Raw genomic sequence first — 59,160 nt, forward strand, 5'->3', positions numbered from 1 at the left:
CCCATAGACAATTTTCATCGGCTCATACTCAATACTATTCAATGAAACTTGGAATATATCTCAATTACATCTATTTGAACAATATCTATCCGTCTTAGAACATTCCTAAGCTTTTCTGAATTTTTTATTTTTTCATCCCCCCTTTCCTCAAGTTTGAGGCCTAAAATCTCAAAACTGATAAGAGATAGAAACTCGCCGCCGCTTTACTTTTTAAACAACTCGACATGGTTGATCTAACTGTAAAATTACAACGAATTTCCTTTAAAAATAAAAACAATATATTGATTCATTTAATTTCTACTATTTTGCTTGTGTAAACCGGAAGTACCGGAACCGGAAGTCCAAAACCTTACATACTGGTGACATTAAAAAATGCTATAAGACTGTTGCATAGTTATTTCTGAAATCCTTTCCGTTTTCAAAAAATCGCTGACGGAAAATCTGTCGAGAAAAAGAATAATAATAACTAGACCTATTTTTGTCTCCAACAAAAAGGAAGGGCTTTTCGATAGCCCTTAAAATCCCTTATTTAAATTTATCATATTTTTCTCAGAATCTGTATATTCAAAATTAGGAAAATATCATGAGCATATACCCACACGTTAACATTTCAGAAATTAAATGCCCAAAGAAAGACAACTTCAGAATTTTTCATCCAACTGTATCGTTTGTTTCCTGAAATAAAAGTTCTAAAAATTCATATATAAGAAAGTACTCATTTAAAATTCAAGAGTTTTGGTATGCCAAAAGCTCTAATGCTAATCATTCATTGAGCAAAGCGAGATAACTCTTGAATTTTAATTCTTTTTAAATGTGATAAAGTTATCATTTTCAGGCCCTTAAAACCTCTCTAAGGAAGCAAAAAGTGGCCTTTTGACCATGATTTTAAAATTGTACTCTTTATTCTAAACTAATAACTGAAAAGAGTTTGAAAATTGGAGGAGTAATAAAAAAGTTATAGCTAAAGGGCTGTTTTTAATACAGAACCCTTCAGGTCCCTTAATTTTCAGATTTATTTTTCCTAAAACCATTTCCGGTCTGCGCATTTAGTCCCTCATTACAAGTACAAAATATAAAAATATTTGCTTAAAAACTGTTTGAGAAAACGTTACATGCGTGAATTCAATTTAACATAGAAACTCCCATAGACAATTTTCATGGGCTCATAAAACCGGAAGTACTCGACACTATTCAATGAAACTTGGAATATATCTTAATTACGTCTATTAACACAATATCTATATTAATGATTTATTGAGCAAAGCGAGATAACTCTTGAAATTGAATTGTGATAAAGTTATCGTTTTCAGACCCTTAAAACCCCTATAAGGAGTCAAAAAGTGCACCCTCGGACCATATTTCTTAAATTGTACTCTTTATTCTGAACTTTAAACCGAAAAGATTTTGAAAATCGGATAAACAATAAAAAAGTTACAGCTAAAGGGACGTTTTTTATATTGACAACTTTAGATCCCTTATCTTTTAGAACTTTTTTCCGAGGACCTTTTCCGGTCTGCGCATTAGGTCCCTTATTGCAAATACAAAATATAAAAATATTTGCTTGAAAACTGTTTGAGAAAACGTTACATGCGTGAATTTAATTTAACATAGAAACTCCCATAGACATTTTTCATCGGCTCATAAAACCGGAAGTACTCAATACTTTTCAATGAAACTTGGAATATATTTTAATTACATCTATATAAACAATGTTTATCCGTCCTAGAACATTCCTGAGCTTTTCTGAGTTTTTTATTTTTTCATCCCCCCTTTTCTCAAGTTTGAGGCCTAAAATCTCAAAACTGATAAGAGATAGAAACTTGCCGCCGGTTTACTTTTTAAACAACTCGACATGGTTGATCTAACTCTAAAATTACAACGAATTTCTTTTAAAAATAAAAACAATATATTGATTCATTTAATTTCTACTATTTTGCTTGTGTAAACCGGAAGTACCGGAACCGGAAATCCAAAACCTTACATACTGGTGACATTTAAAAATGCTATAAGACTATTGCATAATTATTTCTGAAATCCTTTCCATTCTCAAAAAATCGTTGACGGAAAATCTGTCGAGAAAAAGAATAATAATAATAATAATAAAACATCAGAATAACAATAGGTCTTTTCGACCGAAAGTCGAAAAGCCCTAACTAGACCTATTTTTGTCTCCAACAAAAAGGAAGGGCTTTTCGACAGCTCTTAAAACCCCTTATTTAAATTTATCATATTTTCTCTCAGAATCTGTATATTCAAAATGAGGAAAATATCATGAGCATATACCCACACGTTAACATTTAAGAAATTAAATGCCCAAAGAAAGACAACTTCAGAATTTTTTATCCAACTATATCGTTTGTTTCCTGAAATAAAAGTTCTAAAAATTCTTATATAACAAAGTACGCATTTAAGATTCAAGAGTTTTGGTATGCCAAAAGCTCTAATGCTAATCAATTATTGAGCAAAGCGAGATAACTCTTGAATTTTAATTTTTTAAAAATATGATAAAGTTATCATTTTCAGGCCCTTAAAACCCCTTTAAGGAGTCAAAATTGGCCCTTTGGACCATAATTTTTAAATTGAACTCCTTATTTTAAACTAATAACTGAAAAGAGTTTGAAAATTGGGTGAATAATAAAAAAGTTATAGCTAAAGGGCTGTTTTTAATACTGACCCCTTCAGGTCCCTTATTTTTCGGATTTTTTTTCCTCAGACCTTTTCCGGTCTGCGCATTAGGTCCCTTATTACAGGTACAAAATATAAAAATATTTGCTTAAAAACTGTTCGAGAAAACGTTACATGCGTGAATTCAATTTAACATAGAAACTCCCATAGACAATTTTCATCGGCTCATAAAAACGGAAGTACTCTATACCATCCAATGAAACTTTGAATATATCCTAATTACGTCTATTTACACAATATCTATCCTAATCATTTATTGAGCAAAGCGAGATAACTCTTGAAATTGAATTCTGATAAAGTTATCAGTTTCAGACCCTTTAAACCCCTATAAGGAGTCAAAAAGTGCCCCCTCGGACCATATTTTTTAAATTGTTCTCTTTATTTTGAACTATAAACCAAAAAGATTTTGAAAATCGGATAAACAATATAAAAGTTACAGCTAAAGAGCCGTTTTCAATATTGACCCCTTTAGATCCCTTATTTTTCGGAATTTTTTTCCCAAGACCTTTTCCGGTCTGCGCATTAGGTCCCTAATTGCAAATACAAAATATAAAAATATTTGCTTGAAAACTGTTTGAGAAAACGTTACATGCGTGAATTCAATTTAACATGGAAACCCCCATAGACAATTTTCATCGGCTCATAAAACCGGAAGTACTCAATACTATTCAATGAAACTTGGAATATATCTTAATTACATCTATTTGAACAATACCTATCCGTCTAAGAACATTCCTAAGCTTTTCTGAGTTTTTTATTTTTTCATCCCCCCTTTTCTCAAGTTTGAGGCCTAAAATCTCAAAACTGATAAGAGATAGAAACTCGCTGCCGCTTTACTTTTTAAACAACTCGACATGGTTGATCTAACTGTAAAATTACAACGAATTTCCTTTAAAAATAAAAACAATATATTGATTCATTTAATTTCTAGTATTTTGCTTGTGTAAACCGGAAGTACCGGAACCGGAAATCCAAAACCTTACATACTGGTGACATTTAAAAATGCTATAAGACTATTGTATTGTTATTTCTGAAATCCTTTCCGTTTTCAAAAAATCGCTGACGGAAAATCTGTCGAGAAAAAGAATAATAATAATAATAACTAGACCTATTTTTGTCTCCAACAAAAAGGAAGGGCTTTTCGACAGCCCTTAAAACCCCTTATTCAAATTTATTATATTTTCTCTCTGAATCTGTATATTAAAAATTAGGAAAATATCATGAGCATATACCTACACGTTAACATTTAAGAAATTAAATGCCCAAAGAAAGACAACTTCAGAATTTTTTATCCAACTATATCGTTTGTTTCCTGAAATAAAAGTTCTAAAAATTCATATATAAGAAAGTACTCATTTAAGATTCAAATGTTTTGGTATGCCAAAAGCTCTAATGCTAATCATTCATTGAGCAAAGCGAGATAACTCTTGAATTTAAATTTCTTAAAATGTGATAAAGTTATAATTTTCAGGCCCTTTAAACCCCTATGAGGATTTAAAAAAGTGGCCCTTTGGACCTAATTTTTAAATTGTACCCTTTATTCTAAACTAATAACTGAAAAGAGTTTGAAAATTGGATAAGTAATAAAAAAGTTATAGCTAAAGGGCTGTTTTTAATACTGACCCCTTCAGGTCCCTTATTTTTCGGAATTTTTTTTCTAAAACCTTTCCCAGTCTGCGCATTTAGTCCCTCATTACAAGTACAAAATATAAAAATATTTGCTTAAAAACTGTTTGAGAAAACGTTACATGCGTGAATTCAATTTAACATAAAAACTCCCATAGACAATTTTCATCGGCTCATAAAACCGGAAGTACTGGACATTATTCAACGAAACTTGGACAATATCTTAATTACGTCTATTAACACAATATCTATCCTAATCATTTATTGAGCAAAGCGAGATAACTTTTGAAATTGAATTGCGATGAAGTTATCATTTTCAGACCCTTAAAACCCCTATAGGGAGTCAAAAAGTGCCCCCTCGGACCATATTTTTTACATTGTACTCTTTATTTTAAACTATAAACCGAAAAAAATTTGAAAATCGGATAAACAATAAAAAAGTAACAGCTAAAGAGCCGTTTTTAATATTGACCCCTACAGGTCCCTTATTTTTCGGAATTTTTTTCCCAAGACCTTTTCCGGTCTGTGCATTAGGTCCCTTATTGCAAATACAAAATATAAAAATATTTGCTTGAAAACTGTTTGAGAAAACGTTACATGCGTGAATTCAATTTAACATAGAAACTCCCATAGACAATTTTCATCGGCTCATAAAACCGGAAGTACTCAATACTATTCAATGAAACTTGGAATATATCTTAATTACATCTATTTAAACAATACATATCCGTCTTAGAACATTCTTAAGCTTTTCTGAGTTTTTTATTATTTCATCCCCCCTTTTCTTAAGTTTGAGGCCTAAAATCTCAAAACTGATAAGAGATAGAAACTCGCCGCCGCTTTACTTTTTAAACAACTCGACATGGTTGATCTAACTCTAAAATTACAACGAATTTCCTTTAAAAATGAAAACAATATATTGATTCATTTAATTTCTACTATTTGGCTTGTGTAAACCGTAAGTACCGGAACCGGAAGTCCAAAACCTTACATACTGGTGACATTTAAAAATGCTATAAGACTACTGTATTGTTATTTCTTAAATCCTTTCCGTTTTCAAAAAATCGCTGACGGAAAATCTGTCGAGAAAAAGAAAAATAATAATAATAAAACAGAACAAAAACAATAGGTCTTTTCGACCGAAAGTCGAAAAGCCCTAATAATAATAAAACATCAGAATAACAATAGGTCTTTTCGACCGAAAGTCGAAAAGCCCTAATTAAGTAATAGTACACGGTATATTTTCTTGCTTCAGGAATAGGATACATTCAACCAGAATGTCATACAATCATCATCAGATCAAAAGTATTATGGTTTTATCATTGGAGTTTCCGAAACATTAAAGGGGCATGGTCACGATTTTATTCTATTTTTCTGTTTTCATTATTTACAATGCTTAAGGAAAGCATTTCTAATCAAATGAAATTTGACAGTCAGTCGTAAAGTTATAAGCAAGACACGGGGCTTAAAATTCTTTGTCTTGTAAACAAGGCTCGTGTCCTGTTTTTGTTTTTGTTTTTGTTTACATAGGTTCAATATACCAGTAAACAATCTTTTTTTAAGCTGATTTGTCTATCTTCTTATTCATTTTAAGCATAAATAAACAGTTCCTAACGTTTAACACATTCATATTATGTCTAAAATTGGAATTTTCACTTCAACATTCAAAATGTAAACAAAAGCTTACAAAAACAAAAACAAATTGCAAGCTCTGTAACTTGCTTATAACTCAACGAATGACACTCACATTTTGGTTGCCTATTAAAAATGCCTTTCTAAATAACTGTAAACATTAAAATTGGAAAAATAATTTTTGACCAAAATCGTGACCATGCCCCTTTAAAACAACTTCAGAGTGATGGTTCCGTGTTTTGCACAAACTTTATACACTAGTACAGCATTATTGCCCAAAATTATGAAGGGTCTTCAGCTTAAGTCAAAATTTCATTCATTTATTTTAAAATACTTATAATTTGATCAATGCTCAAAATGTATAGAATATAACAAGACCTGTAAAGCAATCCTTGATTGCATTTTGAATTTTATTGGAAATTAAAGGTTTAAAAACAATTAAATGATATGTACAAAGTACAAAACTTTATATGTTTTTGACTGCTTTCGATAAAATAGAGAATGACGTTTGTGGGGTTTTTTTCTTCAAAATATTTACGTTTCGGCATTAATTTCCTTTCGCCTTTACATATTTCACAAAAGGACAAAAGGACAATTATATCTTATTTTTGTTTCTATGTATTCAATTGCTTCTTGTGCATTAGTATTGCCCAGGCGCTCTTAGACCGCCAGTCCTGTAGACATTTATATACCTGTAAAAATTTAAGGCCATTTCCAAGTTTTTTCTATGTTTAGCGTCCGCGGACGGATTAGTTTTGAGATGTAAAAATTACAACAACAAAAAAAACCCACAATGGTTGTTCAAAAATTTAGTTTGCTTTTCCATATGTCGGGCTAAGAATCGCATTTTTAAATCCGGATCAGAAATCAAATATAACAACATTCAAAATGGAAATCATATAGTAGGTATTTGTTATTTTTGTTACAAAATGAAGAAAATACTTCAAAACATATAACAAATTTTATTTTGTTGAACCTTTAAAGGGGCATGGTCACGATTTTGGTCAAAAATTATTTTTTCGATTTTAATGTTTAAAATGCTTCAGTGATGCATTTTTAATAGGCAACCAAAATTTGAGTGTCATTTGAAGAGTTATAAGCGAGCTACAGAGCTTACAATTCTTCGCTATGTAAACAAAGACTTTGTTTACATTTTGAATGTTGATGTGAAAATTCCAGTTTTAGACCTAAAATGAATGTGTTAATCGTTAGGAACTGTTTATTTATGCTTAAAATGAATAATAAGATAAACAAACCTGCTTGAAATTTTTTTTTTACTGGTATATTGATCCCATGTAAACAAAAACAGGGCACGGGCCTTGTTTGCATGACGAAGAATTGTGAGCCCTGTATCTTGCTTAAAACTCAACGACTGGCACCCAAATTTCATTTGATCATTAGAAATGCATCCCTAAAGCATTGCAAATAATAAAAACAGAAAAATGAAATTTGACCAAAATCGTGACCATGCCCCTTTAAATTTTTTTTTTCTAAGGTTTGTGGGTTTTTTCCTGATAGAAAGATAGGTTTTTAAGTTTTGGGTGGACGCTAAACAAAGAAAAAACTTGCAATGGCCTAACGCTTGACTCACCTAAAGTCTACCACTGGTTGGTCTTGTTCTTCAAAATGTGGATTATATGTTATGTCAATATTTTTCTCTTACTGTTCTTTTTTAATCACATTTATCTGCTGAAATTTTGCTAGAAATCCCAGTTTGAAGATCGATGATCAAGATATAATTATATGTTTTCGAACAAGTTATTTTCTTTCTTTCGATGATAATTACTTGTAACTAAAAGAGAAAATTGCGGAAGTAGAATGCTGAAAATCTAGCAGTTGTGTTCTGGAAAGATCAGCATTATTATTGATTTTCCTACTATTATTTCAACATGATTTCTGTGTTGTTGTTTTTTTCGGGTTTTGTTTTTGTTTGTTTTATTCATTTTTTTTTTGTTTATGACGAAAACAGCTTAACAAGTGCACAGGTTCCTCCCGAATTTAGACTACGCATTACGTTTTGTTGATTGATTGCTCAAAACGTATTTGTCTGATTTTATCATGAAGATTAATGAAAACATTTATTTCATCGAACTATTTTCAATTTACTCCTTATTCGGGATGAACAGTATTGTTTGGTGCAATTTGTGACAAATCGTACTTTTGATTCCTTGTGTATTAATCAGAAACCCTGATCCTATGAATCTATTGGTTATACAGAATGACGTTATTGTTGCTGCATTTTAATTGTAAGTACGTGCAATATCAAACGATAGGTGGATGTTTTAAAGTATTTCCTTATACGATAAAAAGATTTTCTTTCAAATCAAGTTACATGTAAACATACCATGTGTTCTTGAATGTATTTCTTAAAAAACTTTCTGGCTGAACAGACTAATTTAATTTTTACCAAAAAAATTGTCTGATAAGCGATTGGTCTCGACTAATACCGGAAAAGAGTAATGCTATTATGTTCAAGCAATTATTAACGTCTTTGGAATAAACTACTTAAATTTTACACACACACACACACACACACACACACACACACACACACACACACACACACACATATATATATATATATATATATATATATATATATATATATATATATATATATATATATATATATATATATATATATTAAAAATGACATTAAAGGTGATATCTCTGTTGCTCTGTTATGTAGTTTTGTAACTCTAATGTATACCGTTTGATAAGTCTTTGAACTTGTGATTCGTACTCTCTGATGACTTATGATTCTATAAACACTATTTCAACTCGTGGGTCTCGTACAAATACAATATAGTAGACTGGGGGCACATGTCTCACCATCTGAACCAGTGTATAAAAAGGATTTCAACCCTATTCTCAATTTATATGAGCAACAAGATCTGCAACAACTCGCCGCCATTGTATGCTCTTGATTTCGACCGGAGGAGGCTAAAGTTTCAGACTACTCTTGTTTCAAACAATATACTATAGTAGTTATTTCACGATCAATAGCTAGTTTACAATCTTAAACTAGCAGTAATGATGTCTAGAAATATGTTAAGATGTATAACATAATTTTTTTAACCATTCTGGACAAAATGAAACATACTGCGTAATAAAGTAAAAACTTATTTTATTCATAAATTAAGATAGAGAGCGCCTATGGTGATGCGTTTAAAAAATGGCCAGAGCTCTATAAGTTGGAGCATTTTATTGTCTGTATCTTTTTATTTGAAAATGTCACTACTTTCTCGAAAGTGGCGATAACCTGATATTGTTATTAATGTTGAAATTATATTAAATCAGTACATAAAGACTATAAAATGAATAAAAGAAAAAAATGTTTAACAACTCTTTGACAAACTTCAGGCAGAAGAGGAAGTAAAACAACAGAGGTTTTATATCAAATCGATTTTTTTTTCTATTCTGAAACAAAGTTTACCGACAGAAATATTAACACCATATCTGATTTTCTTAAGTGTTAGCACTTGCTATTACAGCCATGAATTTTGTTGAAGTTGACGACTGGTGAGATTAAAGGCAGATAGTTCATGATTCTATTGCTCTCTTTCTGCTGATAAACATTGAAATGGTGTTACAATCTGCAGCAGAACTGAACATTAGAGCTCGAGAGAAAAATCGTTTCTTCAATTTATTCACATAGTTACAACTGATTGACCTTGTCCTCATTACTTAAAAAAAAAATTAAAAAAAAGACACGCCAAGCAAATGAAAAAAATCATTATTGTTCAGCACACCTTAATTGACCAACAGATTGCAGATCTTCGAGCCCAATTACCGAAGAAGAGTCAAGCAAGAAACTTAAGGCAATATCACTATATCAGGGACTTCATTTCAGTCTATTAGGGTGTAAGACAACAACACGCATGCAAGCGAACACGATCCTCTATATTGTGTTAAATAACACCCACGAGACCGACCATATTATGCAACCCTGTCTGAACGTGTGCATTACATCCGTAAAATACAGATAAACAGCCCGAATTTTGATTCTGTTTTTCCTTTGTGAGACATTCGGTATGCGTATTATGGCAAAATACTTGGCTTAACTTAATTCCGCAAACGGCTCTGGTAAACTGTTCTGGTAATCCCTAATGATTGTCTTAATGAACATGAAGTCTTTTTTTTTTTCAAATAGACAGCTGCGTAATGTCGAATTTGAACAGACTACACAGCATATTCTAAAAGATAAAGGGCAAACAGGTTTATCAATAAAACATAAAAATATTAAAATATAGAAATATAGTCAAACTACATGTAGTGTATAAGATATAAAACATAAAAGATAATTTTTTCTGAAATGCGGACAAGGATCGATAGTCAACCGATTTACTGAATCGTGATCTTTGTATCACTTTACATAATGCTTTGTTCGTATTATATGATTATATAATAATTAAAAATGTAAGACGAACTAGAGGATTTAATGATTGTTTATAGTTACATGTTTTTAATAATGTTCTGTATTGGAAAATCAAGCGCATTTCCGATGAAATATATAACCTGACATTAATTATAATAATTTTTAATGCCGACTCTTTGTTTCTCGATTTTGCAGCTTTGAATGTATTAGAATTCAATTACTTGTAAGCATGGCCACAAGAGGAGAACACGAAGCTTGCATTTTATTGGTTTTTACCTTTTTTAATACATCATATGAACTTTTTAAACTTGGACAAAATGTGGGCAGTCAAGCATCCTTCCGTCAAGATACTGTCTGCACCGTTCATTACCGTCTCCCAATTGACCAAATATTCAGAGTTTCATAAGAGCCAAGCCATTTAGTTAGCGAAAAATGGCTTTCACGTATCAAGTATTGAGTGTATCCTAACAGATTACACTGTTTTAGTATTTCATTGAGATCAGAATAATTATATCGTTCGGTTTCAATAGATTCCAGAGTGTTGTAAGCAACAAGTCTTTAGAAGGCATTTGAAGTAGTATTCGGTTTCAGTAGAAATAACACTTGCAGAGCTTATTAACCGATATAATTTTCTATCTCTTAGTATCTTAAAAAAAAAATCATTCTTCCAATCGATAAAACCCTATAGTTGTGCTAAGTTGCTATACATCAACTCATGTATTCTTGGATAATAACATAGACGAGAAAAATTAATTAAACTTTATCGAAAATATTAGAGCTTTTAATATACTCACTCCGAAAAGTTTCATTTCTTTAAACTAAAATTGTTTTGTACGATTGCCCTTCTGCAAAACTATAGATAAATGTAAAAATATGTTTGACAGTCCGTCAAAATAAATATATAGGCAAGATATCTGCAAAATATGACACAAAGTGTGTGCTCAACTCCAGTAATAATACGTTCTGAATGAATATTTTCAATGTCTTAAGTTTTCTCATTTTTCGTTTTTGAAACTCAATATGCAGTTGATTGATTTATTTGCCTTAACTCTATGAAATAATTTAATAAACTTGTATAATTAAACGATTGCTAATGTGCATATATTTTTAAACAATTTTTGACAGTTATCAAAGTAGGACGGTAGGTAGAAAATGGCATGTGGTGATAAAATTGAACAGTGTTCAAAATCGAAAATCCAAATGAAAAATACAAAACAGAAAGGAGCAAACATGGACCTCTAAAGAAAACAAGAGGTAGGATAAGGTGTCATGGAGGAGTGAGCAACCTCTATATCTGCTGATCAGTCACACCCGCCGTGTGCTCTTTGACGTAATCGGAAAAACGGGAAAATCCGTCCATAAACAATTGGGTGATTGATTATAGTCTAACAGACTAATAGACTGTTGATAGTCTTGATTATAGTCTAACAGACTACTAGACTGTTGATAGTATTGATTATAGTCTAACAGACTAATAGACTGTTGATAGTCTTGATTATAGTCTAAAAGGCTACTAGACTGTTGATAGTCTTGATTATAGTCTAACAGATTTATAGACTGTTGAAAGTCTTGATTAAAGTCTAACAGACTAATAGACTGTTGATAGTCTTGATTATAGTCTTACAGACTAATAGACTGTTGATAGTCTTGATTATAGTCTAACAGACTACTAGACTGTTGATAGTCTTGATTATAGTCTAACATACTACTAGACTGTTGATAGTCTTGATTATAGTCTAACAGACTAATAGACTGTTGATAGTCTTGATTAAAGTCTAACAGACTAATAGACTGTTGATAGTCTTGATTAAAGTCTAACAGACTAATAGACTGTTGAAAGTCTTGATTAAAGTCTAACAGACTAATAGACTGTTGATAGTCTTGATTATAGTATAACAGACTTATAGGCTGTTGATAGTCTTGATTATAGTCTAACAGACTACTAGACTGTTGATAGTCTTGATTATAGTCTAACAGACTAATAGACTGCTGATAGTCTTGATTATAGTCTGACAGACTAATAGACTGTTCATAGTCTTGTTTGTCACAAGCTTGGTCGCCTTAGAAACTGTTCATACATGGAGCATGCCCTTGCGTATCGAATTAACTGAGAGACAAAAACTCCATACTAGATGAAGGTACATCTGTATATTGCTACATACTTGTAAATAAGGATGGTTGACTATAGAAAAATTGAAGTCATAACGTTTAACATAAAGTTTTGTAGTTAGGTCAATGTCCTTTCCCCTTAAAATATTCAAATATGAAACAGATGATGCAGACTCCGTGGTATCTTTTATTTCAAGTTCATTATGATATAACGGTATCGAGTCGATAATCATAATAATTTTCCCTAATTTGAGCATACATGTACCATCTGAAGCCTCAGTATCATATACAGAATACCTGTAAGCTTTCACAGACCAAAAGATATAAATGGGATATTGACTATTTCCTTTTGGGTAATCGAGATATCGTATTAAAGGGTAATTTTAGGGTGTTATAAATAAATCCGATTTCAGAAGAATTTCATATCTAAATGTAAAACATGATCAAGATTAAAGCTTTATTACTCTATGTACCAAAAACAGATTCAATTTTTTTTTTCTTTGCTAACATATCTTTTTAAATTCACTTTTGATTTTTTTATTTAAAGGAACAAGTACACCAGTGCTCAAGTGCTCTAAAGAAGACACATGACAGAATGTAAATAAAGACACAAAATTGAATTATGATTTTTAAATGGAATCCTTTGTATAAACATGTCTCTTAAAATCAGACAAAGTTTGAATGATTTGTGAACTATTATATGAGTATTTTGATAAAAGACTATTGTTTTCGTCTATCTATTAATTAATATTTTGTAGCGGTTTGACATTCATATTAGATTTCAGTGATTTAAGTACTACAGCCGCTAGATGTATATATATATACGAGAAAGCTGTTTTGTTTAGGACGAGTGCTTTAACAAAGGTTCAATACGGTGGGTTTAATTATAAAGATGTCTCGGTTTCATTAAGACTAGACTAACAGTTTTCGCTTAAAAGCAGCAGACTTGTTTTAATTTCCCACGCAACAGATTAGAACTACGTGTCTTGAAGTTGAACGTCCAATAAAATCGCCATTGTGGGTTTTTTCCACTCTGGATAAAGAATGATTAGATAAAACATATTTATTAATTCCAATTGACGCTCCTTTAGGAACACGAACTGTCAGTCAGGCTACCATTTGTACATTAAAACGGACGTGATCTTCGATTATGTTTTGATACATGCACGTAAACAATGGCAATTCTAGAACTTGATTTTTATTTTTTCATAATTGTATTGATGATTTTTTTTTTGCGTATTTTGATTTAACCCCCCCCCCCCAACACATACACACTCACAAACAAAAAAAAACCCACACACAAACAAAAAAACCTGGCCATGATATATTTTTTTTTTACTTTAGAAAAACCTTAAAGTAATTTTAGATTTAAAAGGACTACATAATTGTGGTCTTATGCATTTCTCGACCCCAAAATTAAAACAATAATGAATTTTTGTTAAAATTCGTTAAAAATCATGAAAAATGAGCCCTCAACATTGCAAAGATACATCTTTGCTGAATCACATAACATACTGCATCGTATACATAATTTATCCCCTGTAAAAACCCTTTCTAAAAGAAGCCCCCTAGAACCCCCTTCCTTGCCCCAGATTAAAAAAACTTTGAAAAGATAATGGGTAAATGTTTATTGATGTTAATCTGTGGAGTTGATTTAGAATTAAAAGATATTGTCAAACCTCCGTACATGCTAATGCTTTTCATCTACCGCATTGTTTTATTTATTACTCCATCACCCCCTTCCAATGCCTTATTTTATTGACATTGACTAGATCCCTGAACCCCTCCCCCCCAGCCCCTTCTAGATCCTCCCATTGCATATATATATATATATATATATATATATATATATATATATATATATATATATATATATATATATATATATATATATATATATATATATATTGACGTAGGAATATATATACATACATGTATATATATGAATTTTGTACATAAAAATCAGAAATATTTTGTTATTGGAAGCGTAAAAAAATAATCAAAATTTCTTCAAAATGTAAGAAAATTAGAGGAAATGCTGGCTAAGCACTATCAATTTTAGTATAAATATTTATTCCAATTTAGTAGTATAAGCTGATAGACATTCTGATATTCTATTATTTCATTGAAGAATAGAATCTTCAAATCTTAAACAAATGATTACCGAACTACAGAGAGCTACACTTATTTTTATCATTCTTTACATTGAGGAAAAAGGTAGGGACCTTGACCTGACATTTATGCGAAAACAAAAAGGTCAAAAAAGGTCATATTTTGATATATATATTGAGACTATATTCCAGATTTTGAGAAAATATAAAGAATTAAGTTTTCAAAACATAAAATATAAGACCAAACGAGCGAAGAAGCAAAAGAAAATAATTGACCAACGTTTAAGAAAATAATTGACCAATTTTTAAGATTTCATGTCTTTGAAAATAAAATTTGTTCCAGAAAAGAGCTGAGATGCAATGAAGAAAAATACTACAAAATCACGCTAGCTGAGCTTTCAAATCAGTTCTTAAAGGCTGAAGCAAAATTGAACCGAGCTTTAGAACAAAATGAACAACAAGCATGAAAGGCAATTGTAATTGAAAAGTAATTAATAATCATAGAAAATCTTATGATCAAATGATTGGATAAGCCCAAATCTATGTCAAATTCTTATGAGTACATGTGTTTGCCTGAAACTGAAAAAGCATAAGAAGTATCCTATATATTTCAGATTCATTTGGCAAAATGTGTCTTGTAAGACCCATTAAAACAGTGTAGACAAACCTTAAATAGCATGTAGAGAATATGTAAGACAACAGGCGAATCATCCAAGCCGGATCATAACTGAATGTTTAGAAAACCTCAGAGCAAATATTAGAAAAAGTCCTCTCTTCTAAACGCCTGTCATCTAACTGTTTAATTAGGATTGAAGCTGATGGTGCAAAAATAACTAAAATGTTGAACTTTCTTGTTTTAAGTCTAGCTGTTTTAAACAACGGTGAAAAAGGTTTTGTTTCTTAAACCTTCAACATTACAAATGAAAATTACGTGTTCGATTTTTTCGGGGGGGGGGGGGGGGGGGGGGGGTTGTATAAAATGTTTATAAACAGTTCTGGAAATGAAGACTGCAAACTCGAAATTGTCATATTTGTATTGTAAAATTAAAAAATAATGACTGTTCTGTATTGAAAAAAAAATGGAGATTTTGTTTTAGACAGGGAAAATGAAAAAGTCGATAACAGATATGAAAAATAAATACACAAGGAAAAGTAATTTATTTATGACTCTCTTTACCCCCCCCCCCCCCCTTTTTACTTCACATTGATCTTGACCATATTGTAATTGATGAATTGCATCTAATAAACAGGATAATGGATTTGTCTGAAATCTTATTGAAAATTCGGTATATTTAGATCAGCAGCTTTTACCATGATGATTTAACTCTAAATTAATATACGCGATGTTATATAGAGCATGCAATTGCTTAATCTTCCTTTCTCGATATTTAAACTGTAGCGTAAATAATGAGTTTAAATACAAATTGATACGATCAAATTGAGCAAGATTGAATACATGAAGAAAATCTTAGTTTTTTTTAAAGTAAGCTTCACAGAAGGAATACTATTATTCTGTTAAACCTTTGTTTGATTTACGAGGAAGACATTGCAAGTTCTCTCATCTAATCAGTATTGATTTAAACATGATCTCTGTATATGGTTTAAAAAGTGAAGTAACAGTATATCTTCAATAAGTTTTTTGTTTAAGCTGTTGGAAACTTTTTAAAAACTGTGACATGAACATTGAACATCTTGACTAGCACGACTGAAACACTTCTGTCTATTGATAATGAATGTAGAACCACAAATGCCATTATTCAAGAATGTTGTTAATGTAATACCCGGTAATTCACCAGGTCTTCGCAAAAAGAAGTAAATAAATCAATATTAACAATGTTTTATAATTGCATTTTTGAAAAAAGGAACTGTAGACATAAGCGAACATATGGTCTAAAAGGAGAAAAGCATTATTGGACAAGATTGAGAGAGAAAGTGAGATCATGTTTTTAAAAAAAACCGATACCCGTGCAATTGAGTGACATTTTGTTCTGCTTGTTTTTAAAAGGTATTGGTGGTACATTTTGTAACATTTATATTGATAAACATATGTACACATTCAATGACCATTTTGTAATTAATTCTCATTATATTGATTACGGTCATGACGGCAATGTTAATGTCTAGTTCTTCATTTAGTTGATTTGATCTATGTATTTATAACGCAGATATTACTTATGCAGACGTCATGTTTTAATTAAAAAATAATGAACTGATTTACATTAAATCACAGTTTAGAATTGTTGTTTCAAAATAAGTACGATGTTTGAACATGGTTTGTGTGAATTAAAATGCCCAAACGGACTTAAACCATAAAGAAAAATTTTAAAAATATGATCTTTAGATTGTAAAGCTATAGAATTTGAGACAATGATTTTAATCTAATAATATTCAACATATTGATCATTTTTACAATGTGTGTTACGATAGAATATATTGACCTTTTACAATGTACTTTCTATAAAGTACATTGACCTATAATCTGATCGGGATGTGAAAGTGTAACTTTTCCGAGACTTTTTCCGAAGAAGTTAACAACCTGTTGATTGGATTAAGGACAGTGTAAACAAAACTAGGATGTTTATCTACTCAGTATTTAGGGGACAATAATTGAACATTGCTAAAATTTATGTTAACATTATATTAACTTTTGAATAAGACTATGACGTTAAATTAAGGACTACAAAAATTTATATCATATTATAAATTATTTTGTGAGTTTCCAGGATTTTATCATGATTCATTACAGAACTTATTAGTACAATTTATTGTGGAATTTGTTTACTTGAATATAAATGTGTTTGTTTTGTACCTAAATAAGTGTTATATACATGTATGTTATCATATAAAAGATACTCGACGGCACTCTTGAAGGAGAGCCATTATGCGATCCTCCTTACGATTTGTATCTGTACCAAATAAACATTTGGGAAATACCTTTTGTTTTTCTTATTGGCTTACAAGATCAGTCTAACAGAATGTCGGTAACTTTTGATTCTTTTATGCACGAAATGACGTGTTTCGAATATAATTTTTCTCTGTTGATGATGAGCAACAATAATTGATTTCGCAATTATCATCAGTAGTGTATGTTGTTCCTTTTTTTTTTGTCGATAATGCGAATTATGTTTAAAATGATGAACGGTCGCATTTAAAAAAAAAACTTCCTAAAACATTATAATTTTACATTTCAATGATTGCATGTTCTTACATGCATGCCTGATTTCATCATATACCAATTAATCTTATCAATCCGCCTGTTTACACCTGTTATTTTCCATTTATGTCTTTATCTGGAAGCTGATAACTCCTTTGTAAACCATTTGCAGCAATTTCATTTTGGAAAATTTTCATTAATTCATCATTCCCAAAGAAGCTAGGTGGAAAATCATGTAAAAGGTGTTCAATTTTAAATTGCTAAGTATATGTTTGATCTAGATATAGCTAAGGAAGAAATTTTTGTTTGATTAATGACTTTTCAAAATATCAATGCGAACGGCTATTCCCTTCAATGTTCAATACAAATGTAAGGAAATTAAAGGATCATTTGTTCTTTGCAACGATTTAAACTACCATCATCTCTTATAAATTACGGACTTCATTGAAACACAACACTTTTGCATCACATTTAATTAAAATGATCGCATTTTTGTCACATCAGAATATCTATCCAACAGAGACCTTGACCGATGTTCATAATTGTTTCTATTTTACACTCATGTGCAAGGGTTATGGCTGTCAACTTTGAAACTCTATTTTAAAATTCATGGAAATACAATTTTATTTGATCTGTCATACGACAGAGAGTAATATTTTTGGTTTGACAAATGAATGATGTATTTAGGGATCTTACTGTCCTATTTATAAATAAGAATGTAGAAATTAATTTTGATTCTCAATAATTTTGTTAAGAATACTGTTCAGTTAAATTTCTTCATGTAAAACTTCTTGCTCGGTAGTGCTTCGCAACTAAACGTATCGGTTGAACCAAAGACAAATGTTGTTCTGGACATACGTCTTTTGGAATTCAGATGACATATCTTTCTGATAAGAATCCAATAGTTGTTTTGATTGTAACCATTATCTAAATAATGTTTTTCTTAACAAAATAAGGATAAAAAAAACCTGGATAATGTAATATTTTCATCACATTCATTTTAACTATTCAAATTAAAGTAATTAACACTTATTACTTTTAATTCACCAAAACAATGATTTCCTACTTAGTGAAATTTTGCAAATATTTAAGCATTCATGCTCTTGTACTTTTGCAAAAACGCTTCGTCGTGTAGTCGACGAATTGATTCCTGCGCTTATTCTTCGTGTCTGAAGATATGCATTACCATCATTGAGCAAGAATACAGTTTCCATTGGGAGCGATTTAGAAAAATCATTCACTGAAATATTTTCTTGAGATTTTGCCAACTGTGTTCTTCATTGCTCTTGTCCGGGTGAAAAACTTGATACTCATCACTTTCTTACACGCAGACAGTTACAAAACGTTGAATGGTTGACGAATCAAATATTTTCATTTTGCATGCTATAAAGAGTATAGTGATTGCTCTTAAAACGGAAAACATTTTCACGCTGAACAAAAATGTTTAGACATATAATGCTAAAAAATAAATTTTAAAATTCATCAAAACAAATAAAAATCCATGCGTTTTAACATTATATGAGTATATTGAGTTCTTATTAACAGAGCAATTAAATTTATTTGGTCAAAACACAATTTGATGCTAGATACTTTTTTAAATTGAGTGTTGAAATACTGATGAGAAAAGTCAAGCAATAACAAAATATTCAAATGACCAACTGACTTATATGCCGGTGTTTGCATGTAAAAACGACATAAACGAACTCTTTGTCAATAATACTTACAGGCAGACGATTTAATATTTCAATATTATAAAAAAAAGCACCTCAAACCTATTCAACCTGTTCAACTTGTATTGTACTCAAACTGCTTAGTTCTCTGTAAAATCTGAACCTTTTATATTCAGACTAATATATAAACACAAGGTCAAACTTTATAAGAGTACACAATGAAAGCGACAATTGCAACTAGTACAATTAAATGCAAAAAAAAAAAAAAAAAAAAAAAAACGATTAAGGATCTATCTTCTCATAAATTGTGGAATAATCATAAAATACGTTTGGAACATCGGTTATATCTAATGGTAAGTTAGTATTTTTTTCATGCTAATTTTGTGTTCGTCAATTAATTTAAAATACAATAATTATACATTGCTATTAGATGTCAAAAAGAACTCCCTAACTCCACCTGTCCCCAAATACACAAAACATTTTCAGGTAAGACAACGTACAATCAAATGTTCCAAATAAAAAAAAAAATAATTATTCAAAAGAGTTGAGTGTGAACGAATTATTAAAGTGTCCGGAAACTGGTGCACGTAGGATGTCACAAAGGATTGACTAAGAACTACAATAAGCTAGATCTAACGAGCCTACGTTTCTGTGCTTGTACTTTACTAGGAAAGATAGTGACATTTCAGTCCCTTACGTTTGTTAAAATAACGATATGCAATTGTTCCCTTGAGATGAACATTAAATGTTTTATATCATTTGAAGCACGTTCCCTTCTCCCAGGATCTGCGTTTGAGATTACACTAAATTCTTCGTTTCTTCTTTTAAAAAACAGCATTGTTGTTGTATGATGATAATATTTTTTGATTATTCTCACTACGAAGACGTGCCGAATGTGTTTTACAACATAGGTTGGTTTAAATCAGTATTCCTTGAAATTACTTCAAAATATATCGAATTATACAAGCAGTGAAGGTACAGTATTATTTTAATTACATTTACAGCTGCATAAAAACTGCTGCAAATAAATCAGAATTGAATTTCTTTGCAATAATCTTCCAAAACTGAAGAAAGAAGTATAGCACCTTTTCCCATTATTTCGCCTACACCTGTGTTTGGATGGAAAGTACCTGTTACTAAATATAGTTTTATGTACCTAGCTGTCGCAATATAATGTTCGAAACCTAGATACAATGTACTGATTTATAATGGTGTCTGTAACAACTGATTTGTCATAAATTCGGGAAACTCTGTGTTTAACAGTAGTTGATATTCTGAACTGTGATAACTGAGTTCAAGCAAAGTGCAATGGATCTAAGCGTAACTAGAGTACATGTACAGTGTTAATGAAGAGATCTGTATATATTGGGTGTGCTCATACTCAGACGGAATTAAACAAGATAATTTTTTAAAAAAGAAGAAGATTACATACGTGTAACTTAATCTCTCTATTCTGTTTATGTTTCAATTTAAGTGAAAAAATTACTTCTTAGTGGAAACGATCCAGCGACCACAAAATCAAAAAGATCTCCGCGTTATCACTAGGCCACGCATCTAACATTTTCAACAGATGCATTTTCAATGTATATGTTTATACATGATTGTATTAGAAAAGACACTAATTGAAATATTTTTCTAATTTTCAGTACGAAGACCACGTTAAACCAAAACTAATTCAATGTAAACGTGTACTTCAATACCTGTAGAACATAAATTTAATCGGATGTCTTTGGTTTAGAGTGATTCAGAAAGTCAAATATCCAATTTTTTATCATATACTAACTACTTTCCTATATATCCCTAACAAAACCTGAATATTCTAATGATGTCGTGTAAGTTAATTAAGACTACTAGAGCATGGTGATTGTGTAATTTGCGTTTCTTTGAATATATTTAAACTAAATATTGTATAATATTGAAAATGTTTGATGTTTCCAAAAGGCTATATTTGAGGCCAAATCGTATATTAAGTGCGCTAAACCTCTTAAGTTAAACAATTTAAGTGAGTGCGCTGCGTTTTCCAATTTTGTAAAAAGTAATAAGACGGGTTTTTTAGGTGACAGGGGACATTTTTTTATTTACACAATTCACTGTAGGCAGGGGAGGGTGTTTTCGGAACTCTGTAACTAGAATTCCTCAGTTTCCATTAATTATTATTATTATAAAGCCAGTCACTAATTTTTGAAGAAAATTCTAGTCAGAACGTGCAAAATTTTTTACATAGTTGTTTTTATGATATTTCGATCATTTGTAAAATATTTCGCCCATCTGTCATGATTTTTCGGCTTTTTAGAACTTCCACAATTCCCTGCAAAGGGCGACCTTCCATGCCGTGTGCTTGTGTGCAGGTGTATAGTTTACTATATCCAATCCACCTTCTGTAACTTGCAATATCACAGTGTAAAGTCAATACAAACGTCATAGCTTCGTTTTGCATTTTACTTCTAATCCCTATGTATTTAACATAAGGGCCTGCGTAAATTTGCATATCGATTTCAACAAAAGACATCCCTCTAACAAATGATAAACATTAAAAAATCATTTAATGAAATTTAGCAATACTCCAGCCTTCAAATACAGCAACTCTCAATTTTACAAAAATATTGACGGTTACTTTATACGAAACTGTCCCTTGCTACCTTAAGATCTCTGAAATCCCATAAATGCGTTTTTATCATACGGATCATGTTGTGCCTTTATAAAAACTGCATGATACCTCATTGTTTTTCGGACACTTGTCATAGATATAGTTTAACTAGATTTTTAAACAGATGTATGTTACACGTAAATTGCAATTGACATTGATTTATAATTGAAAGGGGGGCTATTTTTGCAAACTCGTGCTATTTTCAAGCAAGATTTTTTACATTCGGGGCAAAACACAAAAGGAACAAAACCTTACGGATGAATTCATAGTTGGTTCACATTGTCCGTCATTGACATATGGCCTATATTAAGGAAGAGTTCAGCTGTCTTATCTTACTTGACTTCATTGTTAGCTATATACCCAGAAGCGATGTTTACTCAACTGTTGTAGTAACGACAAAACATTCACATGGAGTCTCTAGATTTGAAGCGGTAAGGTTTATCATAAACTTGTATACACATGTAGTATACTAAACCATAAGTTATGAAAACTACGTGTGACATTGATCAAAATGGTCAAAAATTACGTCAGTTTATGGGGCGTTATTTTTGAAAAAGAAAGTTGCATTAGCAGATTTAGGCAGGAGTGAACTGGTCGTACCCCATTTAGCTTTAAATTTGGTAAAATAGTAGGAGACAGGCAATCCTAAAATCAATGATGGTTAAAATGCAGCCAATATGTTGTTGAGCTCATAACTGTTTGGCAAACGGAGGGTCAAATATAAGTAACTTTCATCAAAATCAGGTACCTGTATTCATGATATATTATTGTTCAATGATGCATTGTTTTATCTAGCTTAGTCGGTTTAAATTCACCCCATCACTGCCAATTAAAATGGATCTCTTTCGAGGTTTTAAAAAAAATGTTCATTGCAGTCTGTGTATATGTAGCTAATCATTTGATATATATTAAATACTGGTGAAATGCTGTCGAGTACATCATCCAAATTACATGTAATATATAACTGCAAATTTTAGAAATTGTCTTAACAAATATTATTCTAAAGCTGGTAGTTTTGTTGATTAATTTTAATCTTATATTTTAGTTACAATAGAGTTATTTATGTTTTTTGTATGTCAATAATTTTAAACCCCCTCCCCCACCAATTCCAAAAATGTAAATTAAGCGTTTAATACCTATTAATGACAAAAACTTTAAAATATGAGCAATGCAAAGCTACATCTTAATTAATAGATAATTCTAGCCAAAAAATTTCTTGTCTTCAATAAATTCCTGCAGGTAAATAGTCAGCGTCAATTTTGAACATGTACCTTTAATTTTATTGTTTTCCCCCGAAAAGATTCGAGTTGAGAATCAAGTTGACTGATACTGGTGACGGCAGGGCCCGTTTTTGTTTGTTTGCTTGGTTTTTTTGGGTTTTTTTTGTTTTTATTATTTTTGTGTTGTTGTTTTTTCTTCTCGCATTACTGATATTGTCTAGATATTGACCGGTGAACTAAATGATTGACTTACAGTAAAACAGTTTTAAAATGGTATTTGATTTTGAAAATTGCAAAATCTAATTTGATGGGTTTTTTTTAATTTCGTATTGCTAATTGCGTTGCTTGAAAGATTAAGCATGGAAATATGAATACCTTTTCATTCATTCATAAATTATCTCTATCATATTGGCCAACCCTTCTCTCTTAAATGAAAGATTTTCTATCATTCAATCATGTGCAGCAAAATACAGGATTCCAAATATTATCACATTTAGTAAAAAAAAATACAAATAAATAGTTTGATGTGTAAGACGAAATGGGAATTTCTTGACTGTAAAAACAGATCTTGTAAATTGGTGAGATGTTTTGATAATAATTAGTTAATTACACAGATAAAAATAATGAGATTGGAAAAATGAAGAAAAATCAATGTAATGTAAACATTAATAACATAAATAACGAAAAATAAAAAAAAACACGAGAAGGTACATGTAAAAGATTCATTTTAAAATAATAAGCCAAAAAACAGGACTCGCATGCAGTAAAATTGAATATACTTCATGAATACAACGATTTAAATGCTAAAAACTATTTTTGAAAAGTATCTCTTAATTTTTATGATAACTGTATGTCTTTTATCTTCATCAATTTTATCCGAAATTCTTAACCAATTTGTATGAATCATTCTTATTGTGGAGCTAAATCACCTTTTCATTCATTCATTCAATATTTATTTCCCCCCCAAGAGGATTATGAAGTAATATACATGGTCAAAAGTTCACAGAAATGGTGTAATGTACAAGTCAAAGTAAACAATGAAGAGGATATAGAGAGTATGCGCACATAAAAGGATGTTTAAAAGGATGTGAGCAGATTTCAAATTATCCGATGATTGCCTATAGTTGTCAGCTTGCTTATACTAAAATATCAAAATGTTTATACCATTGTTGATCAATTTTAGCAAATGATGTGAATGATAAATACTGGTATTTTGAATAATAAAACTTTTCACATATTTATATCAGTGTTTTCTGCAGTACAATTTTACAAACCTATTTAAACTTTATTAAGAACAAACAATTTAATATAACAATTATAATTTACACAATTAGATGTTTATACAACTTCCCACTTCGCCTTAATTTGCCTTATAGCCTACTATGGCGAAATGAGAATACCAACTTTTACAGTTAAGGCGAAATGGGAATAAACCAACGTATTTAGTGTTTTGTGTAGATATTTATTTTCCACATGTCTGTACAATAAGGGCCATGATTACATTTAGCACCACATATATTACTATGTAACATGTCCATGAATGCCCCCTATTTTATCGATATCTTTTCGTAATTTACTAGAAAAATGACATTTTTCATTCTTATACATGTGTTCTGTTTTTCGCTTGCTTGAGCAAAAAACAAGCTCAGTTTTCTTGGCAAAGTTTTAAAAGCAAAGGAACATAAATCAAGGCTAATCGTAAAATTCCTTTTTTAGGTACATTTATTCAGTACAGTAAAGCAGTAAAAGATTCTGTTCTTAAGTTTCACTAAAAAAAGAAATACTTATGATAGATGATAGTGTTGACGTTAGTTGTTCTGTGAAGCAGTCGTGAAAATAAATTGAATTGCGAAGTTTAATCGGTTATCAAACAATACAGATTTAGTAAATTGCTATGTGTTTAAAATGGTCGATATCTAATTTAAACTTACATTATCTTCTAGTAGATTATTGTAATTTTTCTCAGTTTTATATCACTTTAGCCAAAATGAGATCGAAGTATGCTCCCGACCGTTGTTGACTTTATCATTGATATTTCTTTGCCGATTTTCACAAATCCATGTTCAAAGTAATACTTTTTGGATGCCGGGTTTGAGAATATGTTATCATTTCGAATTATTTTTATTTATTTTCATGACTCATAAATAGTCAATAATAGTTATTCATAAAAAAACAAACAATCAATTAAAAATCAATTTTTAAGCTTATAAGCCTGAGACGGATTGATTTTAAAAAAAAATTCGTTAATAAAACTATATTAAGTGTAATATTAGTCTGACATACTAGTAGATTTTACCAAAAGCAGACGGCCATTTTTTGATAATTTTTTTAGACCAATAAAAAAGAATGGCGTTACAGATGTGTTTCAAACACAGAACCGTGGTCAGCATATACCAAATACATGAACTTACTTGTACATGTACTATTACATATGAAATAGTCTTAGGAAGGACAATATTATCATTGCTAGCGTAATTTAATCAAAGCATTTAGAGTAATTTTACGGTAAAAAATATATAATTAAACTGCTGAAATTCTAAATCAAGCACATTATACATGGAGTTTCTCTGTACTTTATAATAGTTTATAGCTACAATAATCACGTGTAAATAATCTAGTATGTTATTGTACACGGCGCATGGCACGCCAAATTCTCAAAAAAAGCTAAAAATAAATTTCACAGTTGATAAACTAGGTTTATCCAGTAAATACTATAGATAACCTACCGTAAACAATAGATTTTGCCAATGAATTATTTATAAAGATTCACATCGTAAACTACAATTTACATTCGTTAACTATAGCTTAAAGTTGTTAATAATAGTCTCAGAAATCGTGAAGCGATATTTTTCCGATAAACCATGGTTCGCAATTGCAAATAATAGTTTTAAATGTTTATCATAGTGCACGTTTATAAATCTTAGATTATTACGTTATCAACGGTTTACAGATATGAAACATACATATACAAAAGCGTTATTAACTGTCAATAAACCTACATTTTAGACCGTGAAGCTATATTTAACTCATTCGCAAATGATTGTTTGAGTGATAAAGAAGATAGAAGGTCAACAGATTACACATTATATATATGTTAAATTTTTTTTAATATAATTTGTTAAGCTTCAAACTGTTTTTTAGAGCAGACAAATTCATTACATTTTTCTTTTAAAATTGAGTATTCCCAATACCTTTTACAAAGCTCTTTCTCTTAAGAAGATCCATACAGTCTAAAAATGGTCACAAGCATCAATCCCTCTAAATAAAGGTTTACACTTGTGAACATAGATTATCGCGTTAACTGTCGTTTTACAGATGTCAAATATAATACTGAAGCTGTTTAACATAGTTAACAGTCCGTATTCAACTGTTTACAACCGATAAACCTAGTTTCATGAAACTGTGTTTAGCACAATTTTGTGAAAACAATTTGACGTGCCATGGTTGGGAGTTATTCATCATTGAAAAGCTAGGCGATATAAATGTTGGCCTAGATTTCATTTTGTATTAGGTTACTCAAAGGTGATTGAATAGTCTTAATGATACAATATAGATATTAAATATTTATAATTAGAAATTTTTCACTTTTCAGTGATCGGTTTGCTAGAGGACGATGTGCAGGCTTGATTTGCAGCGCTTTGGTGGTGATATTGGCAATTGTTATTTTCTTGTTTATTTACATCATTTTCCCAAATAAAGAAACATTTGCCCCGATAAAAGGCTCATACGACTACGTGATAGGTAATTCTTTAATATTGTACATTAACCATTTAGTGTTCTTATCTTAAAAGTTTTTTGTTAGGATAAAAATTCTGCTGAAATAAAGACAGATCGCATACTGTAGACCAACTATTATTCCGTGCGAGAATTCTTTGCGAGGTTAGTAAGAGCCTCATCGTCGCGAATATCTTGTATGTTTGTTATAACAACACTGATATGAAGAAGGCTTGGTCGCGAAAAAAAGTCGACGAGAACTGATTTATCGGCAGTTAATCGCGAAATTAATTCTCCGTGAATAAAAGTTGGTTTACAGTATCACATGTAGCAAAACAGTTCTTAACTGAAGCAATAAGTGGCAGGAAAAATGAATTTGCTCGTTATATATTTTGATAATCATACATATTTTATATAGCATATAGTTTTTTGTTGCTAACAAGAAAATAGTTATACTACATTTTATTAGCTATTTGGATTTCTCTTTAAATTTCGTAGTTGGGGCAGGAACAGCTGGGTGCGTCCTCGCCAACAGACTTTCAGAAGACCCCCAGTCATCCATACTGATCGTCGAAGCAGGAAATTCTGCTGATGATGATAAACTGGTGCAAATACCACTAGCAGTTATGTTCGCGAATACAAGCAAATATGACTGGAAATTCATCACTGTTCCCCAGAAGAATTCTTTCTTAGGATCAAGAGACAAAGTATGAGTTTTAATTAATATCAAGATCTCTTACATTAAAATGTATCAACCTAGATAATCCGTCACTTGGAGTGAAAAGGTCTACTGTGGATACATTTGGTTAATGGAGATTTTAACTGATGCAAATAATGATACATGCTACATTTACATCTATTTCATTAAAATAACTCTTGACGTGACATTAATTTTTATTCAATTCATACTAGAGCAAATCTTAGAATTCATTCAAAACAAACATATTGAGTGGCTTTCTTTTTTAAAACAGTATATCTGTAACGCTTTATAGGTTAGCAATTCGTAATTATATGATTTACTTTTGAAAGTACGTTGCTTGCTCATTTCTGCGTTGAGTAAAACAGTAAGTATAAGATTTTAATACAAAGATGTATGTAGATGAAACAATGATATACATTGTAGATCGGTAAACAAGTTTATGTAATTGCGCTTCTAAATCCAAATTAAAACTCCTGAACACCCTTTATTAGCCTTTTTTTAGATATCAACACTACATTGATGTGTTGAGCGCTAATTTTATCATAAGGCATTACACAATCCTTTTCTAATCACCCTACCTTGAGAACGTATTTGATATTTTAATCATATACACTGAACAAAACTTTTAAGTGTTCACCCAGTATAATGTATTTCAAATATGAAATAAGCACATGTATTTGTCTTGCCGTCGGGGTGACCTATTTCCACTAAGGAAGGAGTCTTCTCGTTATCAAACATACTTCCTATCATTTGAGACTAATGATATTTTGAAACAGTGAAACATATCATATAACCAAATGATTTTATCAGTTTAATCAAATTTGACCTCCTCGTTTTTGCAATATTTAAGATATGAAGATTCTATACTTCAATGAAATGATAGAATATCAGAATGTCTATCAGCTTATACTACTTAATTGGACTAAATATTCAAATTAAAATCGATGTTGCTTAGCCCGACTTTCCTATATTTTCTTAAATTATGAAGAAATTTTGATTTTTTTTTTGCTTCCAATATTAAAATATTTCTGATTTTTGCGTACATGTATATTAAAGACATTATATGAAGATATAATTTGACAGAAAAGCTAATATATTGACCATTTTATAAGAGGAAAAATCTGCATTTAATGATTTTTTCAGACAAATCAATGTATAGAATGGGCGCTTTAAAAAGCTTATAAAAATGTAATTTGATAGGCAAATTATATTTTAAAAACATATTCTAAATCCCAAGTATCATATCATTAATTCACATTGGTTAAAAGAATCCAACATTGATCTTTTTGTTTTTAAAATGCTAAAATAGACTCTATATCTACAGCAATTTTGAATTGTGAAACATGTGATATTTTCCTACGCAAATATTCCGCAAAAAATATAGTCCTTGTTAGATTCTATAAACACTGAATACTATTTCTATGCAAAGTTGTATGATAGTAAAAAAGAAAGAAAAATATACTATTTTGATTTCCTTTCATCTTGATTTAATGAACAATTAATCATATTTACATTTGACAAGTCGAAAACCAGAAAAGACTTCTTCCTTAAATAATATAATAAAAATCTTCCAAATGTGTTAAAGACACAATGAAATCCGGATCAATTACTTATTGGTATTATCACAGAGAGGTACTGTGTCCAGTGGTCGAGTGCTAGGGGGCTCAGGTTCTATAAACTACATGCATCACATACGGGGTAGCCGCCATGACTTCGATGCCTGGGAAAAGGAAGGTGCAACAGGATGGAGTTATAAGGATGTATTGCCGTATTTCATTAAATCTGAGGATGTTCAAATACCAGAATTAAAAGGCTCACGTAAGAAGAAATTTTTTCATAAAACCGAAAACTTGCTTTCCTGCGCTTATTTATAATGTTATCTATATTATCAGCTTTTATGAATCAATTGGTGCAGTTGTATTGTTGGATTTGTTTTAAATATTGACAGACCTTGAAAAAGAAAGTTGGTTAATTTTTGTTTGTGTTCAAGCACCTGAATAATTTGACATCAATTTGTATCTGATAGCGTAGATCATGAACAGTTTGTAGACAAGCAAACGAAAGAAAAACTATTTTAAAAAATAACCAAACTAATACCCTTACTATCTAGTATTCAAAAAACCTAAATTTGATAGCAAATACATGGAATACTGTCTGGCTGACATGCACTTAGATACCTAGATAAAACCGGTTCAATTTATGCTGCATTTTTATTTTGTATTGAAAAAGAAATGCAAAATATAAATAACTTTTACAGCCTACCGCGGTGTAGGCGGGCTCTTGACTGTCAGTTCGGGGACTGCAACAGCAATGGCTGACGTTTACCGACGAGGATATGAGGAGTTGGGATATTCCAAGGTGGACTGTAATGGAGAATCACAAATAGGTAAACCAAATGAATGTAGAATCATTTGTTCACAATATACCTCAGGATCTCAACTGGGTGGTACAAATGTAAAAAAAAAAAAAGGCACACAATAATAAATACTTGCAACTTCTTATAATATTCAAAATTGAATTCAGAAACAGGTTTAACAAGGGCACCGCAAAGCAGAGCATCCCCTCGCAAAAAGAAAATATTGTGCGGGGGAAATGCATGATTTAGAATAAACATGTAGTTGAAGAGACGAAATATTTAACTTTTTAAAAACCACTATGAATTAAAATATTTCGTTTATTCATATCCCTATGCACGCTCTGGGGTGTATCTTTGGGAATTTCCAATTACTAGCGAAAGCACACCACAAACGTGTTAAACTTTAGTAATATAGTTTTATAAATTCTCTTTATCTAGTGACATACATTACGCATCTAGAAAATTAGTGTAAAAAATTTAAGTTACATGTTGAAAATGAAACGTAGCTAAGATTTGGCGATTTATAGTCTGCTCTATGAGAAAATTCGAGTAAACATGTCGTAGTTTAAATCCCAATGTTTTAAAAAGAGTAACGTATCTTCAGTAATTTACATGAAATGAATTCCCGGTTAATCGTGTTCTTCCATAAGTAATTTGTTAAATATACTAGTAGCCCGAAATTCGGCTCAGACGGCTGCTTGTTTTGATTTATAAGACGTGTGCTTCTTAACTTTACAGGGATTACAAAAGCATCCAACAAAATATCAAGTTGTTGATCTGAAATATTTACTTTCACAAACCGGAAGTCGTTAATAGAATTTCTAAGTATTTTCATTTTAACGATATTTTAAGCAATATATAACAGAATTCGTTGAAAATAAATACGGTTTGTCCTTTAAAATGGTTATGAAGTGTACAAACTTTGATAAACATACATGCGAGGGTTTTCTTTGAATCTTGCTTAAAGATGTGAAAAACACACACACACAGCAGCAGCAGCAGCGATGCTATATCCCCTTCGCAACAAGTTGCGCGAGGGGATAAAAAGGTATATACAATTATGTAAAAATACATGAACATTTACATCATATTTCAGAAAGTGTTCGTTGACAATAAGTATCTTGCACGAAACTAAATTTTGAATATGAAATATTTTAACTAACAGAGACGATTGTGGGTAATTTATTGATATTTTAACCTACAGGATTCTGCCATGGACAAGAAACGACCAGAAATGGAGAGAGATGGAGCACTGCCAAAGCGTTCTTAGAGCCTGTAGCGGACCGCCCAAACCTTCACGTGTCAAATAATACATATATCACCAAGGTAACCTTTTGTGAAAAGAGAAGAAATGAGCTTAAGTCAATGTGAGTTCGATGCATAAATCAAACCTCTATTTACCCAAACAGCAGAAACTTTAGATTTTGGTAGATAAAAACAAGGCTGTTGGAGTTGAAGTTATACGAGATCAAACAACATACCGGATGATGGCACGAAAGGAAGTTATTCTGTCTGCCGGAGGTATCAAAAGTCCTCAAATTCTAATGATGTCTGGCATCGGACCACAAGCGCATCTGCAATCAAAAGGAGTGAGGAGAAAACATTTTATTAAACGAAAATATAAAAATAAAGGCAAACATCATTCGATACCAATCTGTGTTTTAAAATGTGAGAACAAATTATTATTTTAATAAGTGCATAATACTGGTAATTCTTTTTAAGCCTTTTTTTAAATAGAAAAAGAATCATGTAACTTCTATTCTTTATAGATAAATGTTGTGAAAGATTTGCCTGTAGGACAAAACTTGGAAAACCATGTTATGGTACCGATTTCTTTCAAAGATAACAGCTCGTCGGCGTATAACTGCTCTGAATTTGATGATCATCTAAAGCAATACATTGCTAATAAATCAGGTAGAAAATATTTTATACAAAAATTGAATCAATAATGAGATTACAGACATTTTCTTGATGATTAAATATATTTGAGCTATCAAGACAAACATACTTTTATTGCAATGTCTATAGTACCTAAATAAACAAAAATTAACATGTCATTGATTGTCAGTTACTTAAAATGAATTCTAATTACTTTACAGGGCCTTTCAGTAAAACTCATTTGGAGGCAGGTGCATTTCTAGCAGACAAGGATAACCTACCCCCGTTCACTCAAATAATATTTCATAGTCTCAGTTCTTTTCCTTTCTTTCTGAAAGCCTTTCCAAAAATTTTTGAAGAGAACAAAGAGGTATGTTTAAAATTGTAAAATATATGTATTTTAATTCATACGTTTCATACGAGTAGGCAAATCCAAAAAGACAAATCATTACACTAAATTTTGGTGCATTCTAAATATCAGTTCGAGTCATGGGGAAAAGTATATTTTACATTTTACTCTAAACATCACCTACATTTGATACATATTGTGTATATATTAAGATGTTTCTTTTTATATATTTACTTATCATCAAAAATATTATCAAACAGGTCGACCTTTTAACAATTACATTTGTGTCATTGTGGTAGGTAATTCATGCATCCAATATCCGAATTTACTTGTCAACAAAATTCATCATTGAACAACCTTAATAAACAAGAATTTTCTGCAAGTTGGTCAATTTACAAGTAATTATCAGATGCATGTCGTTTAAGACAGAGGACACAATGAAGCAATCTTGCAGTGAAGCCATGAACAACACTGGGAATTCCTTTATGTCATTCGTTGTGCTTCTACATCCAAAGAGTCGGGGAACAATTCAACTGCAGAGTAGTGATCCCTTAGATTCGCCTCTCATAGACCCTAACTACTTGGATCACCCTGATGACCTTAAGGCTCTATTGAAAGGTAATAAAACAGTGTGAGAACAATGGAGACAGTGAAATCCAAGTTCATTATACTGAAATCAAGTCATGATGGCGATATCGAATATATATGATGAAAAATATTTATCATAGTTATATACTACTAGTATATAATTTTCCAGATCAATATCAGTAATATTAATTAACAAAGTTTACAAAGACTAAGGCTTTATTTTTGGTTTTATAGGAATAAACCACGTTCTTAAACTGGCAGAGACAAAAGCATTCCAAACCATTGGTGCCTCGCCATTAGACCCTAATCAGGAGCATCTTCCTGCCTGTCAAGAACTGCCTTATCCCTCAGAGGAGTACTGGGTCTGTAGAATTAAGAATTATACGCAAACAATGTTTCATCCAACATCCACTTGCAAAATGGGGGCGTCAGACGACCCCACAGCAGTTGTTGATCCTCAGCTTAGGTCTGTAATATATGTAAATCTAAAAATTATAATTATGAATTCAGATTGTTAATTGATTAAATATTGAAAGAAAATTAAAATCTTTTTATATGATTTGATATAAAGACAAAATCATTTTTATCTTTAAAAGTATAACTCTTAGATCAAAACGAATGCAAATATTTTGTTATCTTTAACGTATTTTTAGAGTAAAGGGGATAGAGAATTTAAGAGTGGTTGACGCTTCCGTCATGCGCTCTGCTCCTTCCGGAACAACAAACGCTCCAACGATCATGATCGCTGAGAAGGCAGCCGACATGATTCTAGGAAAGGATACTGTTAAACATATTCGAAAAGTGACAGATAAATTCTTTGTTTAAAAAATAAAAGTTTAATTGTTTTACTAAAAACAATTAAAGAATTTATTGCAATTTACCTAGTGAAATTTTTATTTCAGATCAATTGCAAGATGTCAATTATGTTATGAAAAATAAGAAAATAGCGAACGCTATGAAACTTGATATTGTATTTTATTGTGATTACTTATGCAATATCATTATTGAAACCTTTGATGTAAATGGCTTTATTTTGATTTAAAGATTTGTAATTCTATCAAAACTGGTGATTAACCAATAACTTACAAAACTGTGAAAATGTATTGAACAAGTTAAAAATTGACAGTGAATAAAACTGCAAAAATTACTGCGAAACTTTAGACAAGAAAAACGAAAGTGAAATATTGTTGTTAAATAATATGTTTTATGGCCTCATTGTATCGTAACTATCTATTTTTTATCACAGAATCAATTTTTAGAATCTGGTTTTTAACCCGAGGGTCCATTATATTTATTTTTAGAGTATTTGTGCTTGTATCTTGTTATCAACCAATTAAATTGCAGGACTGTTATTACGTGAAAGTCACTTTTGTTATTAACCTGGACGTATGTATGTAAACAGAGAGATTATTAACTCAACTCTCAATTTTACAAAAATATTGACGGTTACTTTATACGAAACTGTCCCTTGCTCCCATAAATGCGCTTTTATCATACGGGTCATGTTGTGCCTTTATAATGACTGCATGCTACTTCATTGTTTTCAGACACGTGTCATCAATATAGTTTAACTAGTTTTTTAAACAGAATTATATTACACGTACAGTGCAGTTGACAATGATTTACAATTGAAAGGGGGGACTATATTTGCAAATTTGTGCTATTTTCTAGCAAGATGTTACATGCGTGGCGTTACATAATAGGGACGAAACTTTACGGATGAGTTCATAGTTGGTTCATATCGTCTGTCATTGTTAAATGGCCTATATTATGAACGAGTTCAGCTATATACCGAGAAGCGATGTTTCTTCAACTGTGGTAGGAACAGCGAAAACATTCACATGGAGTTTCTAGAATCGTTGCGGTAAGGTTTATCATAAATATATATACACATGTAGTATACTAAACCATAAGTTATGAAAACTACGATCACTTGTGTGACATCGATCAAAATGGTCAAAAATTACAACGTCAGTTTATCGGGCGTTTATATTGAAAAAGAAAGTTGAATGGCAGATTTAGGCAGGAGTGAATTGGTCGTACCCCATTTAACTTTAAATTTGGTGCAATAGTAGGACACAAGCAATCCTAGAATCAATTATGGTTAATATGCAGCCTATATGTCGTTGAGCTCATAACTGTTTGGCAGACAGAGGGTCAAATATAAGCAGACTTCATCAAAATCAGCTACTAGTATTCATGATACATTCTAATTCAATGATGCATTGTTTTATCTAGTTAAGTCGGTTTAAATTCATCCCATCAATCCAAGTTAATATGGATCTCATTCGAAGTTTTAAAAATGATGTTCATTGCAGTCTGTGTATATGTAGCTAAACATTTGATAGATATATAATACTGGTGAAATGCTGTCGAGTACATCATTCCAATTACATGTAATAAATAATGTAATCTAATTTTAAAAATGTCTTCTCAAATATCATTATTCTAAAGCTGGTATTTTTTTTTGAAAAGGAACAATTTACATTCGTTAACTATAGCTAAAAGTTATTAATCATAGTTTCAGAAAGCAATCAAGAAATGAATTTAAATTTGCTACTGTACACATGTAAGAATGTATTAAAAAGACTGAATCTTTAGAACCCGGTTAGATTTCGAGGGGGGGGGGTGAATGTGGAGTATAAACACTTATTATTTGAATCATTTATTGTTATTAATTTTAACTTGTCAATGAATACTAATATTTGATCCCAAGGTAGATATATGACCTCTGATCATATCTCAATAAATCATCTGTCAATTATACGAGGTGTAATTTTTTACCAGTTTATAAAAGTTTTTAGACACCCAAATTATATTTTTATTTTAGTAGATCATTCGACAATTAAGGGGGGTGGGGGTTTACAGTTTATATTTGAGTTCGTTTGGGGGTGGGGGTTCCAAGTCATATATTTGACAATTTTTTAATGTAATTTAAAATAAGACAAAGGCATACTACAGTCATGAACATGAATAGTATAGAACAAAATACAAACTAATGTATATATACATAGGAAGTATTACAAAACAAAGATGATTGATCTATACATGTATCTGGGTTCTTAAATTGAAACATATATCATGTACATATTAGATTAATGTTTCTTTGTTCAAGGTATTTCAGATGGTATGTAGGTCATGATCCCAAGTGCTCTTCCTGAAATTATCAAATATCATTAAAACTATTGAGACCCCCACCTTAATCCAAAGATATTATTCCTCCTTAGGTCATGGCGCATCAGATCATTATCAATGTAAGTCATGACCCTAAGGGGTCATCATGACCCCCTTAGAATCAGAAATTGTCAATTATCTTTAAATTATTGATGTTTGATGATCCTATCTCTATTTAATCTTTTTTTTTAAGTCTCCCGAATGAAATTTGGAGACTTATTGTATTTGTACGGTTCTTAATACATGTATTATTATTCTTCGTCTTCTTCTTTCCCGCTCTGAACTTGTTTCTCAGAGATGGCTGAACAGAATTGTACAAAACTCTAGGATATGAGAGGCCTGCATATCTAGTTGTGCACCCTGGTTTGATTTTTCTCATTTTGGGTTAGATAATCACTTTTCGGGGGGGGGGGGGTTCAAAATGGTGTGGGGTCTAACATTGAACCTTGTAGGAAGAATCGTAGACTGTTGTAAATGGTAACTTGAAAAAGGACAAAGATAATAATATAGGGTTTTCATAATCATATATTGACTGTTACTGGCAAGATATAGGGCTTATTAGATCTGACCCCTGGGGTCATCCCCCCCCCTCCCCCGGAATTTGAAATTACCATACATCTCAGAAACTGTTATAATCATGACCCCTAAACCATATATATTCATGTTTCTGATGTCAAGGGGCATCAAATGTTATGTAGGACATGGGCCCTGTGGGTAGTCCTGACCCCCTCAAACAGCAAGTCCCTTAATATCTTCAAAACAGTTGAGATCCCCACCCTTAAACCATATATATTCTTGTTCTTTGTGTCCAGGGGCATCAAACGGTATGTAGGTCATGGGCTCCGGGGGTGGTCATGACCCCCCTCGAACAGGAAGTGCATGAATATCTCGAAAACGGTTGAGATCCCCACCCCTTAACCATATATATTCTTGATCCTTAAAGGGCATCAAAAGATATGCAAGTAATGGGCCTCGGGGTTAAATTTAATTTTTCAAAACCGTAATGCACATCTATAGAACAGTTCCTATCATATCCCAAGATATGATGCGTCTATCCATTAAATCATAAAAGGAGTTCTAGGATCTATGTTTTTTTGAAGTGATAAACGTCTATTTTCTGCTACTTTTTGACTCCCTGGATGAAATTTAAATTTTTAAAATCTTACTGCACATCTATAGAACAGTCCCTATCATATCCCAAGATATGATGTGTCTATCCATTAAATCATAAGAGGAGCTCTTGGATCTATGGGGTTTTTTTTATTGATAAACGTCTATTTTCTGCTTCTTTTTTACTCCCTCGATGAAATTTAAATTTATAAAACCTTATTGCACATCTATAGGACAGCCCCAATTATACCCCAAGAGATGACGTAGCTACTCCAAAAGTTGTAAGAGGAGTTCTTGGAACCATACTTTTTTTGCAAAAAACGTCAATTTTTGTTGCCCACTGAGCTCCTTCATAAAAAAAAAATTCTGGAACCTGATCACACTTCAATATGACACCCCCAATCATATTCTAGAAGATCATTTGACTAGTGCCCAAAAAATGACGTTTTTGAAACCAGTTTTTTGTTTTAAAAAAATCGTCATTTTTCAGCCAATAAATGACCCCCAGGACAAAATTGAAAATTCCGAAACCTATTGCGCATCTATAGGGTACCCTAAAACATATTCCAAGAGATGATTTGTCTACTGTTGAAAATGTAGGAGTTCGAGGAAGAAGGTTTTTTGTGAAAAAAAACGTCATTTTTTACCAATTATTTGAACCCAGGACTAACAGGAGAGTTTTTGAAACCTTTTTACAAAACAACATGATACCCCAAATCAAACTCCAAGAGTTTAGTTTGCTGATTTATAGGATGTAAGAGCAGTTTGAGAAAGTAAAACGTGACAGACGGACGGACGGAGGGACGGAACAGGGTAACAACAATATACCCGAACTTTCTTTAGAAAGTGCGGGTATAATAATCGTTTTAAGTGTTTATCACAGTGCACATTTGTAAATCTTAGATTATTACGTTATCAACGGTTTACAGATAAGAAATATACATGTACAAACGCGTTGTTAATTATAGTTAACAGTCAATAAACCTACATTTTAGACCGTGAAGCTATATCTAGCTTATTTACAAATTATTTTGTTAGTGATAAGGAAGATAGGTGGTCAACAGGATACCCATTATATATCTTACATTTGTCAAATATAATGATTTGTTAAGGGTCCTCCACACACCTGGGAAAAGTTCTGCCTAAGTTCTGTCTTCTAAATAATTTATGGATAGGGAATTTTAGCATGCGTTCGACTTGAAAATGACTCAAAAAATCTCACTTTTTGGGGAAAATATCAACTTTTTAAATTTTACCGCTGTTCATGAAAATAAAAACCCCTGCAGTATTCGAACGTATGAAACATTGATTATGATAAGCACAATTTTGTGAAATCAATTTGGCGTGCCATGATTGGAAGTTATTCATCATTAAAAAGGTAAGCGTTATAAATGTTGACCTATATTTTATTTTGTAATACGTTTAATCAAAGGTTATTGAGGAGTTTTAATAATACAAAATAAATATAAAACATTTATGATTAGAATTTTTTCACTTTTAGTGATCGGTTTGCTAGAGGGCGATGTGGAGGCTTGATTTGCAGCGCTTTGGTGGTGATATTGGCATTCGTTGTTTACTTGTGCATTTACATCATTTTCCCAAATAAAGAAACATTTGTCCCGATAAAAGGTTCATACGACTACGTGATAGGTAATTCTTTAATCTTGTTCATTAAACTTATTTAGTTTTCCGTTATTTTAAAAGTTTCTTGTTAGGATAAAATTTCTGCTGAAATAAAGACTGATTGCATACTAGAATCACATGTAGCAACATATTTCTTAACTGAAGCAGTAAGTGGCAGGAAAAATGAATTTGTTTGTAATAAATCTTAATAATCATACATATTTCCAAAGATTTTTGTTGCTAAGAAGAAAATAATTATACTAATTTTTTTAATTATTTGGATATGTTTTTAATTTCGTAGTTGGAGCAGGAACAGCTGGGTGCGTCCTCGCCAACAGACTTTCAGAAGACCCCCTGTCATCCATACTTCTCATCGAAGCAGGAGATTCCGTTCATGATGATAAACTAATGCAAATACCACTAGCAGTTGTATTTGCGAATTCAAGCAAATACGACTGGAAATTCATCACTGTTCCCCAGAAGAATTCTTTCTTAGGATCAAGAGACAAAGTATTAGTTTTAATTGATATCAAGATCTCTTGCATATTAAAAGTATCAACCGCGATAGTCCGCCATTTTGAAATATTCTGAACAAGATCTACATCTTGTTAGTGGAGATTTCAACTAGTGCAAATAATGCTACATCTGGGGTTTTTAATATAGATTTTGACTCGATACATAATTTTATTCAATTCAATAATGTTTAAGTCATTCTAATTCTAGAACTCATTCGATCAAATATACTGAGCAATGGTCCTTTTTAACAGGATATTTGTTACGCTTCACAAGGGTAGTAATTAGTAATTATATGATTTACTTTGGAATTTTATAATAACGCAGCTTTTCAATAAAATAAGTCACTAGCGCATTTCTGCATTGAATTGAAGAAGTATGGAATTAAATTACAAAGGTATATGTAGATGAAACAATTATATATCTCGGTAAACAGGTTTCTGCAATTTCGCTTCTAAATCTAAATAACTCCCAACCACCGTTTATTAGCTTTTTTTTCTTGAAGTCAACACTACATTGATGTGTTGAGTGCTAATGTCATCATAAGACATTACACGATCCATTTGTAATCACTCTACCTTGAGAACATGTTTGAAGTTTTAATCATTTATTCTCCGCATTCAATAATAAAACTTGAATTCAAAACGCATTAATTACTGCATAGAATCGTGCCATAAAAATGTAATGAAAATGGCAGTCAAGCCTCAACTTAACTCATTGTATCTTAAGCACAAAATATTGTTAGTATTGATTTTTTGAAAAAACAATTCAAATATTATATATGTTTTGACAGAAAACCCCAAATAAATGCAAGTTGTTTCATATTCAAGTAATACTAGATATTTGAGATAATTTGGGATTATATATATCCATTATTCCATACAGCAATGGCAACGTCATTGATTACAGCGGAATTTGGCATGCTTTCATTAAATGAGCGGCAAATACCCTACTAATCGAATGCCACGAACCTTATTTTAGGTCCTTAGCAAAGATGCCATTCTTTATTGGTGTTTTATGCAATTTGTGTGGTTTGGATAAACTAACACAGCGTGATTATCCCCCTTACTTTTCAGGCTCAGTAATTTAATGATATCACTAGACAAATGAAACGGAAATTTACCCACAAACTAAATGTTGGACATATTCATGTTAAAATAATATCTTCAAAACAATTACAGGGTTTTGATAATATAATAGAAATTTTCCAAATGTGGATCAATGACCTGTTGATACATGTATTTTCACAGAGGGGTACTTTGTCCAGTGGTCGAGTGCTAGGGGGCTCAGGTTCTATAAACTACATGCATCACATACGGGGTAGTCGCCATGACTTCGATGCCTGGGAAAAGGAAGGTGCAACAGGATGGAGTTATAAGGATGTATTGCCGTATTTCATTAAATCTGAGGATGTTCAAATACCAGAATTGAAAGACTCACGTAAGAAGAAAATTGTTTCATGAAACGAAAAACTTGCTTTCCTGTGCTTATTTATAATGTTATCTAAATTATCAGCTCTTATGAATCAATTGGCGCAGTTGTATTGTTGGGTTTGTTTTAAATATTGACAGACCTTGAAATGAGAAAGAAGGATGGTTGATTTTTGTTTGTGTTTAAGCACCTGAATAATTTGACATCCATTTGTATCTGATAGCGTAGATCATGAACAGTTTGCTAGACACGCAAACAAAAGAAAAACTATTTTAAAAATAACTAAACTAATACCCTTACTATCTAGCATTCAAAAAACCAAAATTTGATAGAAAATACAATGAATAGTGTCTGGCTGATATGCACTTAGATACCTTAAATAAAACTGGTTCAATTTTTGCTGCATTTGTATTTTGTATTGAATAAAAAGTGAAAAAATATAAATAACTTTTACAGCCTACCGCGGTGTAGGCGGGCTCTTGACTGTCAGTTCGGGGACTGCAACAACAATGACTGACGTTTACCAACGAGGATATGAGGAGTTGGGATATTCCAAGGTGGACTGTAATGGAGAAACACAAACAGGTAAACCAAATGAATGAAGAATCATTTGTTCACAATATACCTCAGGATCTCAACTGGGTGTTGCAAATGTAAAAAAAGGCACACAATAATAAATACTTGCAACTTCTAATAATATTCAAAATTGAATTCAGAAACAGGTTTAACAAGGGCACTGCAAAGCGTAGCATCCCCTCGCAAAAGAAAATAATGTGCGGGGAAATGCATGATTTAGAATAAACATGCAATTGAAAGGACCAAATATTATTCTAGCGAAAACACACCACAAACGTGTTAAACTTTAGTAATATAGTTTTATAAATTCACTTTATCTAGTGACATACATTACGCATCTAGACAATCAGTGTAAGCAAAATTTAAGTTTCATATTGAAAATGAAACGTAGCTAAGATCTGGCGATTTATAGTCTGCTCTATGAGAAAATTCGAGTAAACATGGGGTAGTTTAAACCCCAATATTTTAAAATGGGGACGTATCTTCAGCAATTCACATTAAATGAATTCCAGGTTAATCGTGTTCTTCTCTAAGTAATTTGCTTAATATACTAGTAGCCCGAAATTCTGCTCAGACGGCTGCTTGTTTTACAAAATATCAAGTTGTTGATCTCAAATGTTTATTTTCACAAACCGGAAGTCGTACATTAAATTTCTTAGCGTTTAAATTTAAATGATATTTTAAGCAATATATTACATAATTCATTGAAAATAAATACGGTTTGTCCTTCAAAATGTTTATGAAGTGTACGAAGTTTGATAAACATGCATGCGAGGGTTTTTTATAATCTTGCTAAAAGGGCTGAAATGGGCACACACACGCACAGCAGCGATGCTATATCCCCTTCACAACAAGTTGCGCGTGGGGATAAAAAGGTATAAACATTTATGTAGAGATGGAGCACCGCCAAAGCGTTCTTAGATCCTGCAGCGGATCGCCCAAACCTTCACGTGTCAACAAATACATACGTCACCAAGGTAATTTTTAATGAGTAGAGAAGAAATGAGCTTTAGTCAATGGGAATTCGATGCATAAATCAAACCTCTATTTACCCAAACAGCAGAAACTTTAGATTTTGGTAGATAAAAACAAGGCTGTTGGAGTTGAAGTTATACGAAATCAAACAACATACCGGATGATGGCACGAAAGGAAGTTATTCTGTCTGCCGGAGGTATCAAAAGTCCTCAAATTCTAATGATGTCTGGCATTGGACCACAAGCGCATCTGCAATCAAAAGGAGTAAGGAGAAAACATTTTATAACATGAAAATATAAAAATAAAGGCAAACATCATTCGATACCAATCTGTATTTTAAAATGTGAGAACAACTTATTATTTTAATAATTATAATACAGGGTATTCTTTTTAAGCCTTTTTAAGCCTTTTTTATAGAAAAAGAATCATGTTACTTCTTCTCTTTATAGATAAATGTTGTGAAAGATTTGCCTGTAGGACAAAACTTGGAAAACCATGTAATGGTACCGATTTCTTTCAAAGATAACAGCTCGTCGGCGTATAACTGCTCTGAATTTGATGATCATCTAAAGCAATACATTGCTAATAAATCAGGTAGAAAATATTTTATACAAAATTGAATCAACTAGACACGATCTCGTTGCGAGCAACGAGGAGATCTTCCGTTCGATTATTAGAAGGACATATGACATCAATGACTTTGATTTTCGACAACAAAACATGATACGGAAAAAGGAGTCAAGTACTAATGCTTTTTTTGTATTGCTTTTTATAACTTCTCTTACATTGTTTTTTTAAATACTTGCATTTCTTCCAATTAAGATAGAAAAGATTAAACTTGTTTACCTCTGGTCTATAACATTTCACAAAATATCCCTCAGTAAACGGCTACAGAGTTTAGGGCCATTTGGTCCCCTTATTTGAGAAACAAACCCCTCTTTCTTGATATCAAATGAAAGGTCTTGTAAATATAAACTTGTTTTTTACATTACATGTGTTAACAAAATATTTTTCAAAAAGAGATAACAAAGAAAACCATGAAAAATTACGATGTTTTTTCAGTCTCAATTTTCGGGACTAGGCGAGCTTTATTGCCTTTTGAGCATGACAAATATAAATGCCAAATAGCACATCTACAGTCACTTGTTAACAATCCCTGAAATTTTGAACTCAATATCTTTTACCGTTAAGGAGGAGATCCCTGGACAAGCCGACCCTCTGAAAATCGCTAAAACGTCATTATCTCAAGAACAGAAATGACGTCATCAAAATAAAAAAAATGTATATTAAGTTTGTATAAATATCTATTAGATCTGAAAGTTTCATGAAAATCGGCCATTTTTGAGAAATCGCCTGCACACATATTGTAAGAAAAAAAATAATAATAGGGGAAAAGAAACCGAACGAAAACAATAACGTCTTCTGTTGGAAAACGGAAGACCTTAATAATAATAGGGAAAAAGAAACCGTACGAAAACAATAAGGTCTTCCGTTGGAAACGGAAGACCTTTTTAATTAGATTAAAAACATTTTCTTGATGATTAAATATATTTGAGCTATCAAAACTAGCATACTTTTATCGCAATGTCTATAGTACCTAAATAAAAACAAAAAATAACATGTCATTGATTTTCAGTTACCTAAAATGAATTTTAATTACTCTACAGGGCCTTTCAGTAAAACTCATTTGGAGGCAGGTGCATTTCTAGCAGAAGAGGATAACCTACCCCCGTTCACTCAAATAACATTTCATAGTCTCAATTCTTTTCCTTTCTTTCTGATAGCCTTTCCAAACATTTTTGAAAAGAATCAAGAGGTACGTTTAAAATTGTAAAATATATGTATTTTAATTCATACGTTTTACATCATACGAGTACGCAAATCCAAAAAGACAAATCATTACCCTAATTTTTGGTGTGTTCTGAATATCAGTTCGAGTCATGGGGAAAAGGAAAGGTGCTTGTATATTAACACTTTACTCTAAACATCACCTACATTTGATACATATTGTCTATATATTTAGATGGGTTTTTTTTAAATATTTATTTATCATCAAAAATATTATCAAACAGGTCGGCCTTTTAACAAATACATTTGTGTCATAGTGGAAGGCAATTCATGCATCCAACATCCGAATTTACTCGTCAACAAAATTCATCATTGAACCATAATAAACAAGAATTTTCTGCAAGTTGGTAAATTTACAAGTATTTATCAGATGCATGTTATTTAAGACAAAGGACACAATGAAGCAATCTTGCAGTGAAGCGATGAACAACGCTGGGAATTCCTTTATGTCATTCGTTGTGCTTCTACATCCAAAGAGTCGGGGAACAATTCAACTGCAGAGTAGTGATCCCTTAGATCCGCCTCTCATAGACCCTAACTACTTGGATCACCCTTATGACCTTAAGGCGCTATTGAAAGGTAATAAAACAGTTTGAGAACAATGGAGACAGTGAAATCCAAGTTCATTATACTGAAATCAAGTCATGATGGCGATATCGAATATATATGATGAAAATATATACTAATATATAATTTTCAAGATCAATATCAGTAATAATAATTAACAAAGTTTACAAAGACTAAGGCTTTATTTTGGGTTTTATAGGAATAAACCACGTTCTTAAACTGGCAGAGACAAAAGCATTCCAAACTATTGGTGCCTCGCCATTAGACCCTTATCAGGAGCATCTTCCTGCCTGTCAAGAACTGCCTTATCCCTCAGAGGAGTACTGGGTCTGTAGAATCAAGTATTACACGCAAACAATGTTTCATCCAACATCCACTTGCAAAATGGGGGCGTCAGACGACCCCAAGGCAGTTGTTGATCCACAGCTTAGGTCTGTAATATATGTAAATCTAAACATTACAGGGTTGTCTATTAGACCCAGGAGGCGGGGAATTCCCCCACCTATGATGCCTTAATTACCCGGCTATTTCTGCATTTCAAACACAATGTAGCTATATGCAAGACCCCCAGACCACCTTCTACTTTTTCATTTCCTCCTTCTACTTCAATTTTTAGAGACAACCCTGCATTATTATTATTATTATTACTGATTCAGATTATAATGAATTTTATTTTGAAAGAATATTATAATCTTATTATATAATATGATATAAAGACAAAGTCATTTTTGTCTTTAAAAGTATAACTTTTAGATCAAAACGAATGCAAATGTTTTGTTATGTCTTTTTCGTATTTTTAGAGTAAAGGGGATAGAGAATTTAAGAGTGGTTGACGCTTCTGTCATGCGCTCTGCTCCTTCTGGAACAACAAACGCTCCAACGATCATGATCGCTGAGAAGGCAGCAGACATGATTCGAGGAAAGGATACTGTTAAACATATTCGAAAAGTGACAGATAAACTCTTTGTTTAAAAAATAAAAGTTGTTTTGCTTAAAAAAAAAATAAAGAATTTATTGCAATTTACATTTTGGAACTTTAAGATCATCAATTATGTTATGAAAAATAAGAATACCTTTTTGCGAAGAAAATAGCGAAACTTGATATTGCATTCCATTGTGAATACTTATGTAATTTCATCATTGATATATTTGATATAAATAGTTTTATTTTGATTAAAAGATTTGTAATTCTTATCAAAAGTGGTGATAAACAATAACTTACAAAACTGTGAAAATGTATTGAACAACTTAAAAAATTGACAGTGTATAGAACTACAATAATTATTGCGAAACTTTAGACAAGAAAAATAAAAGTGAAATATTATTGTTAGATAATATGTTTTATGGCCTCATTGTATCGTAACCATCTATTTTTATCACAGAATAAATTTTTAGAATCTGGTTTATATAAGTTGTTTTTCACCTGAGGGTCCATTATATTTATTTTTTAAATACTTGTGCCTGTATCTTGTCAACAACCAATGAAATTGCAGGACTGTAATCACGTGAAAGTCAATTTTGTTATTACCCTGGACGTTTTTATGTAAACAGAGAGATTATTTGTGTGTAAATTAACCCTCCCTCCACCATCCACATTACACCCACCTAAATGTTTTATATATGCGACCTAAAATTTTACATTGTTTTGGTTTTCAAAATGGTAAAATGTTTTGTATATGCCAACTTAATTTTTACGTTGTTTTGGTTTTTCATATGACAGGGAGATCCCCCTGCCAATGCTATAGACTAGTTTGTATATATGTTACCTTGGGATCTCCATTCTTCTGAATGTGTATTCATCAATGATGATTATGCCTTACTTAGTCTTTAGGGAGATCCCGCTGCCTGTCTGGAATTAGGTGCTCAATAAGTCTCTTTATATTTATCTGGGATCTCCCTAGTAGTTAAGGTAGTTTATTTGTAGTTAGTTGTTTATCTTCGTCATTAATAAATGATAATATTCACCAAATCATGACTTGAAGTGTTTTAAAAAAGAAAAAATTAACAAAGCTGCAGGACCAAGATGGAACTGGTTTCCACACATTTCGAAAATAAGAAATATGGAGGACATAAAACTACTTCAGTAAAAACCGACAACCTTAATTAAATTGCGAGTAATCCAAACATATAAAAATTTAAACAATAAACCCTTAAATAGTTATTAAAATACGTGTCACTAATTAGCAACCATTTACGAAAAAAATGAATTTTAAAATAATATTAACTAAGCTAACAAAATATTGGCAAAAGTTGCCCTTTTTACTTCCTTTTAAAGCACCTCGAGATAAAGTGACATATTTAAACACACAATAAGATAATCTTCTCTGGTTGACAAAAGATATTCACTAACCTTACATTTTGCAGCCACACACTGCATCAATAGGATATAACCAAGTAACCTTCCAAAATTTTACTCTGCACGGCCCTGCAAGACAAAGAACAGAAATTGATAATATACGAGGGTCAATCAAAAAATACGAAGACTTTTGTCAAAGCTATGTTACTTAACGTCATCATTACTAAATTTTGAAGACAGAATTTAGCAATAGTTTGAAACAATTTGCAAGAAAAAAGTTAATTAATTCCTATATTTCTAAGATTTATTTAGAATGTAAACCTGCAAAAATGAGGTCACGGCGCATGGTCAAAATTTGTGTTATGTCAACAATAAACCATATAATGTTGAAAGTAATATCTCTAGAAATTGGGCTTAAAACCAAATAAGATTGAAACCTCAAATTAATTATACTTATGGTATTCTATGAACCAAATAATGACGGTATAAATTGTTTTGTCGAACATATATAAGTAACTAAAGACAGATAGTCCTCTTTAGAATTGACTAAACTTCGACATCGCCGGACGTCACGGCGCAGCGAGAAGTACAAACAGAATGGATTTAACTCAGGAAAAAGCCGATACAAGCTGTGCAAAATGCTCAATTGTACAATAAATAAGTCAAAAATTATTTGCAAGTTTGTGTAATAAATTTTGTGGGGGTGGTGATAAGTGTATTTTGAATATAAAACAGTCCGAAAGAGAGTAGAATATCTGGAAATATTTGGTCAAAATTATAAGTAACGTCAACCGACTGTAAACTAAGAGATACACGGTTAGAAAATGAAAACTTTGAAGAACACTCATGACATACAAATATGTAAAGTGGTTCAGTGCCATTTTAAATTATAAGAAAAAAGGCAGAAAAGACTAAGCGTGATATTAAGATGGGGTATATCTATGAAATGTGCGTGTTTAATCTTGACGTCATGTTTTGAACGTTACCGTGCGCCGTGGTGACTAAACATGTTGTTTTTAAAAAGGGGTAATAAAAATTAGGTTTCGGCAGAGGATATTTTATGTGTCAAATAATAAGTATGTAGAATCAGCAATTTTCTTCGATTATTTACATAATACAATGTAATTATATAATAAAAGGTTTGATCTTAAAGCTGTTTAAAATTTCAGAATGGTTCATGTTCTTTGATGTTGTTCTTAACATTCTTATATAGACTTATATGAGAAATGCACAATTTGTATCAGTTTAACGTTGATACTGATGTTGTACATGTACATAAACACCTGTATTGTAAAAGTTTACATTTGACACACTGAATCATCAACTTTACGAACAATACCTTAGCCACATAGTTACGTAAACTAAATTATAGATATGAGGAAAAACCATATTAGTTACTGTGGAAACAGTGTAATTCGTGGTGGTTCAATTTTCGTGGTATTTGTGGGTAACCAATCCCCACGAATTGACAACCTCGACGAAAACAAATCGTGAAATAGTTGGTTTTCTTACCGAAACTGAAAACCGACACATCCATAGAATTATATCCCTTATCAACGAAAATTGCCCCTCCCCCCGAATTTAAATGAGTCCACAGTATATTCATATTTGACGTATACCAGAACAACAAAATGTACTATTCCTGATACATCAATCTTGTCGCTTGTGTAGACACAGCATGTATTGTTTATAATTGTTTTGTCTTATTGCGTCGACACATCTGTTGAAACTCAAAGTCACGACATTTATAAGTGTAAACTCTGTGAAAATTATCTAGTAGAGTGTAAACGTTTGCACAATAGTTCAATAGTACTTGTCTAAACTCGTCTCTCGGTAACTAGTTTTTAAAAGTATGTACAGTGTGCATGCAAGCTACTTGCAAGCAAGATGTTTCAACCAATCGACTCAAAAAAACCATAAAACACCTCTCAATCGACTAAAGCTAATTGAAACTTGGCTGATAAGTTTTAGTATATATTCTGGGGACTTCGATGTCTGAATCATAATACATTTTTATAGAGCGAACAATGAAGACTCTTATATTCTTGTTCGTTGGCCTTTTATACAAGAGCGGAGGTAAAATCGTTGGACAACAAAAACTTATTCCTTCATAAAGTTTTATTCATTTGGTAAAATATCTTGTTTGACAAAAGCATTCTGACCTATTATAACGTATTATATTCTGACATTGAAATTTGTCATTTACTGACCACCGTTTAATTTTCAGATTCTTACAAGACTTTACAGTGTGTGGAGAAAAACAGAGGACCGCCCACTGTAGCTTTTTATGTCTACATGTCACGAACTTTTAAGGCTCTCTCCATAGGACAACCGTTCCGCTTCGATGCTGTGGAAACAAATCTTGGAAATGGATACGACAGAAAAACTGGCTTTTTCACCGCCCCATCCGATGGTGTGTATGCATTTTCGTGGACCATTCACGCCGCTGGTACACATCATGCTGGCTCTAAAGGCCACTTTGGGGAAATGGCGGCAGTGCTGACTCAAAACGGGGTCGTTAAAGGGTCTATTTATGCAGATACAGAAAAACATTATGATGACGCATCGTCGACAGGGTTTGTGATTTTGGCCGCTTCGAAGGGAGACAAGTTTCAAATTATCTGTCCAATGGCCGGCCAAGGTGCCTTTTTTAGCACCCGTAGCAATGGGAAGACATCCTTTTCGGGATATCGCATTGCATAACATGTAATTGCTTTGTGAGTACGTTACCAGGGGAGATATGTCCTGATGATGCAATAAAAGTAAATCGTATTTGTTTGTTTTTTGGTGTTTTCATATCGTATGTTTTAGTAATAACGTATAAGCATGCCGTCACTATTTACAAGGCATTGCTGTGTAGCGTTCTACTCCCGGTGGGAGTTAGCAAACTTGTGGGTTTCCCACACCCATAAATTAACCTCATTTGATAATAAATAAATGAACAAGTCAGGATTTACAATATAACAATAAATTATTCAGGATGAAATGGTCATATGATATAATGATGAAAAAGTCACACAAACTTCCATAGTCAAAATCCTCCCACATCCCATAAATAAAAATACTACACATATACAAATAATTATTAATAAGAAGCTACTTACATGTATTTAAAGCCATACAAATATTCTCTTTCCCATTTTCCCAATGATGGGCCTCGAGTTTCCTACTATTATGTAATAACCCTAAATGGAACCTCCCACTTCACGTATGGTATTCCCATAAGGTATTGGAATCCCACAAGGTATTGGGTATCCAACAGGGGTATCGCAGCTTTATAATATAATATCTTAAATAACAATAATTACCAAACGGGCCTGGGACACATCGGCCATCCCTGAAGTGGGTATATAGGCTTTCACAAAGATACGATGTTGCTCTGAAACTAATAATTATGCGTCAACCAATTAGCAGACTGTGTGGGATTTATATACCCTTACGTACCCCTAATAGCCAATAGCTGAACCGAAACGACATGCACAACGCCACTTCCGGAATAAACAGACCGGGGAAAATGCACGCGGTGAAGTTCCTGAATAGAATATGAGTTATTTCTACTGAAATATGGGATCTAATCTACAAAATACGTTAAGCACAAGAAGCTTATATACTATAACAATGATACAAGGGAAGACATACGTATGTTCAATGATAAAACGTAACTAGAGCAGAGCTCGTGGCAAAGCCACGAGTAGGTCTTCCGTTGTTGCTGTGCCGGAGATGAAAATATATGTGATATGGTGTCAAACGATTATAATTACTTAACTTTCAGTTCTGCTTTTGTTATAAAAACGTGTTGTGATTGAAAGCCTGCATATAAAACGTGTTTTGAAAAAGAAAATGTTTTAGGAAAACTATTTGTCGCACACAGTTTATGTAATCGTAACAAACATTATTTAAAAAATGAGATATTTAATGGCGAGTTACATTTTCAGAGAATAGCAAGCATTGTTATAAACAGTATGTACTCATGTGTCATGTCAGGAATTGTGGTTTTTTTTTTAAACCGAGCCCGTTTACAAAACACGTAACCTTTACTCTAAGATAACTTCTTTATTTAAATATTTCTAAATTTATGAAGACAATGTGCAATTTAGAATTATTGCGTGCTGACAAAATTTACAGACCCTGAAACGTACTACTACACCAAAAAAGCGTGCGACTTACGTGCGAGAAACGTTTCGTGTTAACCGTTTAGCGTTTCGTGTGAATCGTGAAGCGTTTCGTGTAAACCGTTTAGCGTTTCGGACAAAGCGTGCAGAGTTTCGGTCAAAGCGTGTAAATCGTTTCGAGCAAAGCGTGCGAGAACCATGTGAAACGTTCATCAGATTTTATTCGGAACTCTCTGACAATTTGTTTCAAAATGGCGCCCGTGTTTTACATTACATGTACTTTAAACTCTTTGTGATTGGCAAAACTCTTTTGTAGGTATTTTCATGAAAAAAAATCTAGAAGAAATGATATACTTATCATTTTACAAAATTTAATTTATTTTTAACAAACAAAAGAAAGGTATATGTATTAAAAGACGACTAGTTACAGAGTACATGTATATATAACGTTTTTATACGATGTTTCAGTACTGGTACATGTACAGTCGTTTTACCGGTAACGAATATTTGCCAATATCGAATAATTTTTAGGAAAATTATTGGTTGAAGACGAAGTTGAGATTTTAAAAAATCCTAGCTAGGTAATTATAAAACAGAAATAAATATTCTATCAGTGCGTGAAGTTGTTTGCCATTTGTACGATTATTTACCGAATTGTTTACAAATTAAAAATGTGACCCACATATGAGCTGCCGGAAGTTCAAAGCAGAAAAAACGAAAGTGTGAAAACAATTAAGCCTTACTATGAAAATAAGTTTGTTATTGATCCCTATTAAGTGGATAATTAGTCAATATAATTCATTTAAAAAGATAATGCATCATATCAAATTATAATGGAGCTTTGAATGAAATTACGACTTCAAATAGAACCACGTGTAGTTTTCCTATATAGTTTCGGTTCTTTGCGACAGAAGTATTATTTGGCTGCATATATTGATAGATATACGGGAAGAACAAAGGAAAATGGCAACTACTTATCATCAATTACTATCATAAAGTGTTTTTATGAAAATTCAATATTGTAAAGTAACGCAAATGAAAACTGTTCAAGTCCGGTTTCAATTTGACGGGAAAACGGTATGATGAAAATAACGATCATGTTATTTGTTTAAATGACATATTCCCACAATTGTTTTCCTTCTTCATTTATAAGTCCATTAACATGTACCTCTAGTATATTTTGGAAATTAATTCGCCTCAAAATATTCGGCCAGAAGTGATAAAGGGCGCTTAATTCGATACTGGGAAACGAATTCGAAACTAGGAAAATGGAGGGGGTGTTGAAATTACTGTCTCCGTAATTCATCCTTTATATTTTCGGAAGTTTTATACTACAATTTAGAAGGACAAAGAAACGCGATTTAAACAAAAAATAAAAACATTTGTAACTAGAGCAAAGCTCGTTGCAAAGCAACGAGTGGGTCTTCCGGTGGTGTCGAGAGTAAAGATAGTAGTTCCTGTAAGAAGCAGAGTTCTAAAACCAACTACAAAGAAAATAAAAAAAATATTTTTTAAAAATCGAATAATTTTTAGTACGACTTATCAATGCCTGAATGATTTCAAGAACGAATTAACTAAAACCTTTACAATTTCTAGAACGACTTAATAAAAAAAGTCCCGAATGTCTTCAAGTAAGCACTAACAATTTTCGAATTATCATAGGTACGAGTTAATTCAACTTTTTACATAATACTTTTTTCTTAACCAAGAATGTGGAATCAATTTCCGGAAAACTCAATCTTTAAATCCCAATATCTTTGTAATGCATCGTCCGATTTTAAAACGGATTTTAGTTTTAAATTACGCTTAATAAAAGCTCCTTTGCTGCTTTATGATTTATATCAAATTATTGGTCAGAAAAGAGTTATAATTAAAAACTTAATAGCCCTTCTGGACCCTAATTTGAGGGGTCAGCCCCTTTTTCTTGATATCAAATAAAAGGTCTCGCTAATATAAACATATTTTGTTCTACAATTGTTCACGAATGGTTAACCGTTATCTAGATATCTAAACAACTGTATTTTAGGGGCCGACTCTTTAACTCTTTACCGGGGCCACGAACAACAAAATTTATGGTATCATATAGTTCAGACTATTATTTTGAACAATTTTTGTTCTACATTGCTTTTAAAAATATTTCTCCTTTTTCAGATATTAATGATCAAAGTTTTGAATTCTGGCCCCTTTAAACCCCTAATTACGTAATATATGACTTAGGTATGATACTGTATAGATAAACAGCTGTACAATGAACATTTTTGCTTCTATATTAATAACAAATTATTGTTCAGTAAAGAGTTCTTGTAAAAAGATTTAAGACCCCTCTTTACTCCTTATTGGAGGGGCCAGCCCCTTTTTCTTGATATTAAATGAAAGGTCTTGCAAATGTAAACATATTTTGTTCAACAAATGTTCACGAAATGTTAACCGTTCTTAGGATATCTTTACAAATGTGTTTTAGGGGCCGGCCCTTTATCTCCTTTTTGGGGTCATGAACAAAAAAATTTAAGGTGGCATAATGTACAGAACATTATTTTAAGCAACTTTTGTTCTACAATGCTTTTCAAAATATTTCTTCTTTTTCATATATTAATGATCGAAATTTTGAATTTCTGGCCCCTTGAAACCCCTAATTACGTAACAAACGACTTAAGTATGGTACTGTATAGATAAACAGCCCTACAATGAACATTTTTGCTTCTATAATTAATAAAAAATTATTATTCAGTAAAGAGTTATGGTAAGAAGACTTTACAGCCCTCTTGGCCCCTAATTTAAGGGGCCAGCCCCTTTTTCTTGATATTAAACGAAAGCCCGTGTAATTTGAAACAACTTTTGCATTACATGTTTTAACAAAATATTAATACATCAAAAGATATCACAGAAAATGTGCAAAAATTTCGTGAAAAAATTTGGTGCCAATTTTCAGGTTCAGGCGAGCCTTGAGGCCTTTAGCAATTTTCGTCATTGGAAGCATGGGGGTACATCTACATACATTAATCTTCAATCCCTGAAAATTTCAAACTTCTGTCTTGATTAGTTTCGGAGGAGATGCGTGGACAAAATGACCCTTAAAAATTAACAAAATCGTCAATATGTGAAACCGGAAGTGACGTCATCATTTTAAAATTTTATAATATGTAGCGCCGATCATGCTTTTTCTGTCCTGAAAATTTTGTGTGTATTGGTTGGATAGTTTTTGAGAAATAGCGCTCCAAAAAAGTCAGAAAAAGAAAAAAAAGAATAATAAAGAAAAAGAAACCGTAGAATAACAAGAGGGTCTTCCGTTGGAAACGGAAGACCCTAATTCCGATAATAATAGTTGCATGCACGACGAAACCGCATGCTGATTCGTTACCGGTAAAATGACTGTACAATATTAAAATTCGCTATATTAAAAAATATTAAATACGGTTAGCAAAACATGATTTCTGTTGGAACAAGCCGTAATCAACTTTAACTTACACGAGCATGGTTTGATAAGCATGTATTTTTTTTTTTATTTATTGACATCGATAACTCTTTCTGAGACCATTCGGCTTTGCGCAAGCGGCACACATAACCTCGGACATCGGGTGAGACCTGCACCTGGGTGAACCTGTCAATCAAACTCTGTGTATTTGTTTTCATTGGATGGTCAAGCGTCTCTTTTTTTGTCAATAGCCAATGGAAAATTTATGACTTCAAGGTATTCGGAATCAGCATTTGATGAAGCACACAATTTAAATGATAGTAAATTTATTAATTATTTGAACAAAATTAAATGTAAACATAGAATTAACATACTGATCATTTCTATGAATTGCGGGAAGTAAGTTCTTTGGAATCCCGATTATAGATATTTTTTACAAGTAATCATTTTAATTATTTAAACCACTGTTGACGGAAAACAAGAGGTCTTAAAAGTAATTAACGCACAGGGATTTGCCTACAATGTACACAGTCATGCAATTAATTATTATGGGAATCTTTACGTATGGTACTTAATTCAAATAGATCATGATAATCTATACACTGTACGCCGTTATACATGTAAGGAGCGCCGGTAATAAATACGAAGATTGAGTCAAAAATTTAAATCATTTTTATTTCTTGTTCTTTTCAATACAATGTTAAATTACTTTGAAAAAAAATCCGAAATAGTAATTACAACTTTCTTTTTTGTTTAATCATTTGAATTTTTTATGAGGTACATTAGTATGTAAAGGACATATTTATTTACGCGAATGATACGACATAGAAAAAAAATTATCGGATGTTTGTATAACATTGTTTCCTAACGAATGTGACTAATTTAATTTTAAATATTTTTCAACATTATGAATGTTAATAATATCAGATTTATATACTGTTTGTATTTTTACATCGTTACCTCTAAAACCAATAAAAATACTAATGTTAGAAGAAAAATCAAATCCCGCCGAATACTGAAAAACCGATTTCAGTTTGTAATCATACGGATTTTATTTTTGGTATTGACTATTGAGTTACGGTAACATTTTTTGTGGATGATTTTTTTTATTTATTATTTTATGTAGTAAAAGCACCATTCCAACTGTTACTCAATTACATAAGAATTGATGACCCGGGGCTATATACATGTATGTTCTGAGCTGTAGCGACACAAGATTCTCGGTCGCACGTGGCGATTCAATTTTAAACACAGACTGACCGAATGAACAAACGGGTGGGAAAGTGAAACAAAATGTTACACATAAGAAGAAGCCACTAAAAATGATTTTCGACAGATCTTGATATCGTTTCGCCAATCAAAAAAAAAAATACCAGCGCGAGCTCCTGTCAGCGGGCCGGGAGGAGGGGGGGGGGGGGGGGGGGGGGCAGCAATGAGTTCGCTTCCACAATGAAACGTATACATGTAGAAAAACTACAGAAGTGATTAATATGTGACCGATAGAATCTAATCCAAAGTTGTTTAAAACTGATGTGAATATTCTTTTAAATATTCATCGAATACCTCAACTCTGGACATTCTTTTATCGTGCTAGCACATACCGCAAACATTGATTATAATTTGATTTGATTTTTAAACCACCTTGTACGCTCTCGTATACATCAATGCTTAATCAACTGTACAAGTAAAATAAATTTATCTTTTCATCTTAAACCAATATAATAGTTGAAAACATAATAATCCGTGCAAAATATGAAACATGAACGCGTGATAAGGTACATGTAGAAGATCACGAACCGACCGCGGATCACTTGTCCACTCGCGCCGGATCTCCTCAGCCATGTGCGATGGATGATCATCATTTAAATGTTTAATATTTGGGGGGGGGGGGGGGTTGTTGTTGTTGTTGTTGATTTAAAACATTATTTGAACAGTTTATAAAATATTTTACATAAACAAACCAACCAATAATTTATGTCTGACGATGTTTCCGATTTGGAGTAATATCGTTCATTAATATTCATTTACACTCAAATTTAATTAAATACAAAATGGACAAACTTTTATAACATAAAATTAAAACAGTTCTTGTATTTACGGCTATATTTACTCAAACACGTTCATATGCATGGAAGTGTGCGTCTCGGTGTGCGAATCTTGTGTATTAAATAACCGCTATGTAGTGCAGCCGTGGCTGAGATCCTCGGCCGTGGGCGAACGATAGATTACGTAAAGGTACAACGCACAGACCCGCACAGCTCATAACCCAGGAAGCTTTGAAAAGATTGCAGTATAATGACCTTACTCTATCAAATAGAAGTTATTTATTTTAAACTTAAAACCCACAATTGATCTATGTCTATTATTGCTTTAGATTGAGAATGCCATTGCTTTTATTAATTAACTGAACGATTTCTTAATTGACACCCAATCGTTTAATCCATAAATATGTGTAATCAAAACGAAAACAATTCTTGAGTTTGCGGATAAATAAACACATATATGAGAGACGCAACTCTCGTGTATTAGATAACCGCTGACCGCTAGGTAGTCCAGCCGCGACCATGGTGACCGATTTTCTCGGCCGCTGGCGAGGGAGAGCTTACGTAATGGTACACACACACAGCTCTGATTCAAGGTAGATTTTAAATGCATGGAGTTTATAACTAAAATGTAATGCATATATAGATGTTTTTAATTCCATATTTTGTGGTTTACTAGAAAAGAAAAAGTTAATAATGATTTGTTTTCCAAATCCCGTTTTTAAGGATTGTGCATTATTAAAACTTAACAACAATGACTTAAACTCCTAAAAAAAAAAGCACGTATTCTAAAAAAAAAAAAATTCTTATGAATTAATGCCGTTTGTATAAACCAGCATACTTTCTGCAGTAACTTTATGCCAGTTGTACGCGCAAAGACTTTCGTTAACTTGTCAAATGAAAACAGGTACATGTTAACATGTAAAGCTTGTTACACTCATACTACACAAATCACTTACAAAATAACATTGTAACGACCTTTATGAGATCCCAACAAACAACTTTTCCAGCGACAGCCATATCAAAATCCTAACCGTTTTTGAGTTATTAAGCAAAAACTTTTAGGGGCCATTGGTCCTTAATTTAAGGGGCCAGCCCTTTTTTATTGGTGTCAAATGAGAGCCCTTGATATTCTGCACAACTTTTATTCTACATGTTTTAACAAATTATTTTTTGTTTAAAAGATACAAAGGAAAATATGACTAAATTTTCGCACTCTTCCGAATCCTGTTTTTTAACCCCCTACCTTTTCCTAAATAAGGAACGTAATCAAAAAACAAAAACCGATGTATACAACTTCAATGTCTTTGTTATTCAAATTCGTTGGATTCCCATTCCCTGCTATCATAGTCTCGGAGCCTTTGTCTGGAAACCAAAGGCCCCAAAAAATTTTAAAAGGGGAATAACTCGTTAACGGAAAGGGAATTCTAACTTTTATAAACTGATGAAGATAGTGTTTTGTAAAGTCCATTAGCCCTGAAAATTTGAGCAAAAACCGTTCAGAAATGAGCACGATATGAAGCCTCAAAGTTCGCGTCTAGGAAGAAAAAAAAAAAAAGAAAAACTAGATTCGATCTCGTTGCGAGCAACGAGTGGGTCTTCCGTCCAATTTTTGAAAAGAAAAGTTTAAACTTATCAATTCAAAGATAAAATCGTAGATCTAAGCGAAAAAAAGAGAAAAAAAATTTGCGGCACTCGAGGCTTGAACCCGGGTCGCCTGGGCCATGTCCACGACTATAACGACTGAGCTACTCGGACTCCGCTTCAGAACTTTGACGCTTAATTTCTCGAGAATGCATTGATCGATTTTAAAACTAATTACATATTCTTAATCAGTAAAAGGGTCACTATAAGGTTTAAAAATTTCAAAGAAAAATATTAAAAAATAAAAAAGTCGAAAAACTCAATTTTTGAAATTTCCTTCCGGTGACGACCGGAAGTGACGGCGGACATTCTCTATACCGAGGTACATTAGAAAAACGGTAGATCTATCATCTCTGAAAATTTCAGCCTTTTATCTTTACTCGTTTTTGAGAAACCCGACAGACAAAATTGACTTTTTAAAATCGTAAACGGACGATAACTTCTGACCGGAAGTGTTTTTTCAAAAATGAAAAAAAATGTATCAGCTTTAGATAAAAACACGTTTATATTGAAAATTTGAGCGAAATCGATCCTGCCATCTCCGAGAAATCTTCTGCACAAAATCGGTAAGAAAAAAAAAGAATAATAAGAAGAAAAGTGAAAAAGAAACAATAGAATAATAGAAGGGTCTTCCGCTGAAGACGGAAGACCCTAATAAGAATAATCTTAACCCGCACAATAATAGAAAGGTCTTCCGTTGGAAACGGAAGACCTTAATAAATGATTTCAAACATTCAATGGAGGATCGAGGCAATTCTGACCCGATGTTAAAACATGCTTTTAACTGACAATATCGTGCAAAAGTTACATAGTATGCAAATAAACAATAAATATGGGATGAAAGAATGACAATACATTCAAGCATGATAATAAATAACAACAATTGATGAACAATCATGGGATGTCAGTGATACGGTGTATTAACATATAAAACCGTTCGACCCAATATCGTAACAGGGTATGAACAATGGCATTATAAGTAATTAAATTCATTGGTATCTTTTGGTAAATATATAGTC

General features: G+C 32.0%; 2 protein-coding genes across 2 annotated transcripts; both read left to right on the plus strand.

The window, feature by feature from the left end:
- The first annotated feature begins 22,322 nt into the window (after nt 1–22,322).
- On the plus strand, nt 22,323–34,631 carry LOC128185719 (alcohol dehydrogenase [acceptor]-like). The gene is made up of 12 exons (XM_052855355.1): nt 22,323–22,443; nt 26,825–26,973; nt 27,445–27,653; nt 29,275–29,464; nt 29,904–30,032; nt 31,207–31,328; nt 31,424–31,591; nt 31,772–31,916; nt 32,102–32,250; nt 32,655–32,847; nt 33,052–33,283; nt 33,471–34,631. The coding sequence occupies exons 1-12, from the start codon at nt 22,421–22,423 to the stop codon at nt 33,640–33,642; spliced, it is 1,881 nt and encodes a 626-aa protein (XP_052711315.1). The 5' UTR covers nt 22,323–22,420; the 3' UTR covers nt 33,643–34,631.
- Nucleotides 34,632–35,094: 463 nt separating this feature from the next.
- LOC128185266 (alcohol dehydrogenase [acceptor]-like) lies at nt 35,095–49,703 on the plus strand. Its single transcript, XM_052854905.1, has 14 exons — nt 35,095–35,134; nt 38,097–38,157; nt 38,603–38,751; nt 39,026–39,234; nt 40,488–40,677; nt 41,125–41,264; nt 42,138–42,221; nt 42,317–42,484; nt 42,670–42,814; nt 43,888–44,036; nt 44,455–44,647; nt 44,835–45,066; nt 45,436–45,565; nt 49,245–49,703. Exons 1-14 carry the CDS (start codon nt 35,095–35,097, stop codon nt 49,632–49,634), a joined length of 2,280 nt encoding a protein of 759 aa, XP_052710865.1. The 3' UTR covers nt 49,635–49,703.
- The last annotated feature ends 9,457 nt before the right edge of the window (nt 49,704–59,160 follow it).

This window comes from Crassostrea angulata, chromosome 5, assembly GCF_025612915.1.
Source record: "Crassostrea angulata isolate pt1a10 chromosome 5, ASM2561291v2, whole genome shotgun sequence".
Classification (NCBI taxonomy): domain Eukaryota; kingdom Metazoa; phylum Mollusca; class Bivalvia; order Ostreida; family Ostreidae; genus Magallana; species Magallana angulata.

What these genes read in the sequence shown, in the direction of transcription:
- LOC128185266 (XM_052854905.1), top strand. Translation starts at nt 35,095, where the DNA reads ATGGATCTCATTCGAAGTTTTAAAAATGATGTTCATTGCA. An exon ending in ACCAGAATTGAAAGACTCAC is followed by an intron (nt 40,678 to 41,124) that starts GTAAGAAGAAAA and finishes TAACTTTTACAG; the next exon opens with CCTACCGCGGTGTAGGCGGG. An exon ending in TGATTCGAGGAAAGGATACT is followed by an intron (nt 45,566 to 49,244) that starts GTTAAACATATT and finishes CGAACTTTTAAG; the next exon opens with GCTCTCTCCATAGGACAACC.
- LOC128185719 (XM_052855355.1), top strand. Translation starts at nt 22,421, where the DNA reads ATGGAGTCTCTAGATTTGAAGCG. An exon ending in GAGTCTCTAGATTTGAAGCG is followed by an intron (nt 22,444 to 26,824) that starts GTAAGGTTTATC and finishes TTCACTTTTCAG; the next exon opens with TGATCGGTTTGCTAGAGGAC. An exon ending in TCTTAGGATCAAGAGACAAA is followed by an intron (nt 27,654 to 29,274) that starts GTATGAGTTTTA and finishes GTATTATCACAG; the next exon opens with AGAGGTACTGTGTCCAGTGG.